The 60,948-nt window shown below is 37.0% G+C and overlaps 14 protein-coding genes across 15 annotated transcripts in view; 8 read left to right on the forward strand and 6 right to left on the reverse strand.

Moving 5' to 3' along the window:
* Positions 1-2,792, reverse strand: part of LOC145895054 (microfibril-associated glycoprotein 4-like) — a 3,354-nt gene extending 562 nt beyond the window's left edge. The window contains exons 1-6 of the mRNA XM_082983801.1: positions 2,440-2,792; positions 1,722-1,775; positions 1,100-1,212; positions 642-738; positions 460-559; positions 81-221 (exon numbers count right to left, since the gene is read on the reverse strand). Coding sequence (XP_082839927.1) covers positions 81-221; positions 460-559; positions 642-738; positions 1,100-1,212; positions 1,722-1,775; positions 2,440-2,683 — 749 coding nt within the window. The 5' untranslated portion in view covers positions 2,684-2,792. The remainder of the gene's footprint in view (positions 1-80; positions 222-459; positions 560-641; positions 739-1,099; positions 1,213-1,721; positions 1,776-2,439) is intronic.
* A 401-nt stretch (positions 2,793-3,193) lies between these two features.
* On the forward strand, positions 3,194-12,938 carry LOC145894570 (THO complex subunit 5 homolog). The gene is made up of 15 exons (XM_082983193.1): positions 3,194-3,532; positions 3,854-3,937; positions 4,999-5,096; positions 7,399-7,474; positions 7,551-7,621; positions 7,857-7,938; positions 8,107-8,272; positions 8,488-8,652; positions 9,056-9,184; positions 9,489-9,591; positions 9,828-10,032; positions 10,242-10,400; positions 10,965-11,237; positions 12,240-12,322; positions 12,642-12,938. Exons 1-15 carry the CDS (start codon positions 3,323-3,325, stop codon positions 12,808-12,810), a joined length of 2,073 nt encoding a protein of 690 aa, XP_082839319.1. The 5' UTR covers positions 3,194-3,322; the 3' UTR covers positions 12,811-12,938.
* Positions 5,227-6,848, reverse strand: LOC145895215 (uncharacterized). The gene is made up of 3 exons (XM_082983985.1): positions 6,593-6,848; positions 5,950-6,080; positions 5,227-5,656 (listed from the first exon to the last, which is right to left on the reverse strand). Exons 1-3 carry the CDS (start codon positions 6,705-6,707, stop codon positions 5,450-5,452), a joined length of 453 nt encoding a protein of 150 aa, XP_082840111.1. The 5' UTR covers positions 6,708-6,848; the 3' UTR covers positions 5,227-5,449.
* A 1,359-nt stretch (positions 12,939-14,297) lies between the features above and the next one.
* On the forward strand, positions 14,298-15,162 carry LOC145895082 (26S proteasome non-ATPase regulatory subunit 9-like). Its single transcript, XM_082983832.1, has one exon. It carries the CDS (start codon positions 14,340-14,342, stop codon positions 14,919-14,921), a length of 582 nt encoding a protein of 193 aa, XP_082839958.1. The 5' UTR covers positions 14,298-14,339; the 3' UTR covers positions 14,922-15,162.
* Positions 15,163-17,610: 2,448 nt separating this feature from the next.
* On the forward strand, positions 17,611-20,915 carry LOC145894871 (lipid transport auxiliary protein 1-like). Its single transcript, XM_082983537.1, has 6 exons — positions 17,611-17,778; positions 17,954-18,049; positions 18,217-18,370; positions 18,728-18,897; positions 19,029-19,087; positions 19,158-20,915. The coding sequence occupies exons 1-6, from the start codon at positions 17,668-17,670 to the stop codon at positions 19,399-19,401; spliced, it is 834 nt and encodes a 277-aa protein (XP_082839663.1). The 5' UTR covers positions 17,611-17,667; the 3' UTR covers positions 19,402-20,915.
* Positions 20,916-21,251: 336 nt separating this feature from the next.
* LOC145894376 (7SK snRNA methylphosphate capping enzyme-like) lies at positions 21,252-25,376 on the reverse strand. The gene is made up of 7 exons (XM_082982941.1): positions 24,147-25,376; positions 23,183-23,663; positions 22,817-22,973; positions 22,613-22,736; positions 22,245-22,463; positions 22,039-22,162; positions 21,252-21,869 (listed from the first exon to the last, which is right to left on the reverse strand). Exons 1-7 carry the CDS (start codon positions 24,888-24,890, stop codon positions 21,829-21,831), a joined length of 1,890 nt encoding a protein of 629 aa, XP_082839067.1. The 5' UTR covers positions 24,891-25,376; the 3' UTR covers positions 21,252-21,828.
* A 2,244-nt stretch (positions 25,377-27,620) lies between these two features.
* On the forward strand, positions 27,621-33,943 carry LOC145895798 (uncharacterized). The gene is made up of 17 exons (XM_082984582.1): positions 27,621-27,669; positions 27,729-27,787; positions 27,952-28,041; positions 28,108-28,178; positions 29,141-29,295; positions 29,355-29,456; positions 29,969-30,092; positions 30,428-30,544; positions 30,787-30,856; positions 31,059-31,154; positions 31,437-31,608; positions 31,781-31,864; positions 32,117-32,263; positions 32,478-32,727; positions 33,210-33,268; positions 33,418-33,555; positions 33,798-33,943. The coding sequence occupies exons 1-17, from the start codon at positions 27,621-27,623 to the stop codon at positions 33,941-33,943; spliced, it is 1,929 nt and encodes a 642-aa protein (XP_082840708.1).
* Positions 33,944-34,879: 936 nt separating this feature from the next.
* LOC145894626 (tripartite motif-containing 55-like) lies at positions 34,880-38,092 on the forward strand. Its single transcript, XM_082983254.1, has 7 exons — positions 34,880-35,022; positions 35,119-35,306; positions 35,955-36,050; positions 36,419-36,571; positions 36,910-37,074; positions 37,349-37,489; positions 37,933-38,092. The coding sequence occupies exons 1-7, from the start codon at positions 34,929-34,931 to the stop codon at positions 38,071-38,073; spliced, it is 978 nt and encodes a 325-aa protein (XP_082839380.1). The 5' UTR covers positions 34,880-34,928; the 3' UTR covers positions 38,074-38,092.
* A 340-nt stretch (positions 38,093-38,432) lies between these two features.
* LOC145894628 (mitochondrial import inner membrane translocase subunit Tim22-like) lies at positions 38,433-39,770 on the reverse strand. The gene is made up of 3 exons (XM_082983255.1): positions 39,505-39,770; positions 39,022-39,209; positions 38,433-38,598 (listed from the first exon to the last, which is right to left on the reverse strand). Exons 1-3 carry the CDS (start codon positions 39,716-39,718, stop codon positions 38,443-38,445), a joined length of 558 nt encoding a protein of 185 aa, XP_082839381.1. The 5' UTR covers positions 39,719-39,770; the 3' UTR covers positions 38,433-38,442.
* Positions 39,771-44,265: 4,495 nt separating this feature from the next.
* On the forward strand, positions 44,266-45,309 carry LOC145895799 (uncharacterized). Its single transcript, XM_082984583.1, has 3 exons — positions 44,266-44,329; positions 44,644-44,799; positions 45,179-45,309. The coding sequence occupies exons 1-3, from the start codon at positions 44,266-44,268 to the stop codon at positions 45,307-45,309; spliced, it is 351 nt and encodes a 116-aa protein (XP_082840709.1).
* An 832-nt stretch (positions 45,310-46,141) lies between these two features.
* Positions 46,142-48,831, reverse strand: LOC145894133 (E3 SUMO-protein ligase ZBED1-like). The gene is made up of 2 exons (XM_082982606.1): positions 48,441-48,831; positions 46,142-47,982 (listed from the first exon to the last, which is right to left on the reverse strand). The coding sequence occupies exons 1-2, from the start codon at positions 48,626-48,628 to the stop codon at positions 46,170-46,172; spliced, it is 2,001 nt and encodes a 666-aa protein (XP_082838732.1). The 5' UTR covers positions 48,629-48,831; the 3' UTR covers positions 46,142-46,169.
* Positions 48,832-49,783: 952 nt separating this feature from the next.
* Positions 49,784-53,038, forward strand: LOC145894134 (tubulin polyglutamylase complex subunit 2-like). Its single transcript, XM_082982607.1, has 8 exons — positions 49,784-49,927; positions 50,099-50,266; positions 50,530-50,667; positions 51,070-51,177; positions 51,472-51,635; positions 52,028-52,106; positions 52,165-52,309; positions 52,750-53,038. The coding sequence occupies exons 1-8, from the start codon at positions 49,864-49,866 to the stop codon at positions 52,796-52,798; spliced, it is 915 nt and encodes a 304-aa protein (XP_082838733.1). The 5' UTR covers positions 49,784-49,863; the 3' UTR covers positions 52,799-53,038.
* Positions 53,039-53,509: 471 nt separating this feature from the next.
* On the reverse strand, positions 53,510-55,387 carry LOC145894113 (citrate synthase, mitochondrial-like). The gene has a single exon (XM_082982576.1). The coding sequence runs from the start codon at positions 55,269-55,271 to the stop codon at positions 53,862-53,864; it is 1,410 nt and encodes a 469-aa protein (XP_082838702.1). The 5' UTR covers positions 55,272-55,387; the 3' UTR covers positions 53,510-53,861.
* Positions 55,388-56,807: 1,420 nt separating this feature from the next.
* LOC145894507 (uridine phosphorylase 2-like) lies at positions 56,808-60,647 on the forward strand. 2 transcript variants are annotated; one of them, XR_014401557.1, is made up of 7 exons: positions 56,808-57,154; positions 57,485-57,691; positions 57,938-58,010; positions 58,079-58,149; positions 58,242-58,382; positions 59,084-59,233; positions 59,853-59,992. XR_014401557.1 is itself a non-coding variant. In XM_082983121.1 (7 exons), the coding sequence occupies exons 1-7, from the start codon at positions 57,038-57,040 to the stop codon at positions 59,981-59,983; spliced, it is 885 nt and encodes a 294-aa protein (XP_082839247.1). In that variant the 5' UTR covers positions 56,809-57,037; the 3' UTR covers positions 59,984-60,647. The 2 variants fall into 2 exon arrangements, 1 of the variants encoding a protein (XP_082839247.1); XM_082983121.1 differs by having other exon boundaries at positions 56,809-57,154; positions 58,242-58,377; positions 59,853-60,647.
* The last annotated feature ends 301 nt before the right edge of the window (positions 60,648-60,948 follow it).

A 60,948-nucleotide genomic window follows, 5' to 3' on the forward strand; every position in this document is an offset into this window, starting at 1 on the left:
AAAATAATTGACATTATGTAGTATCTTCATAAGTAAGAAAAGCATCCAGTTTATAAAATAGGAATATACGTAATACATACAAGTCGTAGTCCCTGTCTGGAGTAGTGAATCTCATTCCGTTTTGGACATGCGCTGAATTCAGCATACTGTTTCCTGCTGAACCGCTGTAGCCGGAAAGTGATAGTTCGTAACCACGTTGCTCGCGGCCAACCCGGAAATTTCTTGATAAAAATACAGTTGGAGTGATACGCATTTTTCTATAGTTGTGCATTCGGTCAAACCGACCGCAAAAGCCTTCCACACTTCCTCATACACATATGTACTAAAATTACTGCGAAATGTATTGCGACACACGTGGTATTATTGCCCCGGAAGTCGTTTTAACTAACTTTACTCGTGGTAAGGCAAGATATAATCATAACAGTCAGATAATGCACTAACGTTGCAAGATAATCTTACTTGTATTCTGCAAAAGCATGTTTACTTCCGAAGTCCCAAAGTTCAACTCTCAAGCGACACCGTGTGGAGGAGTTCGTAAACCGATGAAGCCAGTCCAAACCTTTAATTGAAGTTAAATGGCTATTGCCGAGAGTATGGAAATCAAAGCAATAACAACAAGTTTACGTTTTTGAACAACCTACCCAACCAAAACTCCGTTGAAAGATTTCCAAATCCGTTTTTGTAATCTACCCAATTCCTGTTAAAGTTCAGGGATCCGTCGAAACGATGCTGAAATACCTTCAAAGTGTAAAATAAATGTAAATCAATCTTTTAGTAACGATCGAAGTTTGAAAATCAACCGAATAAGGGTAGAATGAGAATTTTGACGCAAAAAATGGATAGTGGAGAGGGCGGCTCAAAAGTTTTTTTTGAGGTCAAATATTTAAAGTTGTTGCTTCGAAACATCACCACACGAAACAGAAACAATATAGGCATGAAAAATCCAAACTAACATCTAAAACTCATTTTGGGAGGGTTTATGGTCTACTTGTCAGTTCCCGTGAGGAAACTGCTAAAGATATTTTTATTGCATCTCTTAAATTACTACCTTATCTTAGAAGCAGTTTTGCAACTGTTAACAAAGCAAACATTTACATACCCTCCAACCATCTGCACAAAAAGCTTCTTCGCCTGATTTAAGAGTTTGGCGGCCACGAAGCAAAGCTGTTTGGCACGAGTCCGGAATCACGTAGTTGTAAAGTTCTTCAAGTTCTGATTGTAAAAAAGAAGCAGCCCGCTTTAGTTGAATGAAACTAGCAACACCGCAACAGCACAGAAATGCACGATAACTTTTGCAGCAATATAATTAGCTTGTCAAGAAAGTTGCATTGAGTGCTAACCTGTATTGATCTAAGGTATGTTTCTTTATCGTATCATGTTTTGATTAAAAGGTCGCAAACATAGTTTTTGGCAGATGTTTTTAATAGTCTTAGGAGTCAGAAAAACGGCGTGTGTTCTTTCTGCAAAGCGAGTCTCTGCAGAAGCTCTTTTATCCCCAACGAAATCAAATTATGGTAAATTTCCATTTTTTACAATTTATAACATGGAAATTAAATCAGGATGTCAGACTTGCAATGAAGGCAATAATAATATCATACGCGAAGCTGCCAACATCTTAAATTTTCATCCGTGTTTACCACTATTTATAAAAGTTTGGTGCTCAACAATAACACAAGGAATCAAAACAAACAATTCAATCTACGCAATATGGATGGACTTACTTCTATATGTCTGGTTTAGTTTCCTTTCTTGTTCGTCCACTTTCATCAGTAAAGCTGAAATTAAGCAACTCGAATAATTGTCCTCCTATTTTAAAAATGGATTTACGTATTTACTCGAAAATTAAAATAGGGCTCATTGGGAGCCGTGAATTTCATTATTGAGTATGTAAGCATCATAAAAGTAACGAGTGCTGCAAAGTAACAGCCCAAAACGCTTTTCCTGTAAAATAATTGTCGCCGTGTGACTTTCCGGTAAGAATTCAACGGTTGGATTGTCCCAAATAGATACACTTTTACCCATTATATGAACAATTATTGGAAATAATTTTTTATGTAAATTTCATCGTTTCGGTAAGATATTTGACTTTTACCATCGTACACGAGTGACCGCACTTGTTTTGTCGTAAATAATTAATTTTACATAGTCCTTTGTTTCGTCAATAAGGCCTACACAGCAGCGTTTAGCTGAGTTCAGTTGGCTGCTATAACTGGTCTGCTTTGCGTGTTCGTTACTATAGCTACTAAATAGCTAGGTAAGCAGACTTATTTGTTAATCCAAAGACGCGTTGCAATATCAGGAGGCGTAACTTTAAATTGTTCCTATAGCGTTAGTGACTGATCGAGTAAATTCTAATTCTGTTTATCTGGTATAGGCTATATAGTTATCTACTTTTGTTTTAATTGCACAACACGTGGAAATGGAAAAATATTCACCCACTGGTAATTAAGTTGGACAAAACTTCGGTGTCAGCCAAAGGTCCGGGTTCTCCTTTTTGTCCACTTGGTCCACTTGGCCCCATTTTTCCTGGTCTACCAACATCTCCTCTCTCTCCTTTGGTGCCTCTGTTTTGAATATCTGGCCCTTGCTGTTCATCACAAACTGGCACGAATTTGCACTGCTGTTGATTTGTTGTCATAAATTGCATCAGAAGCAAAAATTCCAAAATAAGCAGCTTTTCCATTTTATGCTCAGGTATTTTACACCGAACCTATTGTAATCTCTATACGGCTGTCAAGTTGTTGCAAATCCTTTCAACCGAATAAGTTCATTCGTAAACAACATACAGTTTTGGCTTTCGGCAAACTGAAATGCCCGAGGGTGTTTGTGGTATAGCCTGATCAGGTTAACTTTGTTTTTTATTGTAAGGATTAACTTTGTGCACGGTGTATTTGCGCACAAATCATAGAAATGTTAAATAAATTTACGCTTCATTAATTACACCTCTGCTAAGCCGCGTTTGAAGTTGCATTTTTTATGGAAATGTATTAAATTTAATTGTTTGACAAAAATATCTTCTACTGTAGGACGCAATTTAAATGAACACATTTAAAACGAGTTCTTTATTCTTCGCTTTTTGTCCCAATTGCTAAAACCAACTTTTGACGGTGATCTCATAATGCAACTATGCAACTATGCCAGATTGGAAAATGTCGTGCGCAGATTTGCCTAGTTTCACCGCAAAAATTATTAACTGAAGCATTAACACGGGAAAAATGTTCCCTAGTGTGTGCAATTAATAGACGCGGAAAAAAATTCTTCCCGCAACTTACGAACTTCTTATTCATCAAATGTGTTATATCACATTCATAAGACTCAAAGTATGCTGGTTTTCTCACCTTTTATCGTTTTTGGCACACAGAACTATAAATATATGTCAATAATGGAAGGCAAAGAACCCACAATGGAACAGACAATGCTCCTGTTTTCAAAAGCATGTCAGAGCATTCGTCGGAATATGGCAGATGTCGTCAAACTGAAGACACAAGATGATAAAGAAAAACAAGAAAAGATTACAGAGCTCCGTATGCAGGTTAGGTTTTATAATATGCAAGCCAGCTAAATTTATGGGTATTGACAAAAGCAATGGTCATTTTATTCTTTCGATTTGCAATACCAATTGAAAACTCTTTATTTAAAGGTTTGTCCTTCTGTTTAGTATGTTTTGACTCAAATAACATTAAGTCCAGGCCTATTACATTTTTTTTTCTGATTAAAATTTGCGTTTTAGCTATCCTTTTTAGTTTCAGTAGATGAGAAGCCTTGATAATGTATTTTTAAAATAAAATATATTATATTCATTATTTCCGTGATTACCATGAGCATAGTGTAATATTCTTGTTACTGCTTTCAGGGTTCCTTTAACTTTCTTACATTAAAACAACTTAATCGGACAGCCCAGATCCAATGCAAAGTGGTCAAAGACAAGACCTTGGAGGTAATAAGCATGTTCCTGTTTGTTTTGTATTTTTAATGAGTCCACAGCAGACCACAAATACTTTTTGGTGTGACCCATCAAAAAAGCCCAAATTTCTGGCAAGTGAAGTATAAAGCATTCTCCATGTTAATGACCTCCGCGTAAACCAGTGGTTCCCAACCGGGGAGGAATTCCTCCCTAGGGAGGAATTTCATGAGTTCAGGGGAGGAATTTCATAAAAACTTTAAGATTTTTTTTACATTGAAAATGTTACCGCACTAAATATCTTCTTCAGAGAGGTGCACAATATTTAGCAAAGATTAAGTTTTTAGTAATATGGGGAGGAATGAATAGTTCTAAAATGGGCAAAGGGAGGAACGTAACAAAAAAGGTTGGGAACCACTGGCGTTTACAAACTGTAAACTCTATATATATATTGTGTAACCAGAACCTTGTGTGACAACAAACTAACTGAATGCAGAAGATAGCAAGAAAAACAAACAGACTCAACTAGATTATTAGCAACCTGTGTATGCACTTTAAAAGAGAAGGAAAATTTGCAAATAAGGTCCATATACAAAATTTCATTATGACCCCAGTTCAGTGGTCTCTCAACCACTATTTGCGATCCTATGAATAGCCAAGCAAGTTAACCTCTGTTTTCCTTTCACAATCCTTTTCTAATATTGTCATGCACAAGTTTGTTACTGTTAATGTAACTTGCACATCAGCATTAATAATTTTTTTCAAAGCTTTGTTACAAATGGTCCTACAAAAATTTAAGTACATACAAGCATGAATTTACTTGTTTGTATACTAGCACAGTTGCACAGTTGGTCCCAACTTTCACGAACCGGTGGTTCACCCATAGAACAAAATGTTATGCCATTGACATGCCCACATTTTGGAGATAAATATGCAAAAATTTGGTAACTACCAGTTTAGCTAAAAGGCCATGCAGTTTGACATGGAAGTTAAATTTGTAAAGTAAGCTTGCAGTACCCAAACAACATTAAAATGACGCAGAATTTAGAACCTCCGCACTAGGCATGTTCTAATCGTGTGGATGTGTATATTTTTAGACCAAACAGAAGTTGGATGGCTATAATTTACAGCTGGAAAATTTGCAGTATGAAATAAGTCACTTGCACAAAGAAATCAACAAGTGTATGGAGTTCAGGTTGGTCCTTTTTGCTTTTGCTGGTGTTGTCATATTGACAAAAATGAATGCCACAGTTTTTAGCTAATTACTAACCAACAAAACTACATTGAACAAGCACAAAACATGTGTTTATATAATTTTTATTTTACAAAACACAAAAACCAAATACAAATTGAACACTCTGCTGGAACAGTATTTCTATGTAGGCAACATTTTAAGGAGATTTAAATGTACCAGAAAAAGAATAAATGTAATAATTGTTGAGGCGTTTAACTGGAAGATGTTAATGACATAATTTTTATCTAAAAATTGCTTATGTAATTAAATCTTCAGCTTCAAGTTGGCTTGTAATTGATGAAAAAACACTCATGCTATTTTGTTTCAAACTTTCCTTTTTGTCCATCTTTTAACATTTTTTTCTGTTCCTTCTTCATTGCCTTCTTTCGCTTTTCAGCTTCTTTTTCAAACTTTTTCTTCTGTTTTTCAATTTCTTTTGGAGTGCCGGACAATGTGGCACTGTAGTTATAAGAAGACTTGACGTTTGTCGTCTTTATGGTGGTATCACCTTCCACATTTGTCTGAAATAAAGTAGTTATTTAGATTTCTCTTGCAGTAATAAAATAATACAGAAAAAGAAACGGGTGAATCATTCACCATGAATGGCATTTTTCTCTTATGTAGGTTTAATATAAAAATTTATGTACAAGGTTTTTGTGCAAATTCTGATGCTACAATTTAGTGTTTCCTTAAAAGTATTGTTTGTTAACCTTTCGAATTTGCTGACTGCTGGCAACCCCAGTAGAGCATGCTCATCTTGTTCAAAACCACAGCTCTAAAGTTTATACAAAACAAAAACAACACAAAAGCCTACTTCGGTGATTGCTGTAATAGCGGAAAGATCGTTCTTCTTCATTTGATCTGTGGTTTTTGCGGTAGCTTTTGTTTTAGTTTTACCACTGGTCCCCTCTCCGTCATCAAAAATTGTCTTCATTTTCTGAACCTCTGCGTATATATTTTAAATACATCATAAATGGATGTTTATAGTTTATTTAGTTCTGTAATGTCTGTTGTAACATGTTTTTGCATTGACATTTTTCAAAGAAATTAATTTTGTATTTAACACCAATAGAAGCAAATATAGTAAAAACTTTTTGCAAGTCAAAAACAGAATAAATTAACCAACATGAACACTCCTTTGTTAGGTAAAAATACGTAACTGTAACTTTTTGTAAATATTCAGTATAAACATGACACATACAGTTGTGGAAAAATCTTTCTTTATGTAATATTTTACTTTGTATATATATATTGTATGCATATTATATTACTCAATCTAATTGTTCATGGTTTCAAAATAATCAAAGAATCTATAATTATGTTTTATTCATCTTTTTAAAGCTTTGGTTGCTTTAGCAAGCTTTTGTTACAGTTGTAATCCTAACAGTTGTAGTATATAGTTCTTAAAACTTACATCTATCCCAAAAACAATTAATTAAAATTTATTTTTTCCCCACCTTTGTTGCCTTTTTTGTACTCTTCTGTTTTTTGGTACCCTGATGCATTTCCGGTTTTTACAACCATTGCACTTTCATCAACTTTCCTGTTCTCCTTTTTGTTAAAAAGTGGCATCTTTGTCTAACAGGAAGGTAGGTCACAAGAGCATGCAGGTCACTTCCTCACCACCCTACTCCACTGTATCTGTGTCACAACTTACAGGGGTTTCACGCTGTTGTTTGATCCCCAGTGTTTGAACAACGTTCAGACTATTTACCTTGAAAGTTTGCCTAGTGAGGCAGGTACCTCCTTTTTTACCCAAGCACAAAGCAGTTACCTCCTTTTTTTACCCAAGCACAACGTCACCAGACAATCAGTCTGTTGAAATTGTTGGAATTCTTTCTCAGTGCTGTTCTGTTGATTTGAATTTTCAGTACTCCACACAATTTACCCACATTACCAAACAAATGTAGTCATTTTTGTAAGGAAGTGGGCGACCTGCATTTTATGGGGGCATTTGTTGACTTTCTGGGTGGTGCACTTGTTTGAGTCTATTAACAAAATTGTCAGCATTTGTAATTTACTTCAAACATGCCCTTTGGTGCCAAATATGTCAAACGTTTTTCTTTTCTACTCACAAAAAAAACATTCTAAAACAAATATTCTGATATATACTGCCGTAGTGCAATATTTCCTGTTCTTGAATTTTATTTATTTAAATTTTACTTCTTCTGTTTTTCTGGCACAATTTGAACATGTACTTTTATTCAATGATATTTCGCGTGCCATTCAACTAAGCTTCATCAGTTTCTGTTTTTTTCATCAGGTCAAGACACGAAGATATACAGTTGGTTTCGGAGAATGATTTTTATGGGGAAGCGCCAGCCGAAATTTCAAGACCGGTATCTTTTGTTGTTCATCCTATTTACTGATATAACAACCACCAGTGTTTCCCAACTGATAATAATCTTGTTATAGGATGCTACGAAAAGTGATGAACACATTAAAACCCTTGCAAGGTTGGATTGGGAACTGGAACAAAGGAAACGGTGAAAATACTTCATTCAATGTTTCACATTAATATCTGACTTGCAACGAGCAAATTTATGCATCAAAATAATATTTTGTCTTACTTCAGATTAAAAAAAATGCAAGGATTCCAAATTAGTTTTTGGATGACTGAAAGTGAAGCAAATGTATTAGTGATTTAGTTGCTTGTAGTTGAAGCTTACTGACCAGTGAGTTTGTTTTTTATGTCCTAGTTAATTATACCATTTCTTGCAGTTTGTCTAATCACCTGGAAGATGTAAAGAAAGTCAAGGAAGGGGTGGTGGACCAAATCGGTTTAAAAAAACAAAAACTTCAGGTAAATATTTTTCAAAAGAAATCAACCTCCTATTATTATTAAATATGTAATGAATTACTTTCATTTTGTTTGTACCTCATATGTAATTTGATTGTAAAATTTAAACCTTTTATAAAAATTTAAGGCAACATTAAAGAAATTTAATACCTACTACGAAACATTTGTTAGACTTTGGCACCGAGTTTGGATTCTCTCTTGAAATGTTCTCTTCCCCTACAAGAGATATTTGATCTTCCAATCGACAAACTTCACAAACAACATGACCTAGCTAGACTCCTTCCTAGACCATTGTTTGTTTTGTTTCTCCAAGCTAAAGCTTACCAAGAAGCATGTGGTAAGATAGCAAATGCATTATTAGGTCAAACAAAACCATCATAATAAAAACTTTTTTTGTTGAAGACATTGCTCAGACACTTGTAGTTCTTGGGTTATTCTGGTTAAACTTATATTTAATAAGCTGTGTTTGTGATTTGTGTCACTTTATAGATTATGAGTGTTTTATGCTTAAGTGAGCATATATTTATAATAATGCAGGAAAACTTTTTGCAGACAAACTAATGAGAGTTGAAATTCTTGGTGACGAAACTGCTGCCCGTCTGATTCTTCAGGCAGAAATCGATGTTGAGAGGAAAGCTGCTGCATCTGGTCGCCATGACAACAGTGATGCAAAAGGAGAAGAATCCGATTCAGATCAAGAAGAAAGAGATGAACAGGGTGATGATGTTTTACTTGATCATATTAACCCGGCAATTCATAGAGATGTTACAAATTGTTTTCGCACTGTAAGCAAATGATACAAACAAAGAAATAGAGAAAGTCATTTTCATCAAACTGAAACTTGCTCATCAGTTGTAATTTTACCTTGAGGATGAAGGTCTTTTATAGTTAATATACCAAAGGGTTGTCATTTTATTGAATTTTGTGAGTTTGTTTGTTCATTAATGAATAAACATTTGTAAACTTCATTTTTAACTTAAATAAATCAGAAAACCTGCATGAATGCACCACTATGAAAAGATTACTTCCACATGTTATAGTTATAACTTCAAAAATGGTCCAGTACCCAGTATATGTACATTAGTGTTCCTGAGTTCAATGTTAATTTACTTTTTTTCAGATTCTGGCCGTGGACACAAATCACGAAGGGAATCAACACGAATGGAATGTGAAGGGTCGTATGTGACCAACAGTTTCTTTACTTGCCACCCACTGCATGTAGAAATTGAACTGAAAACTAAAAAATCTGGTAAGTTACTGTATTATGCGATCCAATAAGAAAGCAGCGCTTCAAAATCATTTATTTATTAAATATTTTTGCCCAAATATTTCCCACAATAGGACTTTAGCTAAGTTTAATAAGGACACTCAAAACATATATGTACTAAGTTTATTGTCATTACGTTAAAACTGTCATTTGCATCGTGTATGTACATTATACATGTACATATATGTACATTGAAATACATCCTTAAGTAACTGAACCTTTTGGTTTGAGGTAGTAACAAGCCTATCTACTCTCCTTGGTTGTGATATAAGTGTGTTTATTTCAGGAACTGTGTTGAATATGCAGTTTTACTTTGTTACCAACCACAAATTTGTGACAGTGAAAAGCTCTCTATCTCACAAAACTAAAGGCAGTGAAGCATCGGAGAGGTAAATTTATTACTTTACTACACACAGTGATTGTTAACCATTTCCATGCAATCCCATTTAAATCACCAACCTGTTCTTGTCTCCAAATATATATAGATGCAATTAAATATTATTATAACCTTTACAAATAATTAATCATACACGCACCCTCAAGAACATATCTTGCACCCCAAGGTTAACAACCCTTCCTCCAGCAACAAAAACAGGAGAATGAAATTTTCCCTTGCATATTTCAGTTTCTTGAATTCATCAAATCTGCTTTGCTGTCTTGTGCCAAATGATTTTGGACTAAATTGTCCAAACCCAAAGGTCAACTTCAGTGCACAGAATATTTCTGCTGCTGAAATGAACAATGCGTTTACTGAAATTGGTCGACCCTTCATGTGGGCCCAGCATTTGTGTGGTTATGAGTTCTTGTCAGCTGAGAATGTCCGCAAACCTGTAAGTGACCATTTGTGATTAGTGCACTGCGAAACATTAATGTTTCACCAGAAAAAATTTTTAAAACCAGCTTTCATTGTCATAGATTTTTATTCGTTGAAGTTTATTACAAGAAAAAAAGGAAACAAATTTTCTGTCAATCCCAAATTTTTGTGTGTGTTTTCCACTGCTTCAAAATAACCTGTCATAATCACTCCATCATATCACAGGGTGAAGACATGCAGGTTAGTTTTTCACATATGAAGGGGACGGTTTTGAATCTGCGGAATCGCATTGAATCAAGGATCAAATTGACGAAACAAATTAACCAGTTCAAGAAGAAAAATATTCGTTGTGACAAAGATGTTACTTCAATGATGCCAACTCAGGTTTGTCCATTCCTAGAAGCAATACAAAGTCAATATATTATGCATTAATATATAGAAAGCATTATTATAATTGGATTGTTAATCTGGCATGTAATTGTGCCATACCAATTTGTTTTCAAAAAGAATTAAATATAATGTAGATAACGCAGAATTAATGCTAGCATGACAAGACATGATCGCCCGACCGCACAGGTGTTTGCTTGGCGGCCACTCTCTATCTTATGGCTACAATGCCTTGGCTGCGATGCCAGCAAACCTTATGATGTAGATACAAACACTCAGCATTTTCATGATCTTTGCTTTTGAATAAACACGAAACGCGCTCGATTCTATCAACCGTAAAAATTTGGGCTTTTCGAGCTTCGAAATTTATTTCTCTTTCTCGCTCCTTCGTGCAGGTAATGAACCATTTAAGTCACGTTCAAACCGCGGTAAAACATTTGCCGCAGAATGCTTTTACCGAAAGCAGTATATTTAAAGTCGTTTGCATCACCAACTTTGTCTTGTAACTGTTGCGCCAAGGTATGCGTGCAACACTACAACATTCTTTTTGCCTAACAATAGATATACACAAGTCTGACGTCATGGTCCCAGCTAACGTTCGACGAGTACGCCCAGCTCCCGCAGTCACGTGCGGTCGTAGAAGCTGAGATTGTAGAGGACGAACGTCAGCGTGATCAACATGCTTACTACCAGGCAACATTCAAGCGAGGGACGACGGTTACCGTCAATGCAGCGATCGTTGTGTTCGCCAGTTACCCTAGCGACGTGCCTTTGATCACTCTGCATATGGACTGGAGAGGTGAAAGAACGTCTCATACCGATCTTAATTTAAGGGTAAGTTGTGCTGTTGAGCTAAAGCGAAAATCGTCGTATTTGTGGGACGTCAAGCAACTTTTAGATTTACTTTAGAAAATGTTGCACGTTTAACGTTTAATGAAGTGTTCAAATGGGATGTATAGGTTTTTCACTGATGTAGAACGTAAAACCAGGTTGACTGGAAATAGACTGGTTTTCTATCAATAAAACCGCAGTGAAATTGTGGTAACTGTTTAAGGGGACTCCCCACACGGGAGTTTCGCTCAAAACTTGTTGGCAAAAGATACAATAAAACGTTTAAGTAAAAAGTGGCTAAAACAGTGTAAAAAGAAGGACGTGTAGTAAGGAATATGGTGTATGGCATCCTGACTATAAGAAACAACCTATACTATACTTAATATGTATTCTGAAAGCGAAATGATGCCGCAGGCGTAATAGTGGATTTCATTGTTGTGAAAAAATCAAAAATTTAATTGGTTTCTTGTGTACAATGTGGAAACACATTTAGGCAGTGTTTTTTCGCCTTGGGTGACGGGAACTGCATATCTATATCCTTGTCAAGACAACTGCGCCTCCCAGCGTAAAAAATCCCCGTTTAAAAATGTTCTATTCACACAAATCCACACGTATTACACTAACTGGCACCAATCTGATGTATTTTTAACATGAACAAAATAGCCCATACAATGCTGGAAAACTTCATGCAGACGTTTCGATTGTGTCCTACAATCATTTGTCAATGCAAATGAAGGCGAACCGGCAAAATGGTACGGTGAAGTTGCGAAGTTATAGAAAAAGGCGGGGAATTAAATAAGCGCAATTGTTAAGATTAGAGCTCTAATCGTCTGCATGAAGTTTTCCAGCATTGTATGAGCTATTTTGTTCATATTAAAGATGTATAAAACCGTGAGTTATGTTCCTGATGTATTTTGTTTCTAACATTTAAATTCCTATCGTAATAAATTGGGTATTCGAGGAGAAACTATAGTTAAACCAGATCTGCATGTCTTTATATTGCAGGAAATGGAGGCGGAATTAAACATTCATTTTCCCAAATCTCTGAAACACAAAATGGATGATGTTCTATCGGCCCAACTTTTAAAGTAAGTCCTATTGAAGGAGTTTGGTGATTAGATTCTGTTATTACTCAACTATTGTGGGTAAACTGGTTCGAAACACAGCATTATTTGTATTGCAGACAAGAACTACACATTATTTTTTTTTAGTTGAACTTAAATTCCTCTCTTTGTGATACATCGTATCGTCCAGCTGCCGAAATATTTCTTTACAAAGACGTTTGGGGCTATTTAGTGCCAATTACTTTGCTTTTAAAATTAATATTTGCTTCTTGTGGTACTTAGTAAAATGGCTTTTTCCTCTGTTTTCGTTTAAACCTGCAAGCTTTTAATTTCACTTTCTCAGGTTACAGTGCATGGTTGACATCTACGTGGAAACGGAATGCCAGGTCACTGACGTCAGCCAGCCTATCGAGTTCGAATTGAACCGAATTTGCCCACAAATAGTCAAAGGCCCCGCCCGACTCAAACCATTTCTATACCGAAGCGACACCAAGACTCATTACCACAGATAAAAACTGCCACTGTGTCTTTGGTGTTTTTACCTGTTTGGCGTCAACCAAATTCCTATGATGATCACTATAGTCATTGCTTGTGAAAGTAATTCGTTCCCAAGTTGCGCAAAATAAACGTTTCAATCATATACTGACTAATCGAAGAGCGTGTTGTAATAACGTTTTGTTCTTTAGTTAGAAAGGAGTATTTTTTTAATTTTAAGTGTCATTTTTTAAGAAAGGAATAAGTGAAGAATGTTTGCGCTATCTTCGTAATATAAAAATCTTTATTTTGACCAGGGTATATGATTACTTGCCGATGGTTTCGTCTGGCGTCGCATGAAATATGACTTTGGCTAACTGCTCAATTCACAGTGAGTGACTTATCTTACGTGTAATTGACAGGGATGTTCAAAATAAAATTATCTTTAATTCCTTCAAATTCGAGTTTTCGTGACCAGGCCCCACTGGAGCCGGTACGGCGCACCAGAACCCAAACTAGTCTGGTCCATGAATAGTAAAAAGGGCGCACGGACCGATATTTTGCTAAGAAATGACAGGATTTTGATCGTAAAGGCTGGGTTGTACTTACAATTACATACTCACCACAAAAGGCCCTCTCACCTGCACATTTTTTTCATGTGACGTCACAACCGCGATCATATTACTTCTGTTTTTTTTCATGTGACGTCACAACCGCGATCATATTACTTCCTTTTTTTTACATGTGACGTCACACTTTCAAAGAAAGAATTTTCGCAGGTCGACTATTTATTTTTTTTGACTTCACAACCTTGAATCCATATTTGTGGTTTTTCCAAAACAGAATCATTTCTTGTCATCCGATTATCAAGCTGTGCATTGAAGCGTAGATAGGGGCTTTCCCTTCTGTGATTTGCAGTTGGCGCATTTTGGATTAAGCTGAGTCACGTTTTGTAGTGAATATATTAATTTGCTTTAAAAACCGATGATGAAAGTAATTAGTACTACTTAAAGTCGTTTAAATGCTGGGATCATCTATCATCTGCTCGCCCAGGTCTGGTATCATCACAACATTGCTGTAATTTACCTATATAATTTCTTCTTGGCCTCCACTGTATGGTGTTGCACTGACTCGTGGTGGGACTGTATGGTGTTGCACTGACCCGTGTATATTTTGTTTTCAGTTTAGTAGTTCAAAAACATTAAACAACAAGTTAGTGTTAACTTCTATTAAAAAGAATGGATTAATCCACTGCGCACATTTTTGACATTTTATAATCCACGAAGAAAGTTTGTCCACAACATTTATTTATGTATGTGCTAATGTGTATAAAAATGTTGGGTAGTTTATGCAATCAATATTCTCTTAAAAGATCCTTTGCACATATTTCAAACTTAACAACCTGTCACAGTGTCTGCCTGTACATGCAATGTTGCACTGATAAATGATAACATAAAAGTTCCATATAATTGCTAAAACCATTGTATACTTGTCATACAATATAATTTTTTTATTTGCAGATACATATTTATGTACTTACCAAAAGGAGAGTTGCTGTATAAATGCTATGGCCGACTATTTGAAAAACCTGATCAAGCAAAAAGATGACATAGAAACGGAGATCCAGGCATGGTATGATATACTGAAATCACAGGGAAATGTTGGAATGGAGTCATCCCTTGTTGATTCTGAGGGTTATCCTCGAAATGACATAGATATTGTCCAAGTAAGGACAGCAAGAAATAAGGTAAACTGCTTGCAAAATGATCACAAAAGTCTGATGAAGCAAATTGAAAGTGGTTTAATTGAGTTGCATTCTCAAAATTCTGGACAAAACATGCAGACTTCACCTGAAAGGGCACCAGTTGAGACGGTGCCAATGGAACCATTTGCAGCTGTGGATTTGATATCAAGAGAATCTCCAGCAGAAAAAGCTGGACTGAAAATTGGGGATGTTATTGTAGAATTTGGCTCAGTGACTAAAAGGAACTTTACAGGAATGTCAACAGTTGGAGCAGTCGTACTACACAGTAAGGACAAGTCCGTTAACGTGATAGTTCTTAGAGATGAACAAAAACTATCACTTACCTTGGTGCCCAAACAGTGGGAGGGTAGAGGACTTCTGGGGTGCAACATAGTCCCACTATAGATAGTCTGTTTGCATTATATAAAATGACTTCCACTTCGTAATATCAAGTCAAAGTGAATTTGGATTATTAATGCTCTAAATAAGCATTATGGATGTTTATAGTTTTACAGCTTTACAACATACTCTCTGCTTGTATAGTTGTTTCATTACAAATGCTTTTGTATCAGTTGTTGGCATATGTTTATTCACAATAACAAGCAACCGCTGTGCTACAGATGTTTAAAACTTTTAAAAATAAAATTGTTCGAACGAATACTAACAAAACATATTCGTTATGTTTATTGGTGATGAAAATGTGATAGTATAGTATAGGAGCGTTTACTTGACTTAAAATACGGGCGAAAACTACCCGGTGTCCTTACTTAAAATGATCTGAATTTAGGCCAATTCGAGAAGGTGGTGCACATATTTGTCCTCTCAAGGGCCCTGTATGAAGTTCATACACTGCGTTAAGAAATGCATCGAACGACATGGTAACAGCTTGCGAAACTGGTAGTTAAACAAAGCAATGCAAAACCGCATATAGGCCATGAAACTCATGATGGGTGCTACTAAAATGTATATTGACAGTATTTATGTTATCACTTAAACCTAACACTTATAATAATGAATGCGCAGCTGTGTAAATATCGATTTTCTGATAATGGTAATAGTTGTAATATGCATTTTGGTAACACAGTAAGATGGGCCGAAACAGCCACAAGTTATAACAAGGTTCGATGTTGCATTGTTAAACAAGGACAGATGCCAGATGCCCTACCATTTAAATACTGAAATTTTGTACATGCAAATCAGTGCCGAAAGTAAGACCCGGCACGCCGTTTCTGTAAGAATTCGACGGCTGGTATGTCCCAAATAGCTATAAGAAACTAAATCAACAAATTTGAAGCTCTCTTGGCAAAACTGATTTATTCGGTCGACATTCCAGTTGTTATCCAACAGACTTTCATCAGCACCCACAGATCCTCGTGTGCTAAACATAATTCTGAAAATGACTGAAGAGAAATTGTGCGTGGTGATCGATCCCCACATCGGTTTGCATCACAGTGGCATTGAGAAGTTGATTGAATACAAAATCTTTAATCAGGCTTTTTTTTTATTTTGACCGACTTGACTATGTGTCAAATTTCTCCATTTATTTCTTTTGTTTTTACGAGCTTTAAAATTTCGATGACCACATTTTTTGTTCTCGTCACATTAAAGATTCAAAAACTTCACTGTATTTTTCCTGTCCCAGTTTTCTGACTGGCTGATAATTGTCCCACTCAACAATATATCTAACTTATAGTCCCAGTATTCTCTTGGTCGTCCTGATGAAGGTCGGTCGGATAGGTATATATAACGACTGAAACGTCGACCGATGAAACGTCGAGTTTTGCCAGAAAAAGAGTTTTGAATTTATTGAATATTATCCCTGATAGCGTCACAGTGACAAAAAGAAATCTAAATTTATTGAAGGCGAGTTTTGTGCAAAAAAATTTAAACCACAGCCGCGGTCCACGCAAAATTACGCCGGGTTGCATTTGACTCGCAGGCCACGTACATGCACTGGGACACCCTTGATTTAAATGAACCAATCGAAATTTCTCGAAAAATTGTTGGCTAATATTATAGTAGCCTATGTCTGCCATATATAATGTAACTAAAAATTGTGAACAGCCTGTTGTGCTGACGATACTTTGTAAGTGTGATGAACCTATTTTCAAGTGCGTCGCAAAAAGTTTCAGATACATTCGACTACGTTTCGAAGACACTACCTACAATAGCTGGTGAAATAGCGTAGTTTTCTTTAGTTGTAACACCAATGAAACATCGCCAAGACGCCATGAAAATTTGTCAACGTGACTAACATCAGGTGTTCTGGCAGTAAATTTCCGAACTTACCCTTTATATTTTTAAGGTTTTGTGCTACGGTCCAGTGATTGTAGGCGTCGGTGAGGATGAAGTGACAAGAGTACATATGTTTTGTGCTATATTGAAGAGATACGAGCGCTCTTCACCGATTTTAAATTGGAAGTATGTTTTTACGCCGTTTTGAAACTAATCAAATGTGACGTCATAATAACAATTGTACCGCGGGTCTTTTTGTGTTTGCCATTGGCGGTGATGCGATCGCGATGTGGTAGTTTTTCGTTTTCGTCTGTTTGCGGATCAGTGCAGCAGATGTATGCGATAAATGTCATACCACCCATAGTAAGACAAGAAGCATAATATTAACATTTCCGTTTGTGTGTCAAAGCATTGGTGACCTATACTTGGCTTGGCGTGAAGAAACAATTGGAGCACTGAGCATTGCATATGCACTGCAGCTGGTATAGAATTTCACAGTTCACATATAGTGCCAAGTGCCATTGCTTATTTCAACAAAAAAAATAATACTCTGAGTGCAGTTAATCCTCTAAAACAAAGACATTAAAATTAATTATCTTGGTTGATATAGGATGATACATAATATGCTGGATAATATATACAGAATATACAAATCAAAATTTTCAACTTGTGGGAATGGTTTCCCAAGCCACAAGTCTTGGTCTGATAATCCAATTTTTGCCATATTAAGTTGATAATTTGGCCTCAATAAATTGTTTATGACTTAATGATTGCCAAAACCCGATAAAGGTTATATATATACATTATATTTGTTTTTTATACAAACCCATTCTATACATTTTTGTTGCCTTTTAGGAAGTATGTTTGCATTTGTTTTATCTGTTTGCTCTATTGCATATTTTGGTTAAATTTAACCATGGACAATCAGACAACAAGTACTTCACCAAACAAAAATGGTATTGGCAAAAAATCAGCAACCATTCTTGCTGGAACCAACCTGTTGCTTGTGCTGATCTATGGAAGTATTGTAAGAGTATAATCATGAATTTTTGTAGTAGTAAAATGTTAGACTCCAGATGCAAAGTATATGTGTAGAATTGTTTATGTTAGTAACTGGAAATTCCATTTCCTGTTTTTGTATAGTTCTATCACTATCAGTTCACATTTCAACTGGAGTTATAAAATATTTGGCTTATTTTTAGTTTGTTTTGATGATCGTTCTTTTTGTGAAAAGAGCAATCCTCCGAGTGAGTTTTCTATCCCAGCAAAAAAATCCTGCAGGAAATGGATCCACAAAGGTAAGCATTTTTATCAATTAAGACTTTCAAACAGTTTTTATTAAACTTTAGTTGTGTGAAATTTAATGATCACATAAAATGCAAAATTTGCAAGTATAGATACAAACAGGCAATAAAAAGCATTGAGGATAGTGTCCCGAAACAAGTCGAAAAATGATATTTTTTAGGGTACTAAAGCAAGGATCAATAAAAAATTAGATGAAACAATTGACTTTGCGTTCGAACCCCGTCTAATGCCAGATCAAACATCTGATGGAGAAGCAATAGATCAGCAAGGTTACATATATCGAATGAAGGCTGTAGATGCCATGAATTACATAGGTATGTAAACCATATATACTTTAGAATTATAAAATTTTAACCAGGAAACATGAGTGCCAACCAATTGCAGCTATTGTATTGTATATTTTTGCCAATCTATATGCACACAGCAAAATATTTTGACCTTGTTTCATTCATCATGATTGCCTCATTATGTAAATTTTATTGGAAAAATTTACACGACATTCAGATAACTCACTTAGCATACCATATCTCCCCACATGCCGTACTTAGACAACCACTGTCCTAATGCCTATCTATTTGAATGCTAAAACATGTTGTGAAATTGGATCAGTCATCAATAATTCAAGTAATCATTGTGAAAACATTTTTTTGCCAGTTTTTGTTTATCTGCAGATGATGCACTTTCTGACGCAAGTACTGAACTGCAAAGACCTGATGGCAAAAGTGTTCGTGCACATCTGCTTGCGGCAAAATCACATAGTAGTGGATCTCTAAAATCAATTCGAACTAATCAGTTGCAGTTATTTTCTGATATGTACAATCAAGCACGGTTCAGTCCAGAGGTAAGGAATTTGTCTTTGTTAAAGTGAGTGCTGTATCCAGGGCTCTGTCATTATGAAACTTTTTTAAATTTTACATTTGTTGTGATAAACGGTCACTGGTGATTTAAATACAAACAAAATACTCTTTTCAGCCCTTCACAGAACCTGAGTTTAAGAGATACATGGATTTAAACAGCGACATAGTAACCACGTAAGCACACATTGTTAAAAATTGTCCAAATTTTCAAACCCTTATTGTTGTGCAAAATTTTATTTTTTAGTTTGCGACATCGCACGAACAAGAAGAAATTAAAGGAAAAGCGTTTGATGCGTCAAAATGCGATGCCTACTGAAAAACAGAATGAAAATGATCCTGATCATCATAACACTAGTGTGACATATGCCACAACAACATTAACTGAGTCGCCACATTCTGCACCACCCGGTAGTGATGTTGCCACTGGCAATCTGCCATCACCTGGGGTGGCTGATTCACAACCTCTTCTAAATGATGGAAATAGCTAGCACTCCGTGCAATCATGCTGGATCATATATGAACTAAACATGCCACATAGGTATTAAGAAAACTGTAGGCATGGAAATATCGAAAAAATGTGATGCTTCAGACACTTACCCATGAAACCATATCTGTCAACAGGTACTAAAAAAGGTATGAAACTTGTACCTAAGTGCTACCCAGTATATTTTGCACACCAGGTCATATTCATTAAGCACAGTTTTTTCTCTGCATAGCTTGCTGGGCATCACATACATAGATGGCGCAAGATTAAAAATTTGAAGATTGTTGGGTATTTTCAATGTGGTGTTTTATCTATCAAGTGTGTTGTCAAAATGCCCTTTTCTGTTATCAGATGACACCAGAATGTTACTTACTGGTTCGATAAAATTTATGAAATTTATCAGTGAAGTGTTGTTCCAGGTTAACGTTACTGCAAATTTAACTCATATTAACCACACCCTTTCTGAATACTGATGCATTCTGAATACTGACGAACAACTTCATGGCATATAGTTACTTTTGTATGTTGCAAGAAATTTTCTTTCTTCAGACATAAGGCCATTCAGTATAACTCAACTATGTAACAGTAATTTTTAACCTTAACGAAGTATTTCAAATGGCAAGGATCTGGTCTTACAAATGATTTTGGTATACCTGAAAACCACTGTTGTCAAAAACAAATTCAGTTTGTTGGATGAGGAATGGGTTTCTGTCATTTACTTGCATTGTTGAAAACATGTGGAGAATACAATAGATCCAAAACCTTCAATTTATATTGGTATTTTTGCCTTCACCTGCCATGGTTCATTTCATGTTTATTCATCAGTATCTAAAGAGTGTGCAAGTAACCATTTGTTCACTTACTAACTGCCCACCTGTGTATGAAGTGCGAATGGTTTTTAACCACAATTTTCAACTGTTAAACAGCACGAATTTGTGGTCAACTGTTTGTTAAATACTTACTTTACCTATATATCACAGTTACACGTGGATGGTGGTCAATTTGTCAAGTAATTCTATTTGTCAGTAGTTATTGGCTAGATTTGGAAACCATAAGCCTGAAGTATGTAAACGTTAATGAACACTTACTGAATAATGTGTTCATCCATTCTTACACCTTCACTATTTTCAATGTGCATTCGAAACACGAATTTGTTTTGCTTATAGTTGTTTTTCCACTGTGAATTTTTGCTTGCAATTGCTGTTGTTTTAGCAGAATGTAATGATGTTTTATTCCTAAAGCACTTAGGCTTATGGTACAGAAATATTCTTCCAAATTTTTTTGTGTTCTGCATTTTTGGCCATTCGAGTTGGCATGTTGTCAATAAAGTAATTGCAACTACAAAATTGTTGGCATGGATTTTGCATTTTTTCCACTCTGCTTGCTAAGTTTAAATGTTAAGTCAGCATTTTTTATTGTTTAGTTCCTAAACACAGTTACATACCCAGAATTCATTCATTTGTTTGTTTTATGGTGTAAACCTGCTTAATTTAACATGTGGTTGGTTCATGCTTATATGTGCACTTGCATTATTGTGCTGCAAAGGTGTAATGCTTGTGATTGTCTATGCAAATCATAAACATCTTGTATGTCTCTCAAGATTTCACAGAGTTTGAAGACAGCAAATGTCAGGTACAATTGATCAACTAAACATTACCACCAAGCACCATAATGCAACTTCATTTTTCTAAAATAATTTACCATTATGATTTTAACCCTATTTAATGCCCAATTCCCTAATATGTTCGAATGATGCAGTTTCAGGCTTAGTTGATTGTAGTAGCAGCAGTGATTTAATTTTTATTACATTGGTGTCTTTACATGAAAACCTAATAATAAAAAAAACATACTGCACTTTTTGCTATAAAAAACGCTCCCACTTTGTGATACTCATGTACTTAAAAAAACACGCAAACAGTACATACTCTTAACAAACTCAAAAAACAAACAAATGTCACCAGAAGTCTTTGAAACTCTTCCCCAACTTCAGAAAGTGCAGAAAAAACACAAAAGTAAAGTTTTTATAAGTTGACATGCACATGAAAAAGCCCAATTTTTTCTGCAAAAATGTTTCCACAAACTACAGGTATATATTATTGCAGCACCAGCTCGCAGTTGTAAAAGAACAGAGATTATATGTCAACTTGTTGCTGACACTGCCAGGCATAAGCGTAATGTGCAGTCAGTTAAAAAACTCTTCAGTCAGATTAAATGCCGCTACATATGTAAAACAAAGTTTACTTTCGAACAAAACAAAATCCAATGTAAATATTGAGATGAAAAGGGTTGGAGATGTTGTCCCAGTATTTAGTTTTTGCTTTAACATGCTTTGATGAAGACCAGTAAGATAAACAAAGTGAAGTTAGATTGCAAATAAAAAACAAAAACTGAGATGCACAACACCTGAAACTTCAAAAGAAAATGTGGAAATTTACTCTGGTTTGTGGTAGAGGTGTATGGATCGCTGAAATCCTGAAACAGATACAATCCTTTAACGTTTTGGAAATTTTGGACCAATAAGTGGATTTGTTAATTATATCTGCAATTATCATCATAATAAATCAAATAACCAACAATATTTTTTGGAAGCAAGGGGTAGGTAGTCAAGACGGAAATTAAGGTATGGAATGGTAAACCTCACCTTTACTGGCCTGTGTTGTGGTCTTTAGATATTCAACTTTTTCAAAACCAATTTTCTTTATGAGAAAGTTCGGAAAAGCAGCAGGCATTAGCTTAATTTTGCGGAAGTTCTTGTAAATTGTTTCCTGAAAATATAACCAACGCATGTAAATGGAACAAAAGCCTTCACGAAAACGGTATGTAGCAACTTTTTTTTCAAAAACTTACGGTCAACTTCTTTTTCTTTTTGTACGAACTCCAGTCTTGTGGTTCCAGAATCAGTTTTCCCCCAGGGCGAAGCTGCTTAAAAAATCTTTGAAAAGTGTTGATTAGACCTTCGTCACCCCAATTTAAATGAATCCACTTGGTTACACTCATACAAATGATGACATCATATTCTGGTTCTTGAAATTTAAGCACTTCTTCCTTCAATGGAACATAATTCCCCTAAAAAGAGATTGTGAGGTTATTTATATATTGGTTATAGCAACGCTGCCATAGTCAATACGAAAGGGGAATATTATTATTTTTTCAAACAAACCTATTTATGTGAGTGCAAAACTATATTTCAGCAGCATCAGAAAACTGCAACAAACCTTAAAAAACAAGACATTGTTAGGGAAGGTTGGCAAATCATTGTCTCCTGTTTGAATTGGAGGTCCATGGATTGGACCATACTGTATGGACATGCAGTCAGGATACTTTCCATTACTCGAAGTCCTTTGAAATACAATCAGATGTTTCAAAAGAAAATTTAATTACGTGAATAAACAACACCTGCATTTTGAATATGTATATACCTAGTGTTGGCAGTTGAATAGTGGCGGATGTTTGTTCTGGCTACTTTTATCAGAGCATCATCAATGTCAACACCAACAATTTTCCTTGGTTCAAAATCTCGAGCAATCAGCAGTGTCAGGTGACCCACATTGCACCCAACATCAAGTACATCTTTTTCTGTCAATAAAATTCATGAAGTATATGGGTTTAAATTTAAAAGTGAAAAGTAAATAAAACAAATTTTTTTTAGATTTTAAAGTCTGTGTTAAAATCTTAATCTATCAAGCATTACAGAAAAATGCTACATTACTACAAAACAAATGTAATAATGTTAAAAACATTATTGGTATAGTTTATACAGAACATTGGAATTTCTCCTAAAATACCTTTAAACCATTCCTTTGTCAGGAAATCCATGCGGTCATCTTTGAACTTTTGTGGATTTCTGTAACCGTAATACTGGTTATAGTTTCCAAACTGGAAGCGCGAATTGCCGGGTTTAAAATTTGGTTGTTTTGACAGTTCAGAGAATTCGTTTTCAAGATTTTTGTGATGAAATGCATCGTCTTGTTCTGTGGTATCATTTCTTGTATCATCTTGTGTTATAGTGCATTTTACATCAACCACATTGGCAGCTTTTAGTTGTGCAGCCATCACTGTATGTTGATCATCAATGTTGGCCGCCAGCAGCAAATCATCAGATTCGCCAGAGTTTTTTCTTTGTTGTTTCTCAGTGGTTGGGTTATTGAAAGAAAGTTGCTTTCCACAAATGACAGAGTTGCGCTTTTTGCGTTGTTTTGATGCACTGGAGCTGCTTTTGGTATCTTGTGGAATCACAGGAGATACTATTGGATCCACATCAACAGTCTAAAAAAACAAATCAACTTATTTTATTTATTGCAAGCATAGGCGCCTAGTTTTCATTTTTCCAGGGGGGGGGCGGCTATATTATGACGTCATAATTTGTTACTATGACATCATCAAGTATCGAAAAACTGTGTTTGAATTTCAATGCATGAGGTGTATTAGCCAAAAGGGCGGCGTTAACGATGAACACACGAGATCAGTCTACGACACGACCAATAAGAACCTGTTGGCATATTGTACTGCGAGACTGACGTTGCAACAACCGATGTCAGTTACGCAAGCGAAACTAGGTCAACATATTTTGTGCGGACAGACGCGCGTAATAGCCACTCGTTTTTTTTTTTTAAAAACCTAAGGGGGGCCCCGCCACCCCTGACTAGGCGCCTATGATTGCAAGTGACCCTTTCCACTTAATATGCAAAAAATTACAACAAATATCCCCAACAATTTCAGATCACCAGAATTATGTTTATTGTATCCTACCTGAGTCACACTGATGCTTAGATCAGATTTACTGCATTGGCCAGGCAGTTTCAACTCCTGTTGCGTTGATTTTTTCGGTTTATCAGTTTTATCTGCAGAAGCAACAGTTGCCTCTTCCTCTGTGTTATCACTGACAAGTTTTTCATTCTGTTCATCATCAAGAATCTTCTTTTCATGATAACTTTTGCGTCGTTTTTTTTTCTTTTTACCACTCATCTTGTTATCTTCACCATTGGACACAGCAACAGCTGCTTTGGAGTCTTTGGCTGATGAATTGAAGCCATTTTGTTGGGAACCGCTGCTCGCATTTAAACCCAAAGGGTCTGTCATGTCAGGTGGTATAACAATGTTAACAGTGGAACTTCTTGGTGGCAGCGGACTGGACGTTGGTGTGACAGCGTTTAGAGCTTTATTTACATTTTCATCAAGAAGTGAGTTTAAATTGAGTGGATCACTTATGTTTCCTCCGAGCAAAAAGTTTGTCGGCAAAATAATGTCCCCTGCAGATCCTTTTTTGTGGTGGCCAGATGGTTGACGTCTGTGCTTTTTGTTTCCGTTCCCATCTTCACTTGTGCTGTGTCTCCGTTTGCGATGAAACCTTCGACCTTTGAATGGTGGAACTTGGAGAAAATCTTTCTTTTGTATAACACCGTGTATGCCAGATGGTGGTTTCATATCTGTTGTTTCCGACATATCTGTTTTACTATTGTCTTCTGGCAAATTGTCACATTTTGGCGATGACATGGCATTGGTTTGATGTAATAGTGACTCAACCCATATGCTTGCTGTAGATATAATACCACAGCTAAGTGTTAACTTTCAACGTCTACCACTTCCGTGAAGTAGAGCAATGCTAGGTCATAATAAAAAAATGTCATGCACTTACGGAAAATTTTATGGGCAATGTGCTTTGAATGTGAAAATGAAAAGTGAAATTAAATTTTCCAAATCGTGTGTATAACAGCAATACGGAAAAACAACGTACACCATGCGTCGAAAGGACACGCTTCACTGGCCTTACAATGTTTACATCACGTGACAACATGGCTGTCTATAATCACGTGACAAAATTACCACTCTACCGTGACGGCGACCGACCTTGTATGTTGCGACAAACGCTTTGACGTTTTTAGCCACCTGAAGTACTACTGGGTAGCAAAAAAATATATCAAAACGCCAAGAAAAGTACATTTAATCTTCAAGGATCTTACAACTAAGCAACTGACGCTGTGAACGACAACAACCTGCACACGCTTTTTAGCTTATGCCAACTTTGGGCTGGCTGAAGAGCAACGTTCTTGGTCGGTCACGTGACGGCTGTTTAAATCGGATGAGATGTGTTACATTGTTTAAATATTGGAAAATTAACTGGAAAAGGAAATCCTGCCTGTAAACCAAGCGTATTGCGAATCAATTGTTCAAAAATGTTTTCATATTTTTCAGCCTGTTCTGGTACAAAAATCCATTGACAGTAACCAGTAATGCTAACCGGTTCGCTGATCTCATAAAATTTCGTGAGACGGTTTTATAGAACCGATGCGAACCGGCTGAATCCCACCACTGTATCACGTAATTAATAAACTAACTATAAATTTATAACACGCTCAAATGCACCCATACAGCAAGCCCTTCAAAATCACACAAAATTGGCGGAAAAGGCGCCCTGCAGGTAGGAAATGCACCCTCGTGTCGCCATATATCATAGCAAGTGAAAAGCAATATGTAAATTTGTATTGCGGTTAAATCGAATTAATTTAAATGTTACACCCTTCTCCAGTTTCCGCATTTAAGCCAAAACTAAGACAAAATAACTGAACTGACATAAACAATTAAAGTGCTGGTGAAAGATAAAGTGTTGGCAATGACAACAACAGCATAGATTCAATTTTTTTTTTAACTTTTTTACAGGTAAAATAATCAAAAAAGACCAAACCTTCGGGCAACATTTTAAACCAACCAAACGCAACTGAGCTAACAGTGATAATTCGGCCAAATTTGGCAACCCTGCATATTATGTAAAGGAGTCAGGCCCCACGAAAAGGGGGTGCAGTCGGTGAGTGACAGCACCGAAAAATCAGTCAAATAGGGGCCTGTGAATAGCATAGAGCAGGGTTTCCCAAACATATTTGGCCGCGGACCCCATTTCGTTAACCTGTTTTTTCTCGTACCCCCTGTCTTACGTTACATCATTTTGCAACGTAATTGCCTAAAAGCGCAATTGTTAGCAAAAGGCAGGCCCCCCAAAATACCCAATTTTATTTCCCTTTGCCCATGCTCACGGGTGTCTGCACTTTTCCCACAAACGCATAAAAAATAAGACCGGGGACAAAAAACTAAGACCCGTAATGTTGCAAGGTAGTAACATGATTCTGACGTAGTATTTCAATTTGCGGTGTTTGAAATAGAGCCGATATATGGCATATTTTAGGGGCTCAGGTGCACTGCATCGACTGCATTCCTCTTTCGTGGGTCCTAATCATCATCAACCAATACGTGGAAAGCAATGGACGATTAATTATCGCTTTTTTGTTGTTTTGCAATTTAGGCAACGCGTAAACCTCAGCACTCTAACTTTCTTGCCATGCAGATGAAACTGTAACACGAGATTGTGCCTGCTTTATTGAACTACCACAAAACTAACATTTTTTATGGCATAGGGCAAGGGTGCACAATCTGCAGCCGTATAGGGCCTCATTTGTTCCGTGGATGCTAATTCATGCATCTCGTGCTTTATAGTACATTTGTATTGTCGGTCGTACATAGTTAAAAACTTGCTAAAAAACAGGTTTGGCCTGGATGTTTGCCTTGGGAAATTTTTGTCTTCGTTTTATAACAGAAAAAGATCATGTGGTTTTAAGTAATAATGTCGTTAATTATAACATTGCATTACACTTTTAGGCACAACAAAATGCAAAATTATAAGTTTGGACTTACTGGCGGCCATTGGTGAAATTAAGTCTGAAAGTCTATAACCTGTCTTGTCCATAGATACGTCATGATATCGAGGGGTGCATAGAGTTTTACCTTGAGTTTTGGTCATATCTATGTCTATTCTTTGCTGTACCAACACAACTGCATCATAAAAAATAAAAAAATCGCATTTAGTTTTCAACAAAATGCGCATTTAGCTTTTGAAACAAAAACCTGTCTTATGCTGTTTATGATTGATTTATTGGGTGTTTACATTTTTGTATACTGAACGCAAACCCGGTCATAAGACGAATACCGAACGTTAATCAATATTTAAATATCTGTCAATATTTAAATTTTTGTTGTTGAACATAAATAAAGTATTTCACACTGCTAAATCAACGCCAATCAAATTAAAAAAAAACTTTTTCGTGCATGTTTTCTATGTGGGTTGTTTGTTATTATAAATTTGGCGGGAATTGGCAATAATAAACTTCCGTTTTTGGCGTCGTCATTTGTGAGGCATAGTTGATCTGTTGGACCATTTTTAAGACAAATAAAATAATGAAGCCTTGCTTCAAACCGAAATTTTCTGCTCTATCCCAAGACCTTGGTAAGTTTAGGGCAACAATTTGTGTTGTTTTATTAACCAACAGTTAATTGTTCTGGCAGGTCAATCCAAAGCCAACGAAAGTAGACCTGCAAATACGAAAACTGTACTCACGGATCAAGTAAGACCTTTGTTGGTTTTCTGAATATGTTGCTTGATTTTCGTTAATTTCCATACTGTCTTATCTCAACTGAAAGAATTTAAATGTTTGGAAGGAAAAAAATCAAAAATATTATTTTTTTTACCTAAAATAATCAGCTTCACTCATAAGAATTTCCCCAGCAGACACACAATGGCTTGAGTGAAAAAGAATATGAGGAAATTTTTGCAAGTGTCCTCGCTCGTGCTGCAGCTGGAAACTTAACAGGTTTGCATGTTGGACATTTGTTGGTGTCTATGTAGTGTGCTGACTTGTTCCAGTCTTGAAAAGGTCCAAAGCAGAGAAAGCCATCTTCTCCAACACATGCAGCTGGAAATTTCACGGAGAGAGTCCAAAATTTGTCTCCATTGACGTAAGCAACATCAAATCAAATCACTTTAATTTTGCAGGAAAAGTTAGGCTACTGTGCATATGAACAAAAAATTTGATACATACATAAAATGATATGGGCACCGATAAAACCACAAGGAATCTTTCTGTTGCCCTCTGTAAGCAAGATAGATGTGATACAAAAATTTGCATGGTTTTAAATCAGTGTGGTCCAACTGCAGGACCACAGGCCAACACACATCTTAGTTTCGTTGGCATGCAGATTGTAACCTAACCTAAATTTTATGTGGACATGACTGCTTTCGTTGAAGAAGCAGCTTGACCACAAATGTCGCATTAAATAAAGATTATTTTGTGTTATTTATGTGATAGCAAACAACAAAGTTTGTATCTAAATAAATTTTGTTCCGTAATTCCTTATATATGTGCAATCCAGATGTTTTGTAGTAACACTGGCACGCCGGATAAACTACAGGATTTAGTTGGACCATGCTGATTTAAATCATAAACTCATGTTTATCAACTATTTGTATTAAATAATGTATTTTTGTTGTTTTATCAGTGCGCAATTGCCCTTGCATGATATTTTAATTTGACTTGATTTGCATGTGTGTTTGTCGTTTTGTCCAAAAAGTGGATGCCATCTGTTTTGCATTTGTGCATTTTGCACAAGCAAAATAGTGTGGTGTCAAACTTTCCATTGTTGTGTACATAATTATATATTCCTTTTTCAAACAAGTTTGGCTGCTTAAACATTTTACAAGCGGTGTTAGCGTTATCCCCTTTTTCGTGTTGGCACGCTTTTTGGCGTTAGTTGTGTGCTGTACCTGTATCATTACCCTGAGGAAGCCTTGTTGAATAACAGGCGAAACGTCAGAGTAAAGTTACGTTTTTTATATGTGCCAGAAGAACAGATTATTAAGTTACAAAATGCCTGGCAGCAACAAAAACATTAAACTAGTAACTAGTACTTTTTTTTAATAGAGTGCAAGCCGTCAATGAGGTAACTCCTAACACAAGCCCACCAGATGAGGTTGGCAAACCACAGAAGCAAATATTATTAAAACCGACCAAAGACAAGCCAAGAAAACAGTCAGACACTTTTCGCAAGAGGAAGAGTTTGGAATACAAATCTTCAGGCAAAAATGTCTTGCTTGTTTTTACTCTGTTTGCAATAGTGTTCTTTGGATTGTTGCAGGCAACTTTAGAAAAGAAGAAAAGCAAAAATTGAAGGAATGTAAGCATTTATTGCAGAAACCTACTGTTGAAAAAAAGCCAAAGAAAAAGTATCTGTTGATGGGTAAGAGCATAAGACTGCTCGAAAATATTTTATTTGACTAAATTCTATTTTCCTAATTTGTGAATACCTGAATGTTTCAAACCGTCGTTCATTCATTTTACAATGGAACTTAACTGTTAATGACTTATTCTCCAATTTATAGATGCTGAATATGTCTTGCATGACATACCCTGGCTAAAAATAGAATTCATAAGCTGCAAACTTTAACATAGTCTCACCCTATCCAAGGCAAAGAAAGATGCTTGGCATTTTGTGACATCATATAAATTGCCTGGGCTGCCAAGCCTGCAAACCTTATGATCATATAATTTGTCATACCCACAAAATGAAGAAGTCCGCGCCCATGCTTCAGTTCATTTGTATGCAAAATAGTTTGGAAAAAGTATGTACATTTTATAGGGCAGTTGGTGGCATGATGTGTGTTTAGCATGAAAGTAGATTTTATTGACTGGAGAAAGAATATGTATTTAGTTCTAGCTGCCTCTTAATTTTGCTGTTTATTGGAAACATAGGTATCTGGGTGCAATGTGGTTCGAGAGATTGCCTTAAATGGAGATTTCTTCCAGATTGTGTTGACCCTTGTGAGCTGCCAGAAAGATGGACCTGTTCATTGAATACAGATCCAAAACAAAACCAGTAAATCCCACCAAATTATTGATTATGACAGTGGCTTTGACCGGTGAAAGATTATAGGGTTGTTCGGTAATTGGTTGGCACCAAATATACAAAAGTGGTTGCTATGTTCTGTATTCATTTTGTGTCATACACTTATTGGCAATTGTCATCAAAAATGTCATAAACACCTGACAGATATAGTGCAAATGCAATAATTAAATTCAAAACTTAAATACTAGTAAAAAAAGGATTATATTGAAAATGGGAAACAAGTGAAAAAGGTTAAGAACGACTAGATTAGAAAAAATAGTTGCATTGCCAGAGAGTCCCTGTGTGAGTTCTCATTGTTTTAACAGTTGTTCTGCTCCTGAGATTGACTGGACATCATGCATTAATGATTCACAAGATCACTTCGTTTACACCGAGTATAATGCTGGCTCAATTGTTTGGGCTAAAATGCCTGGCTACCCTCCGTAAGTCTGCTACTTGACAGTATATTATTACAGCTCAGCAATATATCTCACTTCAGCAAACAGTCATTTAGTTCCAGTGTAGCAGTTTGTATACCCGTATGTAGTTTTGCTAGGTGTTTGAAAGCACAGAAAATAAACATCCTACGGTGAAAAAATAGGTTTCATTGAACAGAAGTAATTAGATACAAAAGTTATTTATCTTGGTACTTGTTATCTGTTGACTTAGACTTTGTTTTGTAAAGGTGGCCAGCTATGGTTGATAGCGATCCAGACTACAACATGTTTTATGAGTATGATGAACATGGGATGGTGGTAAGAGAGTTGTATTTTGTGTAGGCAGTTTGCAAGGTGTAGAACTACCGTTCAAAAAATAGCATAAAAAACGGCCAGAAGTAGAACAGACGTTTGTTTGTTGTTTTCGTCACGTATCAATAAATTTAAAAATTTGAACATTGTTAGATCTATGCAGTATTTTACCACATATTAGCTAGTATCAGTTCAGTATATTTGGCAGCTTCGGTACCATGTCGTATTCTTGGATGATAACGTTAGCAGAGCTTGGATACCAGCTAGATACATCGGATCATATACAAAAAATCCCTTCAAGGTAGTGACTGATTTTTTTTAACTATTTATTATTAAATAACAACTCACCAGGAGGAAGTTTGAGTTGGTTACATCCCTGCCTTAAATCAGTGGCATGAGTTTAGTAATTTTAGGTGTACGGTTTAAATACTAGTCAAGCCATACAGTAAAGAATATGGTGTTGTCAGTGGTGCACATTCATAACAAGCACTCTTTAGAGGTATTTACTGTGAACTGCAATATCTTTCCTGTAGTCATTTCATGAAATTTATTCTTGTTTTTGAAAGTGATCGTTTTTTGCAATCAGAACAAGTCGGTGCGGGAATATAGGGAGGAATTACAAAGTGCTGTGTCGGTCGCTGATTCTGCAGTTCACATGACGGTGGAGAAAAGACTGAAAAAGTTTGGTTTTGAAGCAAGGTTTAATGCTGCTAATAACAGAAGTGGAGGATGGACACCGAAAAAAAGGACTTCAAATAGTAATTCCAATTTTGCATATTGATTTTTTACCTTTAATATCGTTGGGAAAAACAGTGTATTATTGTGTTCCATAAAATAAATTAAAAAAACAGGTAAAAAAATTCATAGGAAAAAGATAGCTGTTGCTTAAATTATACAAAAGACCTGAATCAAATGCGTTATTTTCTGCAGAAAAAAGCAAAACACATCACTGCAAAGCACCCAAAGAAAATGATCATGTAGTTCCAGATATTTCATCAAATTTAGGAAAAACAGGTATAAATCATGCATTTTTTTCTGCAAGCATATGTTACATCAGATATATCTGTTTTGCTTCTGCATCTATTAGTTTGTATTTCAGGCACTTTTTGACCCAGTGTTTTTTATGAAAATGAATGTTTCTGTGGCAATTAGGGGTAGAGGTTGAAAAATAACAAAATTGTGTTATTTTGCAAAAAAAACAAAATTCACAAAAAATATATCATGAAATGCAAGGATTTCTTCAAAATTTTACATGATTTTCTGCAGTGACTAAAAACTCGGATGCGGACATGGATAATTATTGGAAACATGCAACAGAAGATGACATGGAGGTTCCTGTTTTGCAAAACAAAAGCCCTGAACCAATAACAGACAAACCAAATGATGACGGTAAATCTACCATAAATGATAAAGGTACATTATGAAATTATTTGTATGATGTTTAGTTGGGGCCAAGCTTTTTGGATTTAGGTTTTCTTGTTTCAATTGCCAATGTGCTTTTGACCGCCTTATTACATTTTTGTTAATGTTTATTTAAAAAATATATATATTAGAAGGAATGTAGATTTCATATCTCCTCATACCTATTGTAGTACCACTACTTTTTTGGGTAAAGTCCAATTTTTAGAATGCACCGATCATAGCAACCATACTATCAGTAAAGAAGGACTCCATTCCAATGCAACACCAGTTCCCAAGCCAAGAAAGAAGCCATGCTTCGTCGCGCCTTCGCGTTCTGCGACACAACAATCTCAAAACACAGTTCCACCAAAAAATGCTGCTTTGATACTTGAGGAAAAACTGACCATTCAAAGGGAAACAGAAAAGACAAGAAAACTGTCTTTGGACTCCGAGATTTTCACGATGGAGTTGAGCGGGTGAATAAAATAACTCAATTCCGGCTTATTTAAAAACTGCTAAATGTAGTATGACTTGGGGCGGCAAGAATTTCCAAAAATCATGAAAACCCAAATTAAATAATTTTTATTTTGCACTTGATGTGAACAACAGACGTGATACATAAATTAGCATGGGCAACGATAAAATTGTGAGGGTTATCGATTTCCTTACGTAGAATCACCGTCTGCGATAGGATCGCAGCCAGTCGCACTGGGAGTTGATGGGTTGCGACAAGCCACATACGACGTTAGGCCGGGTCCACACTCACGCTTTGCGCCGGTGGATGCTTTGTTTGTTTCATTATACGCCGGCGTGCGGGCGTACGCTCGGGACATTGAAACAAACAAAGAATCCGCTGGCGCAAAGCGTGAGTGTGGACCCGGCCTTAGGTGGCCACCCGGCCGTGTTTGCCAAAGCAAAAATTACATTACTGTAAAAATTGTTTATGCATGTTTAACAGAAGTCCAGAAAAGCCCAAGGACTATGTGGGAAGCCCTATTTTGTGTGGAAGTCTTGAAGGTACGACCGTGTTGTCCATTCTTTATTACATTATTACGCCCGAGGATAATTTAAAACGAGAATTTCACCGTGCTTGAATTTCTGTCGCTTTGTACGCCTAGCCTGATGTTAGCTTTGACTTGTTTCAAGTTGTGTTAACACCTTCTTAGACCAACCTTCCGACAACGACGAACCGATCGACTTGAGTTCAAAGTCAGGGAATCAGAATCATTCGTCACAAAACACGAAAAATTCGAACATGTCAGGCAAGGACTTTTGGGTGCTTCCCCCAAACAAAAAGGACTGCGGTAAGGATTTAAAATTAAACCGACGTCAGTATTGTGGTCGTGACTGCTTTCGAAGCGGCTAAGTCCCCTGTTCGTTTGAAATGACGGTCGCAGTTGTGTTTTCAACAGAAATGATTTCAAATAAAAATAAATTAACACTTTCTTTTGTCAAATTAACCACAGACCACAACGGAAACGAAATATTTGGCTATTGTCTTGTCTAACATATGATTTCCTGTTTTTTTCCTTCAAATTCATCTTAGGTGATATATCGGACGATCCGTTCTTGAGCGGAAATCTCGAGGATCTCCAGCACAACCTAGCAGATGAACGTTCGGATTTATTAGATGATTTTGACGATTGCAAGTTGCAACAGCTTGACGAGTGGATGCCAGCTATTGCGGATTAATTCTGGAGAATTTTTGATTTGTTCTTTGCTAGGCGTTCTTTCTAGTGATTTTTTTGTTCTGGCCTTTCTATTTCGTTTTCCATTCCTTTTTACGAAGGTTTTTATTTCATTAGAAAATTCTTTTAGGAAATATTTCAAATAAACAAAAGTTATTAATGGCTGATGCAAGCAGCTAAGAGACGTGAGAACAGGGATTGACAAACTATAAAACCATTGACAGGCGTGCCAAATAGCAAACAACTGCAATTAAATTATACAATTTTCTCAAGTCACACTAATTCATCCTAACCCCTAGCGGAAGACCCAGCGTCCTACTTGAGATCATTACCCTTGCTAACAGCGGCCTCTAAGAGTCAAAAGTAACCACTTAGATATTGCTTTGCTAAAATAAATTCTTGAACAGTATGTAATTTGTGAACCTGCACACAAACTCACATCTTTCCAAGCTTCGTGCGCGTGTGTAATAGTTAAAAATTACGGTGAAACCTTCTTGATTTAATTCTTGAAAACACTTAAGCAAGTAATTTGACCCTCCAATTGATGACGTAGACAATAAACGACAATAAATCGTGACAGATGCGCCACAATCACCACGTTCGACAAGGCAAAATGTCTTTATTGTCGATAGCCCCTAGGCATAAAACACGGTGCTTGTGCTTCGACCGCAAAATGCTGATCTTAACTTTCAAGCGAGCAATGTTTTGTCAAAGATTGATGTAAAAAGGCGGTCGTGGTTTTGATGTTGCGTTGGCCCACCTGTATAATACAGTATATCCGAGATTTTGTAGCAAAACCAGTACATCTACTGACAGTACAGCTGACGTTAGTGGCCTATTGTTGAAAAAAGTTTGTAGCGAACGCAGAGAATATCTTATTGTCTTCTATTGTGAACTTAACACGTTTCTATTGTGGACTTGCCGCATTTAGGTATGTTTTTAAAGGTAATGGCGTAATTTTTAAACTCATAAAAGCAAAAAGAGCAACCATGTCTTTAAAAAGTTCTGTCGAAAATCCTTACATGACAATTGCAAGCGTTAGTGGCAATAGGCAGTCCACATTGTCCAGTACAGCTTCGCGTGGTAAGTGCTTTATCTATCTGTTGATTGTACTTGCTTTGTCAGTTACTCCAATTTACTCTTAAGAAACAGTTTTTAATGTCTACCATTTACTTACAGGCCACAGCATGTTGACAGTTACAAGTCAGTCAACAACTGTTTCGCTTGACCCTTCTGCAGTACCTGTTGAACTTCAATGTCCAGCATGTCACCAGATATTTGACAACCCATTATTTCTACCATGTTCTCATACGTTTTGCCGATTTTGTGCCGCTAATTTGATTGAGGCTGCTGATCCAGTATTGCAGGTGAATGTAAAATTCCTCTTTTGGCCCAAGTATGTAATGGTACGAATGAAAGGTATGGTAAACTTCAAGATGCGCATATAAGACTGACATAAATGTGTACATCCTGTTGCCATAGGTTTCCACATGAATTTGTATAGGCCTATATACATAGGCGTCGATTTAGGGGTGACATGTCACCCCTCACAAACAAACAGGGGTGACAAAGCATGCATTGTCACCCCTGGATTTCGTTTAAATTAAAAATTATTGCCAGAAAAACCACATACATATACTATCCGCTAAGCAAGTTTCAAACCACCTGTATTATCACCGTCACAATCCGGACAAACACAAGTGTCTCGTGGATTGTTACGCAACAAAGTGACACGAAACGGAATTTACGTAGTCTACCGATGTGTATGGCGACACGACTGACGAAATGTTTTTTGCGTGTTTCTAAACCCTGGAAAAGTCACCCTTAATATTTTACAAAACGTTAAAAAATCGACGCCTATGCCTATATATAATCTTCCACCATGCCAGGACACTACGGCGTGGTGAAACTTGCAATAGTGAAATATATTTTTTGCCAAAATGTCTTTTTGTCAAATAGTAATACTCAGAAAGTTAATTTTGAGTTATTACCTAAACCAGATTTACTATTTTTAGCAACGCAACAGATTTTTATGTCCAACCTGCCGAAACATAATAAAATATGGCCCAGAAGGGGTCGAAAGTCTGCCGAGGAACATCAATATTGAACAGGTCAGGAAATTAATGCCACAACATTAAAATTGCTGTTTCAAACCCAAACCCCCAAACCATTTTGAGCGTACCCGAATAAAACGTTTGCCGTTGCGTTTTTCAACTTTGTATCTATATATTTGTCTACTTATCTGTCGGGCGTAGTTGGAATAATACGCGTGAAACTACGCTGATAGAGCGCGATATATATGATTGAGTAATAAAATATTTTTTTTCCATTTCATTTTATGACAACATATATACTTTTGCCTACTGGCGCATATTATAAGGTTAAGTATTTGTTTAAATGGTAATGTACAAATCATAGCATACGATCTGTTGCGACACGTTTACATGTGCCAAATTGTAAATGTTTTTGTTAATTCAAGGCGGTGAAGCGGTTTAAGCACGAGAGCAAGGTCAGATATCCGACTTGCGAGCGCCACCTGGAGTTCAACATGGAGCGCCTGATGTGGTGCGAGGAATGTGACGAAAATCTCTGTCCATTATGTGCGTTGGACGAAAAACATAAAGACCACAAGGTTGTGTTAAAAGTTGTTATTAAGTTTGCCAAAATACCAAGACCCAGGCGGGTGATTGTCAGCATTGGCCAAGTGCTCGACCAATATACGAAGAAAACCTGAATGGGATTCGTGACCAGTATACGCAGGGTTCGAATCCCGGTGTGGCCCAAAAAAATATAAAAAAAAACTTAACTGCAAAATAAATTTGACTATTACACGATAAAGAAACTCTGTATTTTAACCATAAGTGCTATCTCCAATTAACTCCAATAATACGTTTAATGATTTGCACAAGGCAATGCTACATGTGGGTCTTGCTGCTTTATCAATGCTGACACGGACATTTATATGCTTAGATTGCACCAATCGCCGTGTTAAAGAAATTTAAAGCTGTTCGTAAACGATTGCGTGGCACAACAGATGTTTTGTCGGGAAAGATTGAAAAAATCGGCAGCAACATACTCCAGACAGAGGGTGTCATGTCACAAATGGAGGACCGCGGCGCAAAGTTGAAAGAAAAGGTACATTTAAGTGTCAAAATAATATACAAGTTACATGATAGTACCAGCCCATATTTCGCGATTTTGTCGCATAAGATTTAACAGCAATTGAAAAATGTGTTGTTTGCATACTGATTGTGGCGCTTGGATGTTCAATTGATTTTATTATATGCCGCAATAAACGCTTCAAATTCCAAAATATCTACTGCACCATTAATGTTAGTATTTCATCATTACGTCACAACGCCTATGTGAGAAATCAGTTGTTAAGATTAAAAAGACCTGAACTTTATAGGTTGACAAAGAATGCGATGCAATGATTGGTCAAATAGAGAAGAGGAGAAAAGCGATGTATTCTGACATTGATGCCATCGTGGAAAGAAAGAATGGAAAAAGACAAAAAGAAATCAAAGGCTTAAGGGTGGAATTCAATGAGGTAAACTTGCAAATAAGGCTTTTCGGTGTCGTTGTGTCACAAACAAATTTTTGCATAAAAAAAAAATTCAACTGAATTATAAGGGGTTTTATATCTGTGTACAAAACTACATGGAGAATGCCTCAAACGAATCTGGTCACATTGTAGCAGAGAGATTAAAAAACCTTCACACAAATTGTAAGAGTTATAATGTCAATTAAATGCGGTCTTGGTATGGAAAAAAAGTTTTTAACAAAATCAAACAATAATTGTTGTCGTTTGTACACAACAACACACATCATCGCCTCGTGGCAAACCAGTGGCGGAGTTTTGCATTATAAAACCTACAACAAGCCCAACTGCTTCATGCGGTTGACACAAAGTTGGCTTTCATTGCAGCAATCTTACCATGTGAACTGTGAAGTTTTGTTCACATGATAACAATATGCTGATTTCATGTATAGGCTCGTCAGCTGTTTCGCCAAATCCAAGACGTTCTCGACACGGAAGGTCCTAGCGACTTTCTTAAAAAGCTGGACGACGTTGGGTTGTCTACGAAAGTCGAGGATCTCAACAGACTTCTTTCAAAAACTTCCACAACCTGATGTTGTTGTCCGCTTACTTGTCACATTAACAATGCATTTGAGACGAATTCAACATTCACTGCATCTTCATTGCTTTGCCGAAGTAACAAACTACCAAACTTTGCAATGTGTCTATGCTGAGTTTTAAGCTTGCCTTGAACAGAATCACGATGATAAAAACGTCGACTTGCTTTCTAAAGTATTTACTGTGTTAAACATTTTAGCAAACACAACCAAATAGAAAGTAATGGTGTGGATCAAAGTACAAAAAATTTCTGGTTGTTGTTAAGTTTTGAAAATCCATTATTTACATCAAAGTGTTGAAGTGAATATCAGTGAGCTCTACCAACAAACAGAAAAATATTAACAAATAGGCAGACAGGCGTTTTATCATCTGTGTATGAAATAATAGTCAATTAATGCAGAGAAAAGAGCAAATCCAGCTCCACCGCCAAGTGCACTCTTTATTCCTACTCTCAGGCCAATGATTCCTCCAGTTACAAAACCAGCCATGGGGCTGTTCTTCAGGTCCGTCACACCACGGTACTAGAAAATATGTCAGATAAATAGAAATTTAGAGATAAAAAATACCCTAATTGTGTTACACAATAACAGTAGCAATAAAATGTTTTTACTTCATGAAATCTACCTAACCAGCAACACTTCTTTCATGTGACACAAGTTAACCTTCAATTCAATTTTAAGTTTTAAATGTTACTAGAACAACTTTGTGTCCACGCTTCTGATTTTATAAAATCAGAAGCGTGGACTCAAAGTTGTTCTAGTAACATTTAAAATTGACACAAAAACAGTGTTATAAATATACATTTTTGACATATAACAGCAGTATATTGGCAATAGTGAGAAGCAACATAACAGCAAACAATCAGAAACCAACGTAATATTTTAAGCAAACAGTGAACATTATACAATGATCGACTATTTTTTTACAGAACAAGTTTATCTTACTGTTTCTATTGTACATTCGGTGGCTGAAAACATAAATCCAATCAAAGCAAAGTTTTTTGCAAATGAACCCATTCGAGTTTTCATTTCTTTCACTGTCTCACGAACAGTTTGAACCTTTGATGGGTCCGTGTACGAGGGTGATTCAATACCAAACGTGACAAGGCCAAACACAATTCCAAAGCCAGCACCTTTAAAATAAAATCTTGCTGAACCAAAACTTTTCATTAGTGTTCTTTGCAATGCTAGCAATGAATGTTTTGCTTTCTATGATATTAGCAAAACACTGCCATATGCTTAAAGATGCACGTCATATATCAATAATGTTTAACTGCAATATAACTTTCCACTACCAGTACTTTAATAATTAAAGGCTAAAAGCATTTAATTAGATTTGTAACAAGCTTGTTTTGTTTTTTTCTGCAAAGGACATACAAGAATTTTGCCTGTTTCTACATAAACCAGAAAAAAAAACATGTGACATACCTGCTACGCAAGCTATGGTGGATTTAAACAAACAACTGTTCATTACTTTTTCTATCCTCTGTTCATTGATGCTTGGAATGGGAGAAGGAATGCCTCCAAAACTGGGGTAAGGTTCATTTCGTAAAACCTTTTCCGGCCCCACCAAACATTTTAACACCGTACTATACGTAAGAGTGTTAAAATTATATTTAGTTGATTTGTTTTCATCAGACATTTTTGTTTGGTAAGATGCATTTAGACTTTACGCTATTGTCAGGCCTGATGCTTTCTTGTAAGCACTCATGCGTTAAATTTAGTCACGCATATTGACCACAGACCACTGATCTATGGTAGATACTTTTACACCGGGGCACAAAGTTTTTTCCAAACTTGATCCACATATAAGCCTATGTAACATAGAAATCTGTGCGAATATTAACGCTACGATTTCGTGTAGTATTTCAACTTAAATATATAAACAAAAATAACAGGTGGTTGCCCTGTTTACGCCTAATCATTAAAATTCGCACAGATTTCTGTTTTACACAGACTTATATGTGGGTCAAGTTTGGAAAAAACTTTGTGCCCCGGTGTAGTAGTATTTTCCCTGATCTATATTCTATAGAGATCAGTGATATCGACCGACGGAAAAAACACTACCACACCGGGTCACAAAGTTTTCTCCAAACTTGATACACACCCAAGTCTGTGTAAAAAAATTCTGTACGAATTTTAATGGTTATATTTGAACAGGGAAACCACCTGTTATTTTGGGTCATATATTTACATGAAAATGTTACACCAAATTATGTCGTTAATATTCGCACAGATTTCTATGTTACATAGGCAGTATAATAAGATTCCACTGTATCTTGTATTGTTTCTTCACAGTAAAATAAATCACCTTTACTGCTATTGCAACTTACCTATCGTTGTTCTGTAACGAGAATGCAACATTCGTTCCCGACATTGTAATGCACGGGGTCATTCGCTTACCATGTTTACTGGTGGAACGGCGTTGCACCGTAAATGGCTTCCTAAATGTACTGCCCACATACAGATGCAACTAAAACATATTTTAGCAAAAAATAATTAGCTTTGTGACTGCGTATTTTGCCGAAACGCCTGTCAAATAAAAAAATACCAATATTTTCTGAGGTATATTGCCTAATGGGTAAACTGGAGATTCGGTAAGGTTATAGGCGGCAGTCACTCATTTTGTCTTCAATACTTAAGGTACTGAGAAATAAAATAAACAAAAATAAGAATTTTTGGCAATTGCTAAATGTAAAATAAAATTTGACATTTCTATATAAAACAAATCAAGCTTTTTGTTCTTAGAATTATGAGTAAATCCATATAAGTCAGTTCCTAAACTTGAAATGATTGTGTAAATGTGAAATGCAGGCAATGCAGCAATAATCTGCTTGCAAATTAAAAAACAGCTATTTTGAACTGAGGTAAAAGGGATTTGCATAAAATTTGTTTGCTTTCATCTTATTAATTTACATACTCATTTTGCCAGGTCGAGTGTACACTATGCAGCAGGTTTTCTCGACCTTATCCAAAATTGTCAAAGTGGCGTTGGCCGCAAACAGTCCAGCACAATTCAGTTACTTTGGATAAAAAATTTCGTCGCGGGGAACTTTTCAAGATCTCATTTCTATTAATATTCCGATAATGACGTCATTACTATTAAAAATTGGGTTAAAGTGTGTCGCCGAATTTTGATAGTTTTTCACAACTGCTTGTAACACCGCATTTGCGTTTAAAGTTCACATTTGCATGAAACTAAAATGTTGGGCCCGATTGCAACTCCGACCCAAAAGCACCAGTTACGTTAACAAAGAAAATTTATGTATCCCACGTTTAACAAGAGTTAAACCTTTTTCAGTCTCACCAACTCGTCTGGATACAGATGTTTTTCACAAGAAAGAAGTTAAGTCGAATAAAAAGATATAAAATACTGTTGAAATTAGGCATTTCGTTGATAAACAGCCTGACGTTTGTGGGCAATGGTCAATACACAGGTTTTTTGAACACACGGGATTCGAACCCAGCATATCCTGGCCACATATCCCGATCAGGTTTTCTTCTTGGTATATGGGTCGGGCACTTGACGAAAAACTGTGTTTAAGGGAGGAATTGTGACACCTAGTGGTGCAAACAATTTCAGTTCACTTCCAAACAGAGGCAAACAAAGAGCGTGAAACCTTCTTCGTGGGAACCTGAGCAGCCGCCAACGACACACTCGCCGATTTCATCGTGTGGCATTGACAATGATATACACATAGGAAACGAAATACAAAGATAATGCTTTAGTCTGTTTCGAGAATTTTTTAAAAGCAGAGTCTCGTTGAAAGGTAGATTGGTTAAACCATAAGGTTGCAAGTTAGTTTAAGGCAGTTTATAATTCAATGTTACGTTTTCTTGATTATTTCAAATTAGTGAAAATAAGTGTCCAATCGTAATGAAGTTTATTCTTTTGCTTGTCTGCATCGGCTTGGTGGCTGCCCTTGACGACCTGTCAGAAGGTATGGCCGAAACAATATATTAATCAGCAAAGTTTTTATTAGTTTTACGTTTCGTCTACCAACCGGTGAGACTTTTCGAAGTTGTAGGGAAGCACCCACTACGTACAAAAAAACGCAGGGAGGAAACAACCCGTGGAGGGTAAAGTTCGGAACTTACAAAAGGGATTTTAGCGCAAAGCATGGCCACAATTGAAATATACGACTGTTAAAAACGCCATGTACAAACATGTTATATCCGCCTGTTTTATCTTGAATAATTGTTCATTTTATTTGTATTTCTTTTTAAACACTCAATCCCATAACAACTTTTTTATTTGTTGTATTCCAGGCATCGGCACTTGCAGCGTGTGCAAGCAGACAGACCAAGTGGTAACTTGTTGTAGCGGCAACACCCTCTGCGTTTCAGACGAGGCTACTCCATTGAAATGCGACCAGACCATAGGAATTAGGGATGATACAGTTCCCGCAAGTAGAGAGATCAGTAGTAAGTTTTTCTTTGCCGCTGTTATTGCGGTTCAATGGTACATATAATTATCACAGTTGAGATTCGATCGGTATATATTTGGTGCAACACATTTTTGCCACTGGACAACATTGCAAAGAAATAAATGTGATAGGGTATATATTTTTAGTATCAAAAGCAAAAAGAAATTTAGGAACACAACTCACGGGTTTTCTCATAATTCTGAGTATAAAGAGACTGCCCCATATTGTTATTAACACTGTCATGTTAAAATAAGACGTTTCGATGATGACATAAGTTTTTGTCGAAACGTCTTATTTTAACATGACAGTGTTAATAACAATATGGGGCAGTCTCTTTATACTCAAAAAGAAATATTTTTCTATTAATTTCTTTAATACATTCTATGCACTTTTTTAGGAGCCCTCTACACATACGGAACGTCAGATTTCTGCTCCGTCTGTTGTGGACTTGATTCTGAGTCCAACCGATGCTGTTCTGCGACTAAATCCTGCACATGCACCAAGAATTATTATCCCTCGTGTGTGTAATATGCATTTCGCCTCGTCCTGTCCGCCAAGACATCTTTGTGGCGTGAATGCACATTTTCGAATGTAATTAAAAGGCGTTCGACAGATTTAGTCAATTATTTCACTGCAGAAATAGGAGCAATGCGTTTTGCAATTTCATCAACACAACCTAGACATTGTGCTGAGTCATGCAAGTGCCGTTGTACTGAATTATATGTTATTCATTAACAATCCTGGGGTTGAAACTCTGCGTAAATGTTGACGAGGCTATGTGAAAATACGGTGTAAGAAGTAACAATAACAACACAGTTTTCGCGGAATATTAAATCTAACTGAACTGTTTAAGCTTGTGGTAAAATAGCTTTAAATTGATCGTCGCTTAATTAAATGAAAGCAGTTCACATTTAAATGCAAGTCTCTGATTGACGAAACGAACAGGAGGTCTGTGGCAATCAGCCTCATTCGGGTCACGCAAATCATTTCCTATGACGCAACACAAACTTTTGGAGAGTTCTTTTCTGGGTTATACAGGATAAACCGCAAAAAAAATTGGAAATCGACATTTGGATTTTGCAACTTCACGTCCGACTACTCGGGTTAAGAAAGACAAACACTTGAACAAATTGTGTTTACCTGCGCGGTGATGCATGGCTTACTTGGTGTTGCCGCTCACCGGGATAATTTCAGGCAAACACATCTGCGATAAAAGACGGTACACGAAATATTTTTTTACCACACTCAAAGCAAGGAGACTATTGGTACATTCAAATACATATCGTGCCATTAAATCTAAATTCGAATAACTGCACAAATCAAAGTCATTCAGTTGTCTTGATCCCCAAAGTTGCGTTCTAATATTTACGTAACAATAGGTCATAGTGTCAACACAGATATAATTCATTCACTAAACCGTTAATGTCCTCTATCACCGTGAGAAAGCGGACAGCCAACAAATGATAAAAGACTAAGGTTTGCATCATAACGTGGTCAGTTTCAACAGCGCACACAGAGTTCGTCATTCGTTTCGGGCAACGCCGTTGCGCTTTTTATTACAGGCTTTCAAAGGCGCAATAGCACAATTTTTAAACAGAGAAAACTAATAACTTTGAGTTTAAAAAAAATTGTCATTAAATTAAATAGCAAAGTTTGAAAATTGTTTTGGCACCGAAGGGTCCTTTCGTTATTGCTGTGAACAAGTATTTGACGATGGTCAATTTTTTATGACTTCAAAGAGAAAAAGTTAAGAAATTGCAAAATGAAGTTGGTGATTTTGTTGTTGTGCGTCGGTTTGGCTGCTTCTCTCGACGATCTGTCTCAAGGTGTGAGTAAAATCATAAATGGACAAATTGAGTCGATTACGAGCAAATATAACATTAGCTTTCTGAAACAACTATTTTCAAAATCAACTTAGCAATAAATATGAAATGGTTTGGGAAGTAAATTCAAGTTTAATGCAAATTCTTCCTGAAACGAATTAAACACTTTGGTTGATTTTGTTCGTGAAGTAAGGGCCACGACTGGTCCTCTGAAATACATGTGGGGCCCGGTAGATACTTGTAGAAAACTGGATATTATACAACTTTCGCACAATAAAGGAATGTAACCTTGTGGTGTAAACCTTGACTCCTTTTAGGCGTCGGAACTTGCAGCTTGTGCGTACAAAAGGACCAAAAGGTGTCCTGTTGTAGTGGCAATACTCTTTGCGAATCGAACGAATCTAGCCCTCTGAAATGCGACCAAACGATAGCAACTCGGGATGACGCAACACCAGCGGAGAAGGAAATGTCCAGTAAGAGTTTTGAGTGCATTTTATTATTTTTTTTTTCATTTGCATCAACTTGTGTTTTAAATCGTATAAAGCTGCATACTTTCACACAGTTTGCAGATCGCCTGATTATTTGTGGGCATAATCGGTTTATTTAATTTTATTTAATTGAAAAGTTGTTGAAAATATCTGCGATTAAGTCTTAGTTGCTCATGAACCAATTAGGAGAGTCCAATAAAATAAACTCTTAAGTTAACAACGCAATTCAAAACTAAATTTAAATTGAGAAACGACCGTCTCGCTTTGAAACTACTCGTCTGGATTTTGTTGGCGTAGTTAACTGTTGTAGTTTGTTTGAAGCATTAACCAACTGCACTGATAAGGACATTTGATTCTTGTATAGATGCCCTCTACGACCGGGGAACGTCAGATTTCTGCTCCGTCTGTTGCGGACTTGATCTGGAGTCAAACCGATGTTGTTCTGCGACTAAATCGTGTACATGCACAAAGGAATATTATCCTTCGTGTGTGTAATAGGCATATCGCCTTGTATGCGTAATTGGATAATTTGAATGTAATTTAAAGGCGTATACAGTAAACTGCTATACTCGATAATCATTTGAACATAACACGTGAATTAGAATTGACTGATGTTTGGCAGGGTTTACTGGTTCCAATGTGCCTGATGTTTTTTAGGTAGTCAATGCGGTATGTTTAATACATGGTTTCATATGATTAGCTATGACGGCACGGGAATATGGGTCCATATAGTTCACATAACAAACTGTATAATTTGTCGCGCTGAATATAGGTTTGTTTAGATAATGCTACAGCACGCGGTTTACTGATTCGGTGAAAGGCTTCACTGAACGTTCAGCTGTCGGGCGTGAGAATCTTGCCTGATGTCGAGTAAACATTACCGTCAATCTACGTCATTTTCCCAACTCCCTTCTCGTCGGAGTTGTGGGTTTCCTCTTTTGTAACACCGTTATCATAGAAGAGTGCGATGGGTTAGGGAGCATTTTTTTTCTGTAGCACAGAGTTACATGCTTGGTGGTGTGAGGCACTTATTGAAAGGTTAAATGAAAACGTGTACCTACCACGACCCAGCGAAACGATGCATTAATTTAATATAAACTATAATGGCGGACAAACTTCTCTGTACGACATTGTAACAAACATCTCCTCCCACCTCAAAAAAACAACTGAGCCTTGTTATGAAAATGCCAAATTAAAATGAACAAAACAAAAAACATATTTATTTCAAGTAATCAACGCCACAAGATAAAACCACGTTAGAGTAAAACTACTATGTCTTGTATCGTATTACACCAGAATTATATTGTCCGCCTTGAAATCTTGCCCAAATCAAATAATAGCAAAATGCAAATGCTTCACACAATAGTATTATTAATCGTCGTGGCAAATTCCGTGGACAAAAACAAGGGATCGTTTGTCGTCGTCGAGCTCAGCCCACAATCGTCGAGAAGGGATCGGTTTTCGTTGAGAAATACGACAACGTCCATATTCTCAGCTTCCACCTCTATAGCGCCGTCAGTGGCGGAAAAAACGCGCGACGAGTCGGCCACTGTTGCGGGCATACACAAATATTGCCTCGCAAGACGGGCCAGTACCGGATAGGCGTTCTCTTTTGCTTGCCACCATTTAAGCGGGTCGGTGTCCTTGTTAGCGCTGCTAGTTCTAAAATACCGAGCAACTTCTTCGTTGATAATTCCCTCCTCGTCGTCTGATGAGTCAGACCACACACATAGGTCGCTTGATTCAAGACCGAGAAGGTTTCCGAGAACGCTGCTGTCGGCAGGAGACGGAGAACGATATGCTGGGGATGGGGAAGCGTATGAAGAACACAGCGTAGACAGGGCTTCGTGAACGGTGTTTCTATCTGTACGTTTCAGGTGTTTTAGTTTGCAAAACCGAGGATCCAATGCTGTGGCCATTGTTACAGTGTCGCAACTTTCAAACTGGGCAAGTTCGACCAGTCTTTGGTGAAAGGCTATCCTGACAACATCGATTTCTTGATGGCATATTTCCTCGCTCTTAATTTCGTCTTGGCCGCCTTGCTTCTCCCCGCGTTTTTCACCTCGCGTAAATCTCTCTAATCCAGCCAGAATAAGAGGACAAGCAGAAACAGGACAGAATCGGCAAGTTGATAAAAAGTCAACGGCGGCTTTGAAAGGCTTTAGGAGATCAAAAAGCTGGCGGATAAGATCCCAGTCATTTTCGGTGAGCCCTTTGTGTTGAACAAAACCAGAAACAATTTGTTCTTGGTGGGAAAGAAAGCATTCCAGCAAGTTATACATGCCTATCCAGCTCTTGCAAGATTCCAGTGGCCAGTTATGAACATTCTGGCGCATGCTCTTAAGAACTTGGCTGCAGGATGCTTGCGTTTTAATTGCAGTCATCATTTGTTTTGCAGTCGCTATCGCCATGACAACCGCGTGGCTTTCATTTAAAGATTCTCTAATGACGGTCTCTAATTTGTCGGCAATGCAGGTAACAGCGTTCGATTCAAAGCTGTCTTTAAACTTGGGCATATCTGTCGCTGTACCATAACCCAGAATAAAACCTTGCACCAATGAGTTTGGAAGATTAAAGCTTTCCAAAGTTGCGACTACTAAAGATTCAATGCTTTTGCTTTCGGAAAGCAAAGCGTGTGTTTCCAAAGCAAAATACTCAGCTTGCCACTCGTTGGTGATATAACGTATACCGACAGTGACAAACCAATCGTCCTCCACACTTTGACGGAACCAGCAAGTGACCGCGAAGCGACAATCCTTTTCTATGGCGTCACTGATTTTGTAAAGAAGTGTGCTCTTTGCACCTAAGTATTTTAACTTCAAAAACTCGCTGATTTCGGAAACGCTAGGAAAAGTGCAAGCTGGACTTAGTGACTGAATCAGGTTCCGAATTCCAGGCTGCGAGACAAATTTAACAGGACGAAGGTCTGATACAATAGCCTTTGACAACATTTCGAACAGTCCATTATTTAGTTGAACAACAAACGTAGATCCGTTCGCCGAAACTACGGTATTATTTTCCGTAGAACTTGACGTTGTAAAAGCTGGCACTTCTGGCAGCTGAAAAGGCCTGGAGACTGCTAAGTTGGTATCGATCGATGCTTCTGGATCAAGCTTGATGATTTTGGGCGGCGGTATGGGCGAGAGAGAACCGGTATAGCCCGCCTCTCTGCGTAGCGGAAAATATATTGTTACTACCATGTCCTGTCTGCAATTTACGGCGCACAACAAGCAGGCACTCACAGCCGGCAAGCCGTTTCAGCTTGCGCTTTAAAAGCGCAAACATTCACAAGCTTTCGGGTACAACCTATTGATTCGCTTAACTTTATGCTGCATGATAATCGATACGATTGTTATTAACTATGCCGTAACAACAATCAGCATAAAACAAGATTTATGAATCGAGCATTCGGATAAATACAAAAAAATGTTGAATGAAGGCGAAATCAAATTTGCAGTGACTGTTCTATCATTGATGCAGCGCTTGTGGCACTGAACCCGAATAGCACACCAATATGATTTTACATCTTGAGTGCGTAAACATTGAAAATGTAATTATGGATTTGAATAAATTTCACAAGATATACAACCATGCGTGTTGCACATTACTTCTTAAAAAACTTGTACCTTAAAACGCCGTGAGCGGCGACCATGCTGGGCCATAGGAGAGGGTGCTTGAATTTCAGGTGCTTGATAAGGCTACCGGTGCTGTTACAGTAGGCTAGAGCTGCCTTGCATATCTGACAAACTACTAGATTTTGCGCATCGGGTTGTGAAAAATGATCCCACACTATAGACGTTTTGCCACGCGGCATTATATCCAACTTGCACTGGATTCCGTTGGAGAGAGCTAAAGCAAACGACTAATACTAAACAGCCAGACAAGCGGTTCGGTAGACAACGTGACTGCGTGCGGCTTCGAAGCAAGGAATCGAATGGAGGGACTGTCTGACCTACTTAGCACGTGACGTGAAGCGGAAACGATTTTGTGAGCTTATTCAAGCGTAAATGATTATTACCCGGGTTTTACAAGTCGAATCTTTTTAAATCCGAATTGCGATGTGATATGACATTAACGTTTGCTTTAAAATATAACGCATACCTTCGATTTCAAAATGTATGCATTTTTAACTACGCGCTCCACAAAAAAAGATCCAAAATTCACCTCGCCATCCGTTTCCATTTCGAAAATACGGAAACATATTTCAATTTCGCTAGTCGACGCCTGGACGGATCCTTACTAATTTTTTTAATAATCAATATTTTCTTTAAATATTTGTTTTTGAATGATATTGTTACAAGGACTACACTGTATTAGTATAGTAAACTTTAACCACCTTGAAGCACAAACATCTCAGAAAACATCTTGTTTTTTGACTGGAGTAAATACCTAGAACAGATCAGTTGCTAGCAGGGAGCTGACGTGCTAAAAAAGCTTTCAATTCGAAGTACCGGTTCCTTTTTTTCTTTCCGTTCCGAATCACCACACACGCTTCATAACCTGGCGGTGTCAGTTTCACATTTGCTGCACAGTCAGTTTTCCCAAGAAATTCATTTGTATAACAGAACTGCTTTTTTGGTCGTTTTAAAGGTTATAAATGTCATTGTTAGTGAGTAAACACGCGAAGAGCTGCTTGACAATAAAAAACGTGTGAAAGTTACGTTTCTTTGTGGGCATTTTATGATGAACCCACATTTCTCGTTGTAAGACCAAACAATAATATAAGTGCCAGAAGAGCAATTCTGATTAATTAGTATGCCTGGCAACAAAAATAGCAGTATAATAATATAAGATTATATTATTGTTTAATAACTGCATTAAATAAAGCACCCATACAACAGAATAGCTCGGATTGTGGATTTTTTTCGATACAATAACTAAATAGAATCTCAGCCTCCTGACATGAATGATTACATTATTATTAAATATACATGCAAAGTGGGCTTAATATGATTTTATGTATAGTGAGAAAAATGCTTCATTGCAAAAGCATTACATTTACATTTTGAAATGTCGCCTGTCATAAATTAACAAGTGGAGTTAAACAGTATGAGTCAAATTGATTCAAGAGAATTAGTGGAGCAACTCACATTGGGTCTTCCTTCAACTTTAGGTAATTAAATTTCATGAATAGATCTTGTTTCGAATAAACTATATGTTTTATAATGCTTTGTTATAGCACTACATTACATTTAAAACTTAGTCATACTGCTTTCTGTTACTTTTTTTACTGGACAAAAGACAAAGAATCAACATAACTGATTAACAGTGTCTGCTTCTTTAGAAAAACGTCCAGGAATATGTGACGTCACTTTTTCTGAAAATGCTCCAGCTCCGCGACATATTTTGGTGTCCTGGGAACAGCGCAATACTTGCATGTTACCAGATGATCTCAAAAACTTTTACCTCACTGCTGATGGACTGCTACTGACTTGGAAAGTGAAAGTTGGAGGTAATCCACAGGTTTTTGTTGAAGGACCTGCTATTGCATAATAATACCTTCCTTGTCTTTAAAACCTTAATTAGTTTAATGATGTAAAAGCAGATGATCCCTAAAACACTCTTTCCATTAATTGATGTCTTTTGTCATTCATTGACTTTCAGAACAAACATGTGTAAAATGTACTGGTCTGCATAATTTAATTTTTGATAACAAATTATTATTTATTTTTTGTCTGCATGATGAATACCATTTTAAGCATTTTCCTTTGCCAGAAAATGACTATCCTCTTGGAAGAATCAACATAAATCCAATAGCTGATCTTGTCAAACTGAGCACAACAGCATCAACATCTACACTTTCCAACAGTATTTCTTTGGCAGATATTGACAGTGACTCAGATGATTCTGAAGGTGAGTCTGCTGTTCCACTTACTTATATGGTGGTGCACATCATTGTTGGAAATCCACCCAATATTGATAAAATTACTCCAAAAAAATGCTGTTGCAAAATTTATATACTTCATATGTAACATTGAAACCAAGTATACTGTATGGCACAGCATACATGCATAACCTAAAAGGAAAAAGAGGTTAAATTAATTGTTAAAGCAACTGTTTTCAACAAATTCATTGCTACTATGGCTGGAAAATATCATAAATGCTAACTGCTGTTTTTTTTTGTTGACTTGGAATTTTGCTATTTTTTTTTAATTGGTTTTATGTATGGCTGCTTTTAAGGTTGCTCTGCGTTATTATGTTTTTAGGGTATTTGGTTTAAACATCTTTGGTTTATGTTATGCATTTTTGATTTAGATGAACAACACCCTCGTCCCCATTTTGATGGAAGGAGTCGAATATTTGAGCTTGACTCCTGTAATGGATTTGGCAAAGTTTGTTTGGTGTATAACAAGGCAACTCCAGGTGATTGTAGTGAAATTATGCAAAAATTAATTATCTGTACATTTTATTTAATCCTGTGTGGACTGGTAGTTTAAAATGCATCTTTGCAATACATCTTTGCAATACATCTTTGCTCTCTCAAATTTTGGTGTTTACCTAAACTTCCAAATAATTGCAGTGTCAGTGCAACTAAAGAACATAAAGATTGATAAAATATTTAGTTTTACCTTGTATTCAATTAGATTTGGCAAATTAAAAAAAAAAAATTGTATTTATTGTCAATCTATCCTCTGTTCTATCTTGTGTGTGTTCCAGGTATGCCAGCACAGAATACAGAGATCTGGTTTCTGGACAGGGCGTTAAACTGGTCATTTCTTTCAAAGGATTTCACCACATATTATAGGCTAATGCTTGTACACATGGGCTTGCCACAATGGCAATATGCTTTCACACCTATTGGACTAAGTCCCAGAGTAAAGGTATGTTTCAATATTTTGGGTTTTTGGTCATGCAAATATTTAGATTCAGGAACAAGTTTCTTTTCTATTGTAAAAACAAGTAATAATTGTCTGGTTTTGATATTGAAGATGAAGAAGTTGTGTTTTTGAAAAAAAAACAACAATAATGTATATGCTTTACATGTAACAATGTGAATGGAAATATAGGAATGTATAGCAACTGTCATTGTGTATTGGTCGACATTTAATATTATCATTGGGCAGTAAAATATGTGAAAATGTTTACCAGTCAGCAAGTGCAAAAAAGTGGAGAACCACTAAATTATCCTCATAAAAGAGACACAGTTCTCATGAATAAAACACAAATTAAGCAATTGCATGTATAAAGTTTATCACAAGTTTGTTTACCACAGCAATGGTTCAGCATGTACGCCCCTGTTCGAATGAAAATTGATGAAGACATTCGGGCAATTTCCAGTCCTTCACATTTGGGTATATTAAAGTAGGTGGTCCAACATGAAGCAGTTCTATATCTTGTTCTATCTTTCAGATGTTCCTTTGGTTAAAGTTGAGTGGCATCGAGTTTTCAAAGGAAAACTTCCCGAAAAAGTGGCGAAAGGGAGAGGTCAAGGTGCAACAGGACAAGCACCAGCCAGGAAAAAAGCACAGACTGGGCAAAATATACCAAGTTCAAAGTATGTTCATTTCCTATGTATGTACTAGGCTAGGGGCGCCCAAACTTAGGTAAAGACGTCTTTGGGCCAGTGTTTTTCTTCGTAGTTTTAAGGCAAAAAATTAATATCTTACATAACAATCGTTTTGTTTCCAAAACTGCTACAAAAGAGAGTGAAGCATTTTATTCAACATACATTTTCAAAAAACTTCCCAAACTTTGACGGGACATGTACAACACAACTTTAAACCACAGTTGCGGGTCATTATAAATACTGTGGCGGGCCACACTTTGCACACCCCTCTCTGTTAAACCTCGCACACTTTTGTGAATAAAATGCAATGCACGCATGTTTTTACTCCATGTGGCACATTAACTGGTGGAAATGGAGGAACAATCCCAATATTGCACAATCAATGTTTCACAGTCAAGGAAGTGCATTTTGATTACTTTCTTTTTCAGATCCATGACTGCAATACGACATGGTCGTTTGACCAAACCTTGGACATAACGTTGAAAACTAAAAGTTCAATTTCAGTGATTTTACAACAGCAAGTCGAGGACGAAGCGATAGAAAATGTTTCGTTTTTAAACAAACAACATTTTGATTGGTCTTTGTTTTTCTCTAACAAAACACTGTGCTGTACGTTAAAGCTTATATTTTTACTCGTGAGCGTATTTTTATTAGAACGCAGATTCACTGTTGTTTGTGTATTGTCACTGTTGCAGAATGCTTAATAAACGAATCGCGATTTTCGAAGTGTTTCCAACAGACCCTGTCAGTAGTGATCAAACCTTTTTATTTCGGGAAACTAATGTTTTTCTAAAAAAAAGTCGTTGAAATGCGACCGTTTCTTGTTGATATTGCCCAAATAGGGAAACAAGCGATTTGTCAAAGGTTGCGTTTTTGCGGGACGGACTGGCTAACGTAAACAGAAACCTTCCGGGTGATTCTTGCAAACAGTACTGAGTTTGCAACCCTTCCTGTGTTCCGAGGCTTTTTCGTATGTTTTTCATTGACATCAGATGGAAGCGCAATGTTTTATACAGGATGTTGTCAATGAGTATCACTTTACTTGGTTTGCTGACAATTTGATCAACTAACCACAGTGCCACATGATTTGGTGGAATTTCAACCGTTAAAATTTATACCCAAGTCACAATTAGCTGTGCTATAAAACTACTGTGCCTTACCAGTACTCGGGCAAGCCCTCCTATCATAATGGATTAGAACTCGGTTTTATTTTGCAAGAACACTTGCACAAAATGAACACAACACATCAGGAACTCAGGAAATGAAAGAATATCTATTGAACTATTTACCATCTTGAGGCTGAGCAACTATTGTTCGCCACAAGCAATGCCAGTCAGTGGTCTCAAAATACATTCTGTCACATAACATATATACACACACATTCTAATTCCACTTTTTTGAGCTATGCATATGATCAAGTCTGGAACCGTTAAATACAGGCATGGTAAAATGACAGCATGAAATGAATTTTTTGTGCAACAACCAAGGCCAATCCATATAATTATGTCATTGTCAGTATGAATAAGTTATACATATCAGGTTACTTTTTAACAAAGGCTTTCAGGCCTTCTGTGCTCATAGACTTGGGGCGCTCTAGAGGAAGACCCACAGCACGGCTCCAAATTAACTGAGCCAAGCAACCAAGTACTCGGGACACACCAAATAGGACCGTGTAGTACTGCATCTCGGTCATTTTGTAGTGCTGCAGAAGCACACCGCTGTGAGCATCTACGTTGGGCCATGGATTCTTGGCTTTGCCCTGTTCCAGGAGAATGTCTGGCACCAGCTTGTACAATTGACCCACAAGCTTGAACATTGGATCGTCTGGAAGATGTTTGAGAGCAAATTCCCGTTGGCAGGTGTATCGTGGATCGGTTTTACGTAAAACAGCATGCCCATAACCTGGCACCACTCTTCCACTTTTCAATGTGTCCCAAATGTACTTATGAAGCACTTCGTCTGTAACCTCTTTGCCCCCAAGTTCTTCATACACACCAGTGAGCCACACAAGCACCTCTTGGTTAGCGAGACCATGCAATGGACCAGCAAGACCATTCATTGCAGCAGAAATTGACAGATAGGGGTCACTCAATGCGCTTCCAACCAAATGAGAAGTATGGGCACTGACATTGCCTCCCTCATGATCTGAATGAATCACTAAATAGAGACGCATAAGCTCAATGAAATCAGGCTCGTTGTATCCCAACATGCTGCAGAAATTGAGAGACCAATCGGCATTTTCGTCAATAGCTCCATTGAAGGAACCATCTTTGTATAGATTGCAATAAATTTTGGCAGCAATAATTGGAATTTTCGCGATAAGATTCATGGCATCTTCATAGACCAACTCCCAATACTTCGATTTGTGCACACCCTCAGCATATGCTTTCGCAAAAAGAGATTCAGTGTTCAGAGCTGTCAAAGCGGCACTTAATTGGGACATTGGGTGAACATTACTTGGCAACTGATCAAGCAAATTGACCACATGGGTGGGAAGATCAGCTCTTTTAGCCCATTCTTGGCTCAAAGCACTAACTTGCTCTTGTGTTGGAACCTCTCCAGTGCATAGAAGCCAAAACAAACCTTCTGGCAGTGGCTCTGAACCATTTGGAGCCTTCGGCAGTAGCTTTTGACATTCTGGGATGCTGTACCCTCTAAATCGAATACCTTCCTCGGGATCAAGAACTGAAGTTTCCCATACCATGCCTTTGATGCCTCGCATCCCCCCGTACATCATGTCAACAGAGACATCGCCGACTTTGGTGTTGCCAAACTCCTTCCTGAAATTTTTAATTTCATCTTGTTTAACCGGAATTTGCTTGGCCAAAACCTCCTTTAGATCAGTGGACGAATCTGAAACGTAACCTCTTGTTGCAACCACCGAAGGCAAGGCGCGGTTTCCAACAACTTTACTAAGTGTGGGCAGTAGATTGAAAATTGATTTCTTCATCTTTGTTGTCAATTAAACTCAAAAGCGAACTACAACAAAACAAACGCGAGCACAGCAAATGACTGAGACCACTGCCTTCAAGCTAGGGACCAAAGGTTGAATTGGCGGTTTCGAAAACGTAATGAAGGTTAACGATATCGATTTCTATTTAATCCAGTACTCTGGAGTCTAACTTTGTGGATGACTTTTTGCAATCGCCACAATATTGTTATTTGAACCTATTATTTACAATTAAAACCACAACAGCGCTAATAAAGGACGTGAATAATCGGTTGGGAGCACCAATCGGTGAAAATCGATTGTGTGAAACTACATTATCTGAAAAGAAAATGTTCGTACCTTAGCCAAAGTATATACGTTGAAATTATGAATGCCTGTCGATTTTTAACGTAAATGGTGCTGGCCCAATATAGCTAGAAACGTAGTTGTTATTATGGTATATTAAAATAGTTTTGGCACAAAAGCTTGTTTGCCACACGTTTGGATGTTAGCAGCACGATCGTACACTTCCGCTTCAAGGTTTTGCTACTATTATTGCTTAAAGCGCAAACATAGGTTGCATTTCAACTGTTATGGGATAACACTTGTTTGCAATCTGTGCTTGAAGTGAATATATATTTAGACATGCCTGATTTGCAAGCAGTTTGCGTTATTATACGTTGTTGATTTTCCCAAATCTTTAAATTCAGTGTAAAACCTGTATGTTTAATAGAACTTTGTTTTATCCTTGCCCCTTTGATGATATAATACATGCTTCAATGGTGTCAAATGTACACTTCGTGATGACCTATATGTCAAGCCTTTGTTCTTGATTATCAACCAATTGTGGCATACATGGCAATATTCTTTTTACTCAGTTTGAGTGGAAAGCATTTTTTTGTCCCATCCGTATGGTAGCCTACCTACCAGCACATTATTTATATTAGCTATTGTTTCCCTTTGAAAGCAAGCGACCAGCATTACGTCCCGACATCACAGTCGAAACTGAAGTATCGACTTCGCGTTGAATCAAATTTATATGATGGACTGTAGTTGCGCTTTGTCCTTGAAAGAAGTAACTGCGCTATAGCGGTTTTGTTCGTTGTTTGACTTCGTAATTAATTTGAGTAATCCATTGCTACAGCAGCACGTTTTAGAGTGGCACCAATTACGGAAAGAGTTGTAATTAATATAGACGTTCACATAAACAGATCTAATATGTGTGCTTGTATGCAGTATTACTAGGGTGATTGGAGCTTATATATTTGGATTAAATGCTCGGAACGGGGGTTTCACGCGGCAAAATCAAATTCATTGCCATGTTGTTTACGTTGCTGCTTTGAAAATCATTCTCCATATTGTTTAGCTGAAAGCTGGGATCAGACGTAGTAATAACAAAACTTTGGTTTCGACCTTGGAAAACCTAAGGGTTGTGGAAAGTTTCTTGCTGAGGTTTAGCCGATTGTAGAAGTGTGTATATGCTTTATACGCTCACGCGTTTTGTAACTGCGTAATGCTAGATAAAAGTGCGATAGGGACTGTAAACTACAAAGCGCGTCTATAGTGTGGAATCGTATATACCTATGATATAAATATAATGTCACAGTGAAAGAAGCACTGTCTTACTTTCTCGTAAAATCTTCTTATAGTTCGTTATATATCGCCGTTTTTCAACACCAACAATCCTTTTAAAACAGCCTTTGGTATATTCGTCAGTCGAAGTTGTGAGCATATATAGTGACCGTTAAGACTTACTTCAAGTAAAAAATTTGTCATATTGAGCAGTAATGGAAGATGAATCAAGATTCACCCTTTCTAATCCCAATTTAAGTGGAGACAGTTTTCTCTACCATCTCAATCTATCGACAGAAGACAACTTAAAACAACGTTTTGGTGATGTTAAGGTAAATACCATTCGTTTGCAACTGGTAAAGTGTATGCATTATGATTTCCAACACATTTAAATAGAAACATTTAAAAATTAAGTTCAAGTATTTTTGTAATGGTATGAACATTTTGCCCGTTTGTTTCTGCTCCTCAGATAGCATAGGCCTATATTCGGTTGGAAATCTTTTATTGCAACATTCTTTCGTGACAATGAAAAAAACGCGTACAGTGGACTACACCAAAAAAGAATTTCGGATCTTTGTAAGCTTGAAAATAAACATTTCTAACCGATGAATATCATGCTTGAGCATATACATTTTCGATTATGGGTCCATGATTTTTTGCAGTACGTTTGCCTTGGAGGCAAGGAAAAAAGAATGAAAAATTTGGCAAATGTATTGTATAAAGAACTCAGCCGCCGTACGCCAAGTTTAGAACTGGAGCCTGTCAATATTTCAGCGGGCGGTAACCGATACTGTTTGTACAAAGTAGGACCTGTAATCATTGCCAACCACGGAATTGGAAACACATCAGCCTCTGTGGTACTAAATGAGGTAAGAAAAAGGCAATCATAATATCGTCACATCCTATTAATACCGGAAAGACACTTTGACTGAATGCCAATAAGTTTACGTCACACAGTGCATACAGATCATCATATTTCTTTTCCAACTACCTCTGTATATTTCGGTGCCGACTTATTACCCACCAGCACAACCGTATAATTTCCCACTAGTGGAACATTTCCTACCGGGTAAGAACCACTGCCTAACAACATTCTTTATTTCTTTCTCTTTTAGCTGCTTAAGCTGTTTCACTACGCCGAATGCACTGATGTCACTGTATTGCGGGTTGGTACATGCGGTGGTTTGGGTACGGAAGAATGTGACAATTGTTTTTCTGGCGAAAAATTTGGCTTATTAACCTTATTTGTTGCTTAGGTCGTGTACCTGGTTCTGTGGTTATAACGGAAAAGGTTTTTAACGGATTGCTGGAGAATTGTTACAAACAGGTTGCCCATAGCTAAAAAGTCAATGATACTAAATTGATAATGTACAAAAATATTCCAAGTATTAATGATATACAAAAAAATAATCCTTTTAGGCTGTATGTGGTACAGAGGTTATTTACCCGACCAACGCAGATCCCCAACTGGCCGATGAGCTGCATATTTGCGCGAACAAACTCGGAATTTCGGCAATCAAAGGAAACACCATGTCTACAGATGACTTTTATGAAGGCAAGGTGCCTTGTCTTTTATTAAAGGTCGAAATTTGTCTTAGTAATTCACGTTTGACCGGGTCACTAATCCCGACCAGGCTTTGTAATAATTTCTCGAGCACGTGCTTTCCACTTGGTTTAATAAGTTACTCAATATGACGTCACACTACTATCATTGTTTGTGGCGCATCAGACAACGAGGCAGTAGTGTGCTTGTGTAATGTTTGTTAATATTGATTGCCAATTGTAATTGGATAGGCTGTAAAACAGTGTTCAAACCGTTTTTCCAACACGAATGCTTCTTGAATCAATCTGAGGAAGGTTTCTTTGGAGTGATTTGGAAACGAGTAAAGACCTCAATTAACAGTTGCAGCACTTTAGCGCCGACAACAGGTTTAGTCAGCCTTAATTAGTGGCCTGTTACAGGTTTTCTATTCGCACATGCGGCGGGTTTTGTGTTCGCAATTTGTACCTGTCGACATTTACCAACAAACACACTCTATAGCCACAGCACAACATGTAGTTCTTTTCTTGCGGCATTGTAATTTTCAAGAACTGTTCTTTAAAAAAATACAACACAATAATTGGGAACATCGTTCAATGCGCTCGACCCATATCCACTGCCAAACCTGATCCAAATTCGTGACCAGGATATTCTGGTCATCATGTTGCGTTTAAACAATAATAAAATTATGCTTAAATTAATTTTTTCTGTCACTATACAGGCCAAGCACGTTTGGATGGTGCTTTCTGCAACTACTCGAATCTAGAAAAAATGGACTTTCTCAAGAGAGCGCACGACGAGTTTGGAATTCGTAACATAGAAATGGAAGGTTCATGCTTGACTTCCCTCTGTGAACGAGCCAATATTAAATGCAAGTAGATTTTACCCAAACCAGATATTGGTTAGAATATATCAGTAGAATATTTGAATCTGTTTGAATTACATGGTTTATAAAAATTAAATCATGATGCTTTATATTTAAAAGTCAAGTACCGAATACGTTTGAATGTAAGCTGCTATGATATAGGCTATATGAAAAAATAAATACAACCCGCAATCGAATGAAAGCCACACGTACTGTATAAAGTATTGTGCCCTACAAAAACTATTGTCACCAAATCTATCGTTCTTAACTGTAATTCATAGTGCGATGCAGCCTCTGTTGATGTATCGGTATATGTACGAGCAGTCAAAAGGTGAATTTCAGTGAAACACAGAGCCACAGAGAAAAATAGTCGCACAAACCGTAGGGTAAAAATTTTATGCGCTGTGGCTTACAATCAAAATGCATCGAGTAAGCTTCATACAGATGGCCACTGTTTCGACCTATAAGGTCTCACCTGTATGCAGCTTACACAATTCATATTATTGGCTCCACTTTGCTGATCAAAACACGGTTCACGTTTTAATGATGCACCCGTTACCAACAAGTGAAACTGCAATTCGTTCTTGTTGTAAATGAATGTTAAACACTAAGTTTGGATCTTCAGGTGGAATCGTGTGCGTTGCGATCGTGGACAGATTGAAATGTGACGAAGTGGACGGATCTAGAGTCGGGGAATGGGAGGGAAACCTCCAGAAACTGATTGTGGAGTTCCTGAAGAACCGATGCGTGCTTTAAACTTCCCTAAATGTCGAAAATATCTTTCACTCATAGACGTCGATTAAGGGGTGACTGGGGTGACATGTCACCCCTCACAAACAAACAGGGGTGACAACGTATGTATTGTCACCCCTTGATTTCGTTTAAATTAAAAATTATTGTCAAAAAAACCACATACATTATACCATGCGTTAAGGTAGTTTCAAACGACCTGTATTTTCACAGTCACAATCATGACAAACACAAGTGTCTCGTGGATTGTTACGCATTGCAGCAGTTGTTGTAGCACAACTGTAAGACTTGGCATTGTTGCGTAATAGATTTGTTTGTGACTTCATAATCACTAAATCTGCAATAGACTGAGTGAAACAAAAGTGTACCGCGGGTCCGTAATTAAATTGTTTAAAACTTAGTGCTACAAAAACATGGTTCGGTGTAAAAACAAAGTGACACGAAACGGAATTTGTTTTTTTCGCCCACATTTTTAAGGCATAAGGTCACCCTTTAATATTTTACAAAACGTTAAAAAATCGACGACTATGCTTTCACTGTATCGCTCCTAGTATAGCCTTTGTTGTGATGATCTTTTTTCGAAACGGTCTTACTATTGTGCCGACTGTTTGACTTGTCTTTTAAAAGCTCTAGTATCTTCGAGCGCATCACATTATACGCATTATAGGTGTTCATTGTGTGGGGGGTAGCACGTACAGAAGGGTGGCATTCAGCTACTGTGTGGATGAACAAATGAACAAAGGATGGATAGTAAGGTTTTACATTTCGCTCGTTACGTTGGGTTTCTCAAGCGATAACAGCGGCGGGAGATTCAATTACAGTTTGATGTCTTTGGGATCTATGCTGTTTGTTGTGCGTAAATGAGCATACGTCGCACAAGCTCAATCATGATCCTGCGCTTCCCGAATCAAAATCTAGACTTCGTCAAGTACAAATAAAAGACACAAGGTGTTGATTGTTTTTGTTACAAA

The sequence above is a fragment of the Ascidia mentula genome, chromosome 3, assembly GCF_947561715.1.
Source record: "Ascidia mentula chromosome 3, kaAscMent1.1, whole genome shotgun sequence".
Classification (NCBI taxonomy): Eukaryota; Metazoa; Chordata; class Ascidiacea; order Phlebobranchia; family Ascidiidae; genus Ascidia; species Ascidia mentula.

Bases quoted from the DNA above. Each gene is read 5' to 3' on its own strand.
- LOC145894626 (XM_082983254.1), top strand. From the start codon at position 34,929: ATGTCTTTAAAAAGTTCTGTCGAAAATCCTTACATGACAATTGCAAGC. The intron at 35,307-35,954 runs GTGAATGTAAAA...TACTATTTTTAG, and splicing joins CTGCTGATCCAGTATTGCAG to CAACGCAACAGATTTTTATG. The intron at 37,075-37,348 runs GTACATTTAAGT...TGAACTTTATAG, and splicing joins GCGCAAAGTTGAAAGAAAAG to GTTGACAAAGAATGCGATGC.
- LOC145894570 (XM_082983193.1), top strand. From the start codon at position 3,323: ATGCTGGTTTTCTCACCTTTTATCGTTTTTGGCACACAGAACTATAAA. The intron at 3,938-4,998 runs GTAATAAGCATG...GTATATTTTTAG, and splicing joins TCAAAGACAAGACCTTGGAG to ACCAAACAGAAGTTGGATGG. The intron at 8,653-9,055 runs GTGATGATGTTT...ACTTTTTTTCAG, and splicing joins AGAAGAAAGAGATGAACAGG to ATTCTGGCCGTGGACACAAA.
- LOC145894871 (XM_082983537.1), top strand. From the start codon at position 17,668: ATGGACAATCAGACAACAAGTACTTCACCAAACAAAAATGGTATTGGC. The intron at 17,779-17,953 runs GTAAGAGTATAA...GCTTATTTTTAG, and splicing joins TGCTGATCTATGGAAGTATT to TTTGTTTTGATGATCGTTCT. The intron at 18,371-18,727 runs GTATGTAAACCA...GTTTATCTGCAG, and splicing joins AGATGCCATGAATTACATAG to ATGATGCACTTTCTGACGCA.
- LOC145894133 (XM_082982606.1), bottom strand. From the start codon at position 48,628: ATGCCGCGTGGCAAAACGTCTATAGTGTGGGATCATTTTTCACAACCC. The intron at 47,983-48,440 runs GTACAAGTTTTT...TCCGCTACGCAG, and splicing joins GCCGCTCACGGCGTTTTAAG to AGAGGCGGGCTATACCGGTT.
- LOC145894376 (XM_082982941.1), bottom strand. From the start codon at position 24,890: ATGTCATCGCCAAAATGTGACAATTTGCCAGAAGACAATAGTAAAACA. The intron at 23,664-24,146 runs GTAGGATACAAT...TTGTTTTTTTAG, and splicing joins TAAGCATCAGTGTGACTCAG to ACTGTTGATGTGGATCCAAT. The intron at 22,737-22,816 runs GTATATACATAT...TGTATTTCAAAG, and splicing joins TATTCAACTGCCAACACTAG to GACTTCGAGTAATGGAAAGT.
- LOC145894134 (XM_082982607.1), top strand. From the start codon at position 49,864: ATGAGTCAAATTGATTCAAGAGAATTAGTGGAGCAACTCACATTGGGT. The intron at 49,928-50,098 runs GTAATTAAATTT...CTGCTTCTTTAG, and splicing joins GGGTCTTCCTTCAACTTTAG to AAAAACGTCCAGGAATATGT. The intron at 50,267-50,529 runs GTAATCCACAGG...TTCCTTTGCCAG, and splicing joins TTGGAAAGTGAAAGTTGGAG to AAAATGACTATCCTCTTGGA.
- LOC145894507 (XM_082983121.1), top strand. From the start codon at position 57,038: ATGGAAGATGAATCAAGATTCACCCTTTCTAATCCCAATTTAAGTGGA. The intron at 58,378-59,083 runs GCAAGGTGCCTT...GTCACTATACAG, and splicing joins TACAGATGACTTTTATGAAG to GCCAAGCACGTTTGGATGGT. The intron at 59,234-59,852 runs GCAAGTAGATTT...TTGGATCTTCAG, and splicing joins TGAACGAGCCAATATTAAAT to GTGGAATCGTGTGCGTTGCG.
- LOC145894113 (XM_082982576.1), bottom strand. From the start codon at position 55,271: ATGAAGAAATCAATTTTCAATCTACTGCCCACACTTAGTAAAGTTGTT.
- LOC145894628 (XM_082983255.1), bottom strand. From the start codon at position 39,718: ATGTCTGATGAAAACAAATCAACTAAATATAATTTTAACACTCTTACG. The intron at 39,210-39,504 runs GTATGTCACATG...TTTATTTTAAAG, and splicing joins CACCATAGCTTGCGTAGCAG to GTGCTGGCTTTGGAATTGTG. The intron at 38,599-39,021 runs GTAAGATAAACT...CATATTTTCTAG, and splicing joins CCGAATGTACAATAGAAACA to TACCGTGGTGTGACGGACCT.
- LOC145895215 (XM_082983985.1), bottom strand. From the start codon at position 6,707: ATGCCACTTTTTAACAAAAAGGAGAACAGGAAAGTTGATGAAAGTGCA. The intron at 6,081-6,592 runs GTGGGGAAAAAA...ATATATACGCAG, and splicing joins GTACAAAAAAGGCAACAAAG to AGGTTCAGAAAATGAAGACA. The intron at 5,657-5,949 runs GTAGGCTTTTGT...ACTTTATTTCAG, and splicing joins CTATTACAGCAATCACCGAA to ACAAATGTGGAAGGTGATAC.
- LOC145895799 (XM_082984583.1), top strand. From the start codon at position 44,266: ATGAAGTTGGTGATTTTGTTGTTGTGCGTCGGTTTGGCTGCTTCTCTC. The intron at 44,330-44,643 runs GTGTGAGTAAAA...GACTCCTTTTAG, and splicing joins TCTCGACGATCTGTCTCAAG to GCGTCGGAACTTGCAGCTTG. The intron at 44,800-45,178 runs GTAAGAGTTTTG...ATTCTTGTATAG, and splicing joins AGCGGAGAAGGAAATGTCCA to ATGCCCTCTACGACCGGGGA.
- LOC145895082 (XM_082983832.1), top strand. From the start codon at position 14,340: ATGGCCGACTATTTGAAAAACCTGATCAAGCAAAAAGATGACATAGAA.
- LOC145895798 (XM_082984582.1), top strand. From the start codon at position 27,621: ATGAAGCCTTGCTTCAAACCGAAATTTTCTGCTCTATCCCAAGACCTT. The intron at 30,857-31,058 runs GTAAGAGAGTTG...TATATTTGGCAG, and splicing joins ATGATGAACATGGGATGGTG to CTTCGGTACCATGTCGTATT. The intron at 32,264-32,477 runs GTACATTATGAA...TCCAATTTTTAG, and splicing joins ATCTACCATAAATGATAAAG to AATGCACCGATCATAGCAAC.